The sequence below is a fragment of the Apodemus sylvaticus genome, chromosome 15 (assembly GCF_947179515.1).
Source record: "Apodemus sylvaticus chromosome 15, mApoSyl1.1, whole genome shotgun sequence".
In the NCBI taxonomy this organism is placed as follows: domain Eukaryota; kingdom Metazoa; phylum Chordata; class Mammalia; order Rodentia; family Muridae; genus Apodemus; species Apodemus sylvaticus.
The window spans coordinates 80,778,245-80,850,333 of NC_067486.1; the positions used below are offsets into that span (position 1 = coordinate 80,778,245).

The following is a 72,089-nucleotide window of genomic DNA, read 5'->3' on the forward strand; positions in this document are numbered from 1 at the left end:
ATTATTTACCTAACATAATAATGAGTGAAATGATATCATTCCAGTTCTCTACACAATGCAATCAACTCCATTACTGTTTCTCACATGGGAATTCATGTGGCTAATCTGACCTCAAACTGGCTCTGCTGCCATGGCTGTCCTGGAACTTTCCTGATCCTTTTGTCCCACTTCCCAAGGGCCGGAATTACAGACATTGCCACCACACTCAGCTGTGTACCACTAACTCTAGCAAGACCAAATAATTTTAACAAATGTCTTGGGTTGACTATGAGGCAGTCCACAGGAAGCTTCCGGACAATATCTTATTACTTGGTACCACATCAAGTCTGTAGGATGTATCCTTTCCCATAAAAACCTCAAGACATTAAAGGCACACACAAATACTTCAACTCCCTTTCTCTCTTTGTGTATGGGCTCTCAGTGATTTTTAAAAATCTACTGTCAGATCAGGAGAAAGCAGCACACACCTGGTTTGGACAATGACAAAAGTAGAAATCCCACCTTTGTCGTTCCTGAGTTTTAAAATGGGAGTCTGACAGCAGATGCAGAAAACAATTCGTATTCACCAGGAGAATGTGCCAGCTCACAAAGTACTGTCATCCTTCCAAGTAGAATGGATGTTTAACCACTGCTATAGTCAAGTTTCTGAAACATTTCAGTCTAGAGTCATCATCTAAATGGTATCTAAGTGAAAGCACTTTGCACACCCTGATGGGCAACACAGACAAGCTAATGCCCTCCCTGAGCATTTGCGTCTTTTAAAACCTGACTCAAATGGAGTAAACACCTGGATCCCAACCATCCGTCTATGAAAAGCGGCTACTGAAAATCCACTTCCTATCTGCTAGTCAAGCCAGCGTGGGGTAATACAGTGCAAAGGGAGGGAGTCAGGCCACCTTGTGCAGAACATGGAGGAGACTTAGAAGAGGATGCAAGTTCATGACAAATGCACACAAAAAACCAACTAATTTTCTGTTGATCCACAAATCATGTCCTTTCCAACGGAACAGCCACAAGTGATGTTCGCAAACTTCTCTCCAGGTCTGCTTTCTGACCTTGTCACACTGCTGTTACCCAGATGGGCAGATCCTTATGACCAGATCTGCACTTTCAGATGAAGTGATTATTTTAGAAAACTGGTCCTGGCTTCCACTTCTAACTGCAGCTCTCAGAAAATGAAGAATTGCTAAGAGTTTGAGGCTAGCATAGGCTACAGAGATCCTGTCTCAACAATAAACAGTACTCTAGAAATGTTCAATTTAGTATTATGTAATCAAATTGTACATGATCAACTATTTTTTTAAATTTATATATATTTCTGGTAATTAAACTGTAAAATCCATTGGGTGTTTGTGATATAGGTACACAACCATACTATCTACATATAAACACATACACATACTAACTTAGAGGCTCATATAAACATTACCTATCAAAAGAAAATCTGCCAGTTATGGGATGACAGAATGAAGATAGTCTGACTCCAAGATGGTTGATATATCCCTTTTAATACACTTATTATACCCTAAAAATTATTTTTCCCTAAACCAGGGCTTACAACCATTATTTGTCAAGGATTAGCAAAGATAAGTAATTAAAGGAAGTTAAAATATCAACTGGGTAGCTTTTAAAAGTTAATTTTTATGATTCAGGTACTTTCTGGTGACTTTTAATATAATTTGCAACATAAAGAAAAATTAATTTGCTTAAACAAATTCTGATTTTCAGGATTTTTTTCAAATTTACTGCAATAAACATGAGGATATATGAAAGATAAACATTACAAGATACAACTAAATAATACTTTTACAACAGACAAAAATACTAAAATACAAATTTACTTTGACTAAGTCTTTTATATGATATATTTTGAATGGACATGATCTTACAAATATACATGAGAATAACAATTATCACTTGTAGAATCCTAAGCATTTATAAAACACTTTTGTTCACACACTTTACTGTTAAGAATTTCTGAACTAAACAATTTCCATTCTCTAACCAAAGTATAATGCAGATATTTACTATAAAATTACAGTACAAATACCCTCAATTGTACATACATCTGTTTCTCAACTGACAGATGATTGTTTTTTGAATTGTTTCTATAGCTGTTATACCACTTAAAATTTATGATTTGAAAACAATTTCCTAGGTGTATTTTTTTTTTAGCATTTTTCTCAGAACTTAGATTCCAATTAAGCATGATTCTTAAAACTCATTTGTATTATCCTAAGACGAGGAAGAAGCTGTTTGCCAATGCTAGGCTTCTGATGACTGCTTTAATTTGAACAGAAATCTAATGACACTATTGTCATTGAGAAGGAGTACATTATAGTGAGAGACTGGGAAGCTACACAGCAAGCCACCTGTTGCAGCCTAGGGCATTGTAAAATTGTTATCTCTCCACACAGAAGTTACAATAATTAGTTGTGCTAATTCCTGCTGTATTTACTTATATTGCTAAGAAAAAATTCACATTTCCCTTTGAAAACTACTAAAATTTATAAAATGGAGGGAAAAACCTAGAGGGAAAAATTTAATAGAAATCTGAAAATACTGGTCAGTATTTTATACAAATAAAAGTGCTCTCCCAAATAATAAATTTCTCTCTGAAGACCAGAACTGCTGCTGGTCAGAGTTACAACTGAGAAGAGTGACGTCTGCTGTGGGATGGCTATTAAGGAGTCAGCCAACACTCCTATGCCTGATAACTGCTTACAGGGCAGCAGAGAGGTGCTCACACAGCCTCACACTGGGAAGGCCAAACTCTGCCAGGCTGGGTCAGAGCAAACTCTTCTTGTTTTTCTTACAGCAGTATTGTAAAATGCAGTTTTATTTTCTTAAAATATATTTCTTTTCCATACATGTGTGCCTGTGTGACTTTATGTGCACCACATACTTGTAGATGCCCAGGGAGGCCAAGGTGTTAGATTCCCTGGAACCAGAATTGCAGAATTTTGTGAGCCACCTGGTAAGGGTGGGAACCAAACCTGGGTTGCCTGCAGGGGCAGTAAGTGTTTCTCTTCAGCCCATGTGGTTTCTTTTGATGTACCTTCCAGATCCTGGATATGGGTTTGTACTACCACGCCTGGGAAACAGATCCTGGCTACAGACACCTGCCTGGCTCTGTAGAAGGGACTTCTGCTCCTATGTCACAGAAGAGAGGGAAGAGCTTCTGTAGTGGATGTACACACAGATGGGGCATTAAATGCCCTGAGAACCAAAGTGGACCACTTTTTTTTTCTTCAATAATTATTTTAATTTTTCCTTAGGGACTAATGTATAATCTAAATTTCCTTACTTTTACATCTCCTACATAAGCTCACAGAAAGCATTTAATATCAGAGAATAGTCTATAAAGTCATAAAATTTGGTATTTTATGGTAGCTGAATTGTCTCTACAATTTTACAATTAGGAGAAAACAACAAAACCCCCAAAGTCTTCAATAAAATTAACCAGTATAGACAAAGTCAGTGACAGATATTTAAAACTTATTTCTTGGGGCTGGAGAGATGGCTTAGTGGTTAAGAGCACTGTCTGTTCTTCCAAGGACCGGGGTTCAATTCCCAGCACCCTCAAGGCAGTTCACAACTGTTTGTAACTCCAGTTCCAAGGGACCTGATCCCCTTCTATCAATTCACATAACATTAAATAAACTGTTAAGACGAACAAACAAACAAACTCATTCTTCCTCTCACAATGAACTCTAAATATTAACATCAGGCAATTCGACCTAAATGAAGCTTCTTTAGTCATGCAATATTCTCTATATAAGTGACAAACAGGGACACATTCCTGAGGGACAGTTTACAAACCTCTAACAAGTTTACACTGGGCGTTACTGCCTATTCCACATAGTTTTTCAAAATTGCCAAAGTATAATTATAGGCCAAATTATTATTTATTTATTTTTTTAAAAAAAGACAAGGTCTTATTGTGCAGCCCTCGCTGGCCTAGAACTTGTGTAGATCAAGCTGGGATCAAACATACAGAAACCTGCCTTCTGGGTGCTGGGATAAAGGTGCGCACTGGCCTCACTATAACCACCCCCCACCCCGTCACAGGAGAGGATTCAGGACAGCCTGAAATAGTGGTATTTTGGGTCAGAAAGGCATCAGAATTATTTATTTCTTTTTGCATATGGCACAAAGGAATTGTGGTCTCACTTGGTAGTTTTAAAAACTTTCCTCTTGGATTGGCGTTGGCTTCTGGTGTGAGGTATCCTGGATTTGGTTAGAGCTTAAAGCATTTCTCATTGTATCTGTGAATAGTCACACAGCCGTGGTAGGACACTGGCCTGGGCATTGCAGCCACTCCTGTGATGATGCTTGTCGCAGGGTCGTAACAGAGGATAGTGTCTGTGGCTTCTCCGTTTTCCCGTCTTCCACCCAGGATATAGATTTTACCATTACAAACAGACATACCACAGTTTTCCTGTTTAACCAAATATATAAGAAACAAGTGAAAAACAAATTAACTATTGAAGATAAAGGATTTGACAATAAACTGAAAAAACATCAACATGTGATAACATAAGAAAGGCAGACGTAACATCCCTAACTCCCGTTGATATTTACACGAATGAAGCGAACACTAAGATGAATTGTTACTAACAGAGGCAGAGATGTGAAGGGCATGGCAGACTGACAAAGCTTTCATTCTAGTCCAGGAAATAAACATTTAAAAAACCAGGGCAGGGAAGCAGGAGTGGGTGGGTTGGTGAGCAGGGGGAGGAGGGATGAAATGGGGGTTTTTGGAGGGGAAACCAGGAAAGGGGATAGCATTTGAAATGTAAATAAGGAAAATATCTAATAAAAAAAAATTAAGAAAAAAAAAAAAGAAAAAAGACAGGGCAGGGGCTGGAGATGGCACTGTGCTTAAGAACATCTGCTGTTCTTCAGAGGACCCAAGTTCGGTTCCTAGCACCCACATTGGGCAGAGCAACTGCCTGTGGCGCCAGCTCCAGGAGATCTGATGCCCTCTTCTGGTCTCCAAGGGCACCTGCATACGTGTGACATCCATTCACACAGACCCATAAATGAAAATATAGTCTAAAAGAATACATACAAAAAGACAATGCAGGGTATGGTAAAGAGATGGCTTAGCAGTTAAGACTGCTTGCTGTTGTTCCAGAGGACTCAGCAGCCATTCTAGGGGACCCAACAGTCTTTTCTGGTATCTGCGGGGCACTTGTACACTTAGAATGTACACACACACACACACACACACCACACCCCAAACCACAATGGGGACCTGGTAAATGGGTTTGTGGGTAAAAGATGCTTGCTGCCAAACCCAACAATTTGTGTGTTCCATTCCGGGACCCACATAGTGTAATCCTACATGTTGTCCTATGACCTCCACATGTGCTATGACACACACATACACACAAATAAATGCTTAAAAAGCCACACGCTTTTAATTCCAGCACTCAAGAGGCAGGCCGGCTGATGTAGGAGTTCAAGTCCAGGCTGGCTTATAGAGTGAGTTCCAGGACTGTGAAGAGACAGAGAGAGGAGGAAGGGGAAGGAGAGGAAAGGAGGGGGAGGGAGGAGGAAGAGGGAGAGGGAGAGGAAGAGGGAGAGGGAGAGGGAGAGGGAGAGGGAGAGGGAGAGGGAGAGGGAGAGGGAGAGGGAGAGGGAGAGGGAGAGGGAGAGGGAGAGGGAGAGGGAGAGGGAGAGGGAGAGAACACAAAGTAATTCCTTCTTGGCCTTTTGGCTACGAACCAAGCACAGCTGAGCGTCAGAAGGTGAGAAGGGAGCGGCTTCAGACGTGCTCAGGAGGCGTCTCATGAAGGGGGCACAGCGAGGAGCTAGACCATTAGAGGACAGAACCCTGAGGGCCGCTTTAATGTGTGCGCTTCCCTGTTAGAGACAGGGGAAAATCCTAGTTAAGGATTCTGGGACATCAAGATGGAGACAGCATGAAAGGAGCAGGCAGATTCCTCTGTAAGTCTGAAACCTTGGTGCACCACGGGCCAGGCCACACAGCAGGTGAAACAGGCATTTGAAACAGGATCAATCGTGAGCAGTAAATAAAGTAAGTCAGGAATAAGCTAGAGTTAAGTTACAAGAAGAACACTCACATTTAAAGACTTAGAGGAAAAAGATAAGAGACTGACACAAAGGAAGAGTGGGTACTAGGGACTTGTCTTTGGAGACTGGGCATGCAGCACCGAGGAGGATGAGGAAAACAGATCTGTGAGTTCCATGCCAGCTAGGGCTACAAAGTGAGACCCTGTTTAAAAAAAAAAGAAAGAAAGAAAAGAGGAGGATGTGTTAGATAGCGGTGCTGGCGTTAGCGGGCAAAGGCTGCGAACACAGTTCTAATTTTCTTTTCAGCACCCAATAGGAAGGACCCATTATATTCAGGAGGAAGAGGAAGGAGGAGGAGAAAGGAAGGCAAGCAAAACCCTAGCCAACGAAGTTACTAGTTAATGAAACTAAGAAAGACAAAATACAGCCAACAAGTATGTGTGTGTGTGTGTGTGTGTGTGTGTGTGTGCATGAGAGAGAGAGAGAGAGAGAGATAGAGAGAGAAGGAAGGAAAAAGAAAGTTTATAGACGGAAGGAAGGAAGGATGGATGGACAGATGCATAGAAGGAAGTAGTACATTTTGGGAGAGCAGGCTGGCTCACTGGTGAAGGACATGTCTTCTCTTGCAGAGGACAGCCACCTGTAACTGAGACTGCAGGGCACTGGCCTGTCTCCGGGTCTCTCTGGGCACGCACATTCCTGTCACATGCTAACACGTTCTCTCCATTGTGCTCTCTCTCCTACATCATCTTTACTGATACGAGGGGAGAATACAGAATCCTAGCACTGGGAACAGCATCTTGGTAATAAAGGAAGGTTAGCAAAGTCAAGACCCGCCAGTTGGAGCCTTTCTGAAACAGCAGAGACAAAGGAGAGCAGAGGCTTCAGATGGTTATGTCAGATCTCATTCAGATGGTGAAGGAAGTCTGATATAACCACTTCCTTTACAGCCACACAACCAGTAGGACTATAAACCATATAAAGCCGTTTCTCCTCTTCCGAACTATAAAGAGAAAGAGTAGGAAGACTGGAATGAAATTCTAAAAAAGGTGACGGTTGAATTTTTTTAAACCAAAAGACTAAATATAATGGATACTTCCTGTTGGGTTATTGAAAAGAAAATTAGAACTGTGTTTGCAGCCTTCGCTGCAATGCTGTCGCTCTCTAGTGCCAGCGCCGCCTCTCGCTTCCAAAGCTTCAGCCGAAGGAGAAGGGGGGTGGGTAAGTAAGCAGACGGCCTGCAAATCCACCGGTGGTAAAGCACTCAGGAAACAACGACAAAAGCCACTCTCAAGAGTGCGCCCTCTACTGGAGGGGTGAAGAAAGCGTATCGTTACAGGCCTGGTACTGTGGCATTTGGTGAAATATATCAGACATCTACTGAATTTCTGATTCACAAGTTTCCCTTTCAGAGTCTGGTGCAAGAAATTGCTCAAGACTTCAAAACAGAACCGCACTTCCAGAGTGCAGCTACTGGTGCTATGCAGGAGGCAAGTGAGATTTATCTGGTTGGCCTTTCTGAAGATACCAACCTGTGTGCTATGCATGCCAAACGTGTAATAATTATGCCAAAAGATATCCAGCTAGCACGCCGCATACGCAGAGAATGTGCTTTAAAGTCCACTATGTGGGGAAAAATTTCAAAAAAAAGTTTTTTTCCCTCTTCTTCCTGTTATCAGTAATTCTGAATGTTAGATATTTTTCCATGGGGTCAAAGGTATCTAAGTATATGATTCCAAGTGGAAACAGGGGACAGAATCAGGTATTGGCAGTTTCTCCAAGTTCATTTGTTTGTGAATTTTTAATATAAATGCAAGATATAAAGCATTAATGCAAGCAAAATGTTTCAGTGAACACATTTCAACAGTTCAACTTTATAATAATTATAAATAAACCTGTTAAAATTTTCTAGACAATGCCAGCATTTGGATTTTTTTTTTAAAAAAATAAGTAAATTTCTTCTTGACAGCAACTAAATGATGTTTGTAGCGTTTTTATCTTACAGTAGATTCCATCCGTTTGCTATACTTTTCTAACTGAGTTGTCCTACATGCAAGTACATGTTTTCAATGTTGTCTGTCTTCTGTGCTGTTCCTGTAAGTTTGCTATTAAAATACATTAAACTATATTAAAAAAAGAAAAGGAAGAAAGAAAATTAGTTTGCTAAAGCTAGTCCTTGGGGCGGAGCATGTAGATCAGGGTAGAGTGTACCTAGTGTTCATGGGGTTCTGGACCCAATCTCAGCACCATCAAAAAAGAATAAAAACAACTCCTTGGGAGGAAATTTTATAAAAACTATGAAATATTTGAAAAGTGAGATTCCAGTAAATAATCCCGTCCCTTGTTCCACCTTGTGCTTCCGTCTGGCCTCTGCGTGCTCTTACCTGCCGGCTGAAGGTGTTCTGCACGTGCATCCAGTAGTCTTCCACGGGATCATAACAGTACACCGCCTTGGTCAGTCCACCAGCTACGTAGATCAGGTTGTTTAAAGACACAGCTGTTATGCACCTCTTGGCAATGGGGATAGCTGCACGAAGTAGCCAAGAATTGGTTTCAGGGTCATAAGATTGGACCTAATACAGAAGAATATGGAGTAAAATGTCAAAATAAATATGAAAGTCTGCTTTAAAAAAATCTGTCAATATATATATATAGAGAGAAACATGGTTAAAAATTAAATCCTGTTAATTCAGAGAATTAAATGAGGTTACTCTGATTAATAAAATTTATGTATTAGGAAAATTCTTGTTTCTTGGTCAAGGAAAAAACTCCTTTGTTTGAAAAATAAAAATAACATCAAAAATAACAGGAAGCAATAATCTTTAATATCTCTTAACAATGAACTCAACTCCCCAATAAAAAGACATAGACTAACAGAAATATTTCTCATGTAACTCTTCAACTTTATCAGAAAATGTTTGTCATTCCCCTTTTAATTAATTTAGTAATGTTTTTTATGTCTACCATTTTATTTGCATTATTTTTCATGATAATATTCAATTTTAATGTCTTTCTATACATTTCCTCTATTTTATCAGAAATATTTTCAATGTAAATCTTTGATTTTATTACAAATGTTTCTAATTCCACCTTCAATTAATTTAGAAAGAGTTTTTATATCTACCATTTTATATGTAAAATTTTGCATGAAATAGTCAATTTTAACGTGTTTGTCTATATACTTCTTGAATTTTACCAGAAATATTTTCCATGTAAATCTTCAATTTCATTTGACAATGTTTATAATTCCACCTTCAATCAACTTAGAATTATCTTTATGCCTATCATTTTGTCTGTATAATTTCCATGATAATCTTTAATTTTAACATATTTTTCTATATATTTCTTCAATTTTATCAGAAATATTTTTCACGTAAATCTTAAAGTTTATCTGAAAATGTTTACAATTCCACCTTCAATCAACTTAGGAATACTTTTATGCCTGCCATTATTATACCTATATAAAATTTTGATAATCTTCTGCATTTTTCTACAATTTTATCAGAAATATTTTCCATGTAAATCTTCAATTCAATCTATCATAAAATGTTTCTATTTCATATTTCAATTAATTTATCAATGCTTTTAATGTATACCACTTTACTCTTTAATTTTCCATGAAAATTGTCAATTTTAACGTAATTTTCTATGAATCTTTTCTATTTTATCTGAAATATTTTCCATGTGAATCTTTAATTTTATTATAAGGTGTTTTTACTTCCCTTTTCAATAAAAAAATACAAAAAGAAAAATAAAACCAAAGGCTAATTTTTTTCTATCAAACATAAGATAGTAACGAAATACATGCAGAGTTTTTCTAGGAGGAATGGCCTCTAGGTTGACTTATGTACACTAAAATCAAGTCTTAAGTTTCTCTGACATTGCTTCATGCAAATTAATCATTTCTCAATCTGAACATAATTTCTTTATGCTTTTAGGGAGTCCTTACCTCAGAAGAGCAGCAAGCAATCTCAATTTAGTATACTTTTAATGAGCATCAATTCCCAGTGGCCTGTCAAGAGGTCCCGTCTGTATGTGAACCTGCAGAGTTGCTGCTCCTCTCCTACAGGATCTGGGCCTTAACCCAGATGGTCAGGTTTGGCAGTGAGCACCTTTACCTACTATGCCATAACATTTGATGATATATTAACATTTACTTAAGAAAATAAACTGATCTGAAATTTCATTATCCCCGCTAAGCCAATTAGCCGTCAGATACTCTTCACTAGAATAAACATGATGTCCACTTCGATGCTAGGGCGGTGCATGTTCTTCTCCCTGGAAGCTGCTGCTACTGAGCTGTCCTCTACTCACTGCACATAGACAGTCTTCCCTTCTTTTTTGTTCTTTTCAAAGGTTTACAGAAAATGTCCTAAATGGAAGCAGTATAATTAACCTTTGATCATTAATTTTCTGTGATGCATGTAAGTTTTAAATCCTGTAGATGACAGTAAAGTTTAACCCTGAGATTAGCTCATTTCAAAAAGGTTTAATCCCACTTGTTACACACAGAAAATTACTGGCTACATTATGGTATCACTGTGGCAACTTGGAATTGAGTGCTTGTCCCCTCCAAGAACAGAATACCAGACAATTTCTAAAAGATCCTCACATTTTGTAACCTGCCGTCTATCACTCAGGAGATCACCTTTGTACACTGCATGGGTAGTTTCTCTAAACACATGGCTTACCTTGTCAGAACAAGTATTATCATCAGGTCCTCCACCAATCACAAACAATTTTCCTATACAGCTTGTCACTGCAGGAGAGCTCACTGCTTCCTTAAGTGGAGCAACTTCTGTCCAACGATTTGAGAAGGAGTCATAACACTCTACACTGCTAAGTCTGTTCTGCCCATCATAGCCACCAACAACATACACCTATACGTAAAATACAGGGAAAAAAAGCTTAATTGGCAAGTCTAAAATGTTTATCTGCTCTGTTAAAATTAGAGAATTTCTCTCATTCAAGGGCTCGACAGCTGTAACTACAGTGTATTTAGCTCAGTTTTCTGAGCCTGTTTAATGTTTTAGCACCCGTCTGACTACCGCCATTACAGAGTCTTTCCTGTTATGTTTCCTTCAGTGACATTTTAATCCCACAAGCATACTGTGTATGTGTTTCCCCTACTGTGTATCTCTGCTGTGTCCTGTATCTGTGCTTTCTACACCCTTGGAAAAGTAAGTCTTTACCATACCTGTGGGAATAAAGTTTTTCATGTTTTGTTCACTCAACAATGAGCTATTTGATTTTAAAGTAATAAAACTGTTTAAATGTAATACTAGGTAAGGGTCAGCAGTGTAAGCCCTCTGAAGGCAAGGCCCATCTTTCAGTACCTATAGCAGCCAGAATAGTACCCAAGACACAGTGAGCTCAAAGGGTTTTCTCAACATTTTCCATGAATAATGGTAGGGAAATACCTTTACATGACAGCTAAAACAATAAACATGACAGTAAATAGCTTACATGCAAAACCATCCCTTGTATATTGTGGGGTATATTAGACACTTTTATTAATCACGTTTTTCATTTCACATCCACATTTCTTTTAATGAGCAATTATAAACTCTTCTTGCAGGGCTGGAGAGATGGCTCAGAGGTTAAGAGCACTGACTGCTCTTCCAGAGGTCCTGAGTTCAGTTCCCAGCAACCACATGGTGGCTCACAACCATCTGTAATGGGTATCCAATGTTGTCTTCTGGTGTGTTTAAAGACAGCAACAATGTACCCACACGTATTCACATACACGAAATAAACAAATCTTTAACAAAATAAATAAGTAAACTGACTGACTGACTAACTAACCAACTAACTCTTCTTGCCACACATAATTAACTGTGAAGTCTAACTGGGTCTTCTAAAGAATCTCTCACTCCCACTCTTCCTTTTGTTATCCAACATTACCATTTATCTAAGGGTCCAAATCATTTCAGTTTCCCAAACCACATGCCAACCTTCCAAAAACATCACCAATCAATCCTGTTAACGGATCATCAATGAATGCTTAAGAGTCGGGCTAAACTTCACATTTGGTGATTTAAATCTGTCCATAACTTATATTTATCTCTGTGTGCCTGTGTGAGTCCACAGTAGCCAATGCCACTTCTACCGTACACTGTACTTTTCTCATGCGTAATGTAATCGTGTCTTGTCTCAAAAAAGAAATAAAAAGTGAATATGGGGCTGGAGAGTTGCTTAGCAATCAGGAGCTCTTGGTGCTCTACAGATGACCCAGTTTTATTCCCAGCAGCCATATCCAAAGGATCTGACATCATTTCCTGGCCTTTAAGGGTACACACATGTGGACACACACAACACAACACAATTCATCACCACTACCACCCCCCAACACACAGAGAAAGTAAACAAAACATGTTGGAGAGTTTATCTTCATTTTTTCCCCTCTTGTACAAACAGAGATGGCAAAATAATATCACTTGAGATAAATGTTTTTTCTGTTGATTGCCAAAGTCAGTAAAAGGGAAAAAGCTGTGTGGACTAGACACTGGCCTGGTTTTGTAATCTGATATAATCCCTTTCAGTTCTTCTTAAGCATTTGGATTCCAATGTGTGAGAAATGTGCTGTACTGCTACAAATTTGAAATTGGGAGAGAACAGTATATCTATTCAAAAAGCACAGTGTCATACTGTTTATGTCTTTAGTTTATCTTGGTTACTAATTGAAGGAAATACCATTTGAAGCCAAAATACCCAGAGGGAAATGCAAGATGCAGCTGTGGTATTTCTTTTGGACATTTACCAGCAGAAGTAATAAAAAGGCTTTTTCTCTTACTTTACCAAGAAGGACAGCCATTTTGTGACGCCATCTGCCTTTATTTAGAGAAGCAACTCTGATCCAGATATTTAACTGTGAGTTATAAATCCAGACATCACGGCTGTTGATTCTTCCACCTTCAAATGTAAAACAATGCACATGTGGTAATGCCATTTACATACAACCCGAGGGCTATGCAACTAACTAACACAGGCAATGAAGCAGAATATTTACCTGTTCAATTCAAGAAGTTCGTTCAGCATTTGCTCAACAAATAGAGGAGGAACATTCTACAGCTTAATAGAAATAATTACACAGAGCAGATTTATATTCTGCCAACTCCTGAGAAATAATGACTGCAAGGTCCAAAATAATAAAATATAGAAAATGGGTTTTACAAACCAGGCATCCCAGATAAGTACAAATAGGGTAATTCTAAAGATGTTGTAAAAACCTCAGGAAATCAGGTGTATGTCCAAGAGTCATAAACTGGGTAGCGACATAGCAATCTGAAATAACCTCTGTCAATCAACAGGCTTCAAAGCATAGACACTGGCTATACTTTTTCAAAAACTGTCATTCTGTTTGACTTTTAGGACTACCTCATGTATAATAAATCTGCTCAAGTTAATAATTTTTATAGATAAATTCTAATTGATAAACTTAGGGATAGAATTTCAGAAAACAAGCAATTTAAACATGTTTGATTGTATGAATACTTCTAACTTTACAGTTTACAGTGATTCTTTAAAAAAAAAACCAGATAAACCATAACTTTAACTTTAAGCCTGAGAGGTGGCTCAGCGATTAGAGCAGTTGCTGCTCGTCCGGTCCAGAGGACCTGAGTGTGCCCAGCACCACACAGCAGCTAACAACTGCCTACACCTCCAACTCCAGCACATCTGATGATCTCTTTTGGCCTCTGCAGGCACTTCTATGTTCTCCTGTGCACACACATATATGAACACACACACACACACACACACACACACACACACAGTTAAAATATATACACTTTACATGTACACAAAAGCATTTAAAATATTATGACCAAAACCATTTTTTGGGGTAGAACTTTTATAAGTATTCTTGCTTTCAAGGGCAAAAGGTCTTTTCAGTTTTGTTGTATAAACTTGTTTACTTGAAATATTATTTTATACTTAGTAAGTCATTATTATTTAAAAACAGTCAATCTGATTCCCAATCAAAAGTCACAGCTACTGTAATAATTGTGTATTTACCTGAAACAAGAATATCATTCCTCAGAGCACAGACTGCATACTCGGATTTGGTAAATTCTGGAAGCTTGGCCAAGGACTTCCATTCCCCTGTTACTGGATCATAGCACTCAGTGTATGGAAGATTAAATCCTCCGACTCGTTCACAGCCTCCAACCACAACTATCACCTCTGAGTAGCCAGTAGACCTAAAATAATTATTGTTAAGAATGCACAAATAATAGTTAAGTGATATTAAAATATAATCAAGACTGTTCAGAGCCCTAGCCCATGCCAGGCAGTTAAGTTTGTCCTTGCAGCTATGTTGGGCAGTACAGGCTGCCAGAGATTTACTTGAGATGATTCATTAGTGGTAGCATCAGACCACAGAAAGTATCTACAAGGACTTTTCTTTTAAAGTGTTTTTAGGTTTACATGTTTAGTGTTTTGCCTGCATGTATGTATGTGCACCATGCATGAGCTTGGTTCCTATGGAGGTCAAAGAATGGAACTGGATACTGGATACCCTGGAACTGGAGTTAGGGATGGCTGAGTCACCATGTGGATGCTGGGATCCAATCCCTGGTCCTTTGCAAGAGTATCAAGTGCTCTTAACCAGTGAGCCTGCCCCTACTATTAAACTTTTTTTTTCTTCTTCTTCTTTAAAAAGACACAGCCTTAATATATAGTCCATCCAGGCTGTTTTAAACCTCATGATTCTCCTGTCTCAGCCTGAGAATACACGTGAGTGACAGAAGTAATTACAGCCACCAAACCTGGCTTTTCTGGTTGGCTGGTTGGTTGATTTCGATACAGGGTCTCTCTGTAGCTCTGGCTAGCTGGGAACTCACTATGTAGACAAGACTGTCCTGGAACAGAGATTCACTAGTTTTTGCCTCCTGAATGCTGAGATTAAAGGCAAGGAATAATAACACTCTGGCTTTTATAGGTTTTGACTTTTTAAGCCTTCTGTTTTGGCATAGTACTGAAACATGGTCATTGGGCTTTCAAGGCAAGAACTCCACCACTTTTCATTATTGCTAAAAATAAATCCAATGTCTATGTATTTAAGAGTATTTCTTCAGAAATAAGTTATTTTATTTGCAAGGTCCTTATGCTGTCCAGCTAGGGATATATGAAATCAAAGAAAATTCAAAAGCATCTGTAGGTCCAACTGTTGCAGCATGCATGCATCGTTAAAAATGGAGACTATGAGATTTTAACCCTTAAAGAGAGAGAAGAGCTCTCCATCTGTAAGATGTAACACTCTCAATCGATTGCATTAGCTAAAGACCGGATTGGTCAGCCCTAGAAGAAATACAGAAATGAACGAAGGAGTAAAAGAAAAGGATAAATCATAATCACAGGAGTGAATATTTGCTGTAGCCACTCAACTTATTATCTTAGCAGCATTTACTTGAACATTACAAATTCTTTGGTAGGATAAATTTTAATGTTGGGCAAATTTCTCAAGTTGCCATTAGCTGAAAGTTCTAAGGTTCTCCAGTAGACTTGATTATAACAACATGCTGAGCACAGCTCTAACATATTTAACCTGCTAGTTGGTTCTCCTCCTTTCTCTTTTCTTTTTATGTGGTACTGGTTTTGAAGCCAGGGCCTATGTATGCTAGGCAAGCTTTTGGCCACCAACCTAAATTCTCAATCTCACTAGGTTTTTTTGTTTTGTTTTGTATTTTGACAGGGTCTCATTATTGTTGCTTAGACTAGCTGTGAGTCCTTGACATTGTAACCCTCTGGTCTCAGTCACCACAGCAGAATAGACTTACACAGACTAGAAGAGAAGCAAGTTAATTGGTTTCTCATAGTCAACATTAGATCCACCCCTACAGACAATCTGATCTTCTTATTTTCTAAACTTGGCAAGGACACAGGAGTCTGTGTGCCAGGGCTTTCCACTGGGAACTACCCCAGGCAGGCAGCTTTTATAAGGGAAACAAATGTAGCGACCAAGACTCACAATGTTTACCTTTTAAAAGTAGCAATTATCTAAAAATTACTATAGGGAACTAATAGCAGAAATGCTTAAATACTGAGACACAATGATGTACATGTGACTTAAATTTGCATGGCATGGTAATGATTACTAGATGTCACAACATAGAAACATGTTCACTACAAAAATGATGATCATGTAAATGGATGGTAAATTCATAGAAAAAGACATCTGGGTATGGTGTCACATACTTCTAATCCCTAACACTCAGGAGGCAGAGGCAGGAGGCTGGTAAGGAGGTAGGGCTACACAGTGAGGCTCTGTTTCAAAAAAAAAAAAAAAAAAGCCATGGATGTGAGGTCCACCTGCCTTCTAAATATTTGTGCTGATACCCAAAGTGCTGCCTGCCCTCAGTCTTGATGAAGGGAGCATTTTGTAGTAGGCAGTGGGTTAAAGTGCTGGGAACACGTGACTGGTTAAGTGGAGTTCCCTGAATGAGACAACCACCACCACACCCTTCCAAGGCTCAGAGAACTCTACTAAGAGTTAGAGAATGGAGAGAGGGCGATGCAGCTCTATTTTCTGGACACACCATGGTTGTAGCAATAAGAACCACACAGGTTATCTGTACAAGACTGGATCTTTCAACTTTTCACCATGGATGGAGGAGGGGCCGTAAGGCTCTCTCCTTCCCTGAAGTGCTATTGGCATTAATGATGGTCAGGGGAGAGAAAGTAATGTTCTTCAGTAGTAGAGTCTTGGGTAAGCTGCCCAAGTATCAGGTAATACTCTCTCACACATGCTTTGAACACACACAAACATGAAAGTAGAGGGGCTAGTGGGTAGTTGAGGGGGGGTGGTCAGCAGAAATGGGAGAGGATAAGGGCAGGAGACGGGGTAGTGAATCATAATATATAATATATATTTACACATATGAAATTGTCAACACAGTAATAAAACCCACCAAGACAACAGAACTAGGGAAATAATTTAGTTGCAAAATAAGCCCTGAGTTCTATCTCTAGTACCAAAACAAAAGAAAAATATCACATCTTATAGCAGTCATGAATTCTTCATGCTCACAGATAAGCATTAGAGAAACAAATGCTACAAAGGCAGGTTTTTTGTTTTGTTATTAAAGCAGAAGGGATGTGCATACCTGCTTTCTACCCAGAAGGCTGGAGTGGATATTGTTATAACCTGGTGATCTTTTACCTATAGAGCCAGGCATCACCAGAATCGTCCAGACTCCTGAGCACTGTTTCTTAATCAACAGAACCCATTCCTATGACAGAGGTTCTATGGACTTGCGAAAGAGTTTACTACTATGCTTATACAAACCCTTACTCCCTAGTCCCTTGTCATGAACACTGATTCTCAGTGAATAGAATGCATCCTTATGGAAAAGGTCACAAGTAGTTTGCAAAGAGTTTTGATATAATTATACCTTAAGCTTTGTTGAGATAATTGTCACATGGGAACTTTCTTCCTAACTTGTGCTGATCTTAAATATATCAAAACTCAAGACTGAGATCACAACTCCTTGAACCAGCCCAGCCCAGGTAGCTAAGTCCTTCTTGTCTCCTGCAATTGTTTCTCTGCTGGCACTAGAGCTTGCAGGGCCCCCACAACATCTTGCTTTTAATGCTCACTACTGTTGTTTGATCAGCCTAACACAGGGTAAGGTTTTCAGTTAAAAGCTTTTTGCTTAGCTATTCTACTCTCATGTGGCCATAAAGTTGTCCTAAAGTTGTCTGGCTGGAGTAGAGATTCATTTTGAGTGTCGGAATAGTAATATACAAATGCAAATCTATGAGTAGCCATGTTCACAAAAAGCCCACTCATGCTAGTCAAAGGACAGAAACAAAATTCTCATTAAATGACGAGCAGTAAAGACAATGCTTGGTGCTTCAGAGCACAAACTGGTCTTGCAGAGGTCAGTTCCCAGCACCTCTGTCAGGCTACTCAAGAGTCTGTAACTCCATCTCAAGGAAGTAGCCCTTTTGGCCTATCTGTGGATACTACACACACACACACACACACACACACACACACACACTTGAGAACAACTTAGGAAGCTTTTCTAATAACACAAAAAGGAAAGATCTGAATGTTGTCATAGAGAACACAGTTACACACAGTTAAACAGTTCTCCAGCTTGGTAGTAGATAGTAGCATGGGTGAGGCCTTCTGTTAAACCTCCAGTACTGGCAACAAAAAAGGAAACCAGGTAAGGAATTGTAAGTGGAGCTGGGTACCATCTGAACAGAAAGGCAGGAGATGTGGCTACGTGCACATTCCTATACAAAGAATATTTCTAAGGTGTTAAAAACTGGAAACAAGGTATCATCTGAGAAGAAGCACCAAGGACTGCCTAAGGGTCAGGTGGAAGGAAGGTACAGAAAGAGCTTCCTGGAGTGCAGGGAGTTGTAGTTCTTGGAAAATAACAATGCCTCCTGGGAAAGTCTAGGACCTACAGGCTTTTCCTTATAAATCCCTGCAACACACGGCTTGGGGACATTCTCAGCTGGGAAATTCCAGAGACTGGTCCTGAGCAAAGTTCATCCCTTGGTCAGCATTTAATATTTAATAAAGCTTGCTTTAAGTTTGGCTCAAAATAGTGGCGCTGGTTTTATCTCGGATTATCAGAAAACTCTCAATGAATACTTTGTAATGTGCCTGACTTCAAAGAATTTAAACATGTAATAATGGTGACTTGTACAGTTCAGCCACATGGGAGAGTATCTTAGTTAAGACGCACTGGAACAGGTGTATACATGGGCACTTACATACATGAAGGCAAAACATTCATTCACATAAATTAAAAAATCAGCTCTGAGAACTCGCTGCTCTTTCAGAAGACGGAGGTTTGCCCCTCAGGGTGATCTGGTTTCAGCATCACATGGCGGCTCACACTGCTCATTACTCTAGTTCCCAGTGGGATGTGATGGCCTCATCAGGGCACTGAGGGAGCTGCATCACATGGTGTACAGACACACACCGCAGGCAAACCACCCATATAAAAAGATAAATCCACACACACAGTAGCTGTCACGAAGGTGTTTTCATCACGCTTCTTCTTCCCTCTGTTGGGTCCTCCAATCTCTCCTCCTCTCCACCCAGAAGCCCCTCCCACTTCCGCACTTACTGCTCACCCCTGCCCCCACCCCACGGAAACCCCTTCTCTCTCATGGTTCCCATTTGACTTTCACCACCATACTGTACTTACTTCCACAAGAATAAACACACGCACATATTAGAAGTCGGGATTCACGTATGTAATTAACTGCTGGGTCTGAACTCAAGGGTCTAACTTACAAACTCTTAGCTCTTCCTACTCTTCAAACCCTCACCCCCAATAAGAACAATCTGCCACATATGGCCATTACGTCAGCAGAGACTTGGCTGGTTCATTCAATGTTACCCGTGCTGCTACTTGGGAACCTCATTTTGTAGGCAGCCCAATGCTGCCAAAATAAAGATTCATGCAGTCATTACAGCAGGGACAATCTCAATGGAAGCATGATGCAAAACCTCAGATCCAAACTCCTAAACAACCAGTAGTTTAAAAGTCTAGTATCCTAGACTAGGGCTGGATGGGGTGCTAGCAGACAGGAGGCAGAAGCAGGCAGCTCCCTGAGTTTCAGGCCAGCCTGTTGAGTTCCAGAACAGACAGGGCTGTGTAGAGAGAGGGGTGGGGTGGGGGCGGGGGTGGAAGTAGGAAGTTGGCATTCGGTATTCAGGATTTCAGGACGGAATGAAAAACACATAAATGAGGATTTGGGCTGGGGAGATGGCTCAGTAGGTGAAGCGCTTGCCATATATAGCCTGACAACCTGAGTTTGAACCCTGGGATTTCCATAAATGTGGAAGGAGAACTAACTTCATAGAAGTGTTCTCTGGCCTCCAGATCTGTGCCAGTATTCTCCCACATACTGTACATGCACACAATAAAACTTTAAAAAGAAATCAAAGCATAGAAGTTTTAGCACATGCCTGTAATCCCAGTACTCAGGAGTCAGAGACAGGTTTATCTCTGAGACTGAGGCCAGCCTGGTCTACAGAAGTTCTAGGATAGCCAGAGCTACACAGAGAAACCTGTCTCAAAAGGAAAAAAAAAAAAAAAAAAAAAAGAAATCATAGTGAAATGCAATGGAAGTCTGAATTAGACTACCAAAAAATGGTCAGGAATGTGATACGTCAGGACCACCAGACTTATGAACTGAGAAAGGTTTAGCAGAGGCCCATCCCCCCTAACTTTTCTTCAGATGAAAAGCTCTGAAGTGTAACACTTAGCATGTAAAGATGTCACTTATTTACGAGATGAAACTTGAACTATTCAAGATGATTGTTTACAGGGTCCAAAGGTACCCTCATATAGGCTATAATAGTACATACCTACAATCTTGTTACCTGGGTAACAGAAACAGGAGAAACAGGAGTTTAAGCCAGTTCTGGTAGTATAGAAAGTTTACAATCATATAGTCTACACAGCACTGTGTTTCAAAAAAACAAACAAACAAAAGAGCTAGAGGAAAAAATTATCTCAAGGGCTATCAACTAGGCTCAGAGAATGCAAGTGCCTGCCACAAAACTTGATGGCAAGTCTGGCCCTGGCTTACTCATGTTGGAAGGAGAGGCTACCCGTCTCTGACCGCCATACTCATGCCGTGGCTTGAAGGGCCTATGCACACAAAAGTTAAACACAGGCAGCATCAATGACAGAACCATTAAAATTATTTCAAGCCCAAACTTGTGCAATTTCTTTTTTCCCCCTCTTTGTCTCACACAGGCCTCGCTATGTAACCCTGTCCCCTGGACTCACACAGGTCAGGCTGCTCTCAAAACTCAGAGCAGCATTGCTGCTCAGCCATCAGAGACCAGGATTACACGTAGGTGTCCTTAGACAAGTGTTAATGTGTCCCACATGAATATTAAACTCGCCTCCTGGAGGGGCAGGAGAAGCAGCTCCGAGCTGGAGTACCTGCCTAGCACACACAGGTCCTGAGTCAATGTCTAGAAAAGTTAAAAACAAACCTGCACATCTCGGGAACACGTTTCCTATCTGTGTTGACTACTTAGGGAAGAGCGGTAGGGGAGAAAGGACACTAGGAATGCTAAGGGCACTGAATAGAAACAACAGACACAGATAGATGGTCGGTGGCCCAAGTCGATCTGATCCCAGTACTGAGTAACCCTGAGCTGGCAGAGCAGGGCTGGAAGTTCAAGGTCATCCTGGCCACGTCAGAGGGTTGGAGCCAGACTGGGATATAGGAGATCTTGTCTCAAAAACGATCAAAATCAGAGTCTCATTTTTATGAAATATCTCTGAAATACTCATAGTCAAAAATTATTATGGAGGCAGTACATGTATTAGCAGAAGCCAAACTGTCACTGGCTAAACAAGTTATTTCTCTGAACCTGAGTTTGCTGGTCTGTGAAATGTGTTTAATAGTACTGAAATTTAAACAAATTAGTACGGGTTATAGTACAAAGAATAGTTCTGGGACTGAGTTTCCTATCATCATCATCATCATCATCATCATGATGAAAGGATAGCTGGAAAGATGGTACTATGGACAAGGTCCTTTTAATTAGCAATGTAATATGCATATCACTTAGAATGAATTCTAGCCCCAAATATTTAACTAATGTCCATCAGGCAGAAGTTTGTAGAGTCAGCTTTCACTTTTTAAGAAATACATATAGCCGAATACATATAAACCCGCAGCTCAAAGAACTGAGGTGAGCCATTATTTTAAGCAATTTTTATATCAAATCAGAAACATAAAAAAGCAGTTATTTGGAATAAAAGAGACGTCTTAGAAACAACGAAATATGAGAGATTCTGGATCGAGATATATTAAAGGACAATTTAGAAATATTTAACCAAGGCTCCCTGGTAGAGTACTCCCCTAGCACACAGAAGGCCATGAACCCAATCCCCAGCACCAGAACCAATACAACATAACATCCTGAAGAGAAATCAAGCTGGCTCCAGACTAAAAGGAGACTAACAAATAAAACAAGGTAAGCGACGACCTGATTAGAGGAGTTTCAGCTATGGCTGAAGACAGAAGCTGAGTCAGAGGAGGGGTGTGGAGTTAAGTAGTAGAGAATGTTTAAGTTTGGAATTTCTCAGAAAGATAAAAATCTATACAAAACAATATAATATTCAGATAGTTCCTAGTTGTTAATATAATAACACAGAATAAGCAAAGTGCTAAATGGTAGAAGGACAAGAGATTGACAGCTGACTTGTAAGTGAAGGATCCCCTCTAGAACGTCAGCTAATGACCATGCAAGAGAAGCACCTACAACTGCATATACAACAGCCCCAAGTTTAACAAAATTCTGCCTTGGCTCTTCATGCTAGTTTCCTAATGGGGTACTACTGCAACCTGACATACACTTGTCACTGTGAGAAATGGATTGGTTCCCTTGAAAGTTGGATGTAGAACAGGGCTGGGAAGATGGCTCACTGGATAAGGGCATGAGGACACAAGTAAGGATCTGAGTTTTGGTCCCCAGCACTCATGTTTAACAAAAGGCATGGCTGCACTGGCCTGTCACTTCAGCAGTGTGAGACAGAGATGGGTGAATCTCAAGAATCAGCTGGCCAAGCGCCAGCCTAGGTGAGAGAAGACTGTACACTTGCAGGTCCACAGCAGAGGGTGACAGGACACCTGGTGTTCTGCTCTGGCCCACATAGTATGACAAGTGCCTGTACACTTGTCCCCCCCCCCCCACCCCAAATATGGATGTAAACATCTATTTTTGAAGCTGCGTGTAGAAGCATACATTTGCAACTCCAGCGTGCTGGAGACTGACGCAGGAGTTTTGCAAGTCTGAGGTCTGCATAGGCTACAGAGCAAGTTCAAGATGAATCTGGCCAATCATCTCTTCAAATGAGTGGTGGCACCCTGAAAGCTGTCACAGGTTATTTAGTTCATCATCTCTGCAAGTAATATTAACAGTAACAGACTGTCCCTGCTGTAATGACTGCATGAATCTTTATTTTGGCAGCATTGGGCTGCCTACAAAATGAGGTTCCCAAGTAGCAGCACGGGTAACACTGAATGAACCAGCCAAGTCTTTGCTGATGTAATGGCCATATGTGGCAGATTGTTCATATTGGGGGTAAGGGTTTGAAGAGTAGGAAGAGCTAAGAGTTTGTAAGTTAGACCCTTGAGTTCAGACCCAGCAGTTAATTACATATGTGAATCCCGACTTCTAACATGTGCGTGTGTTCATTCTTGTGGAAGTAAGTACAGTATGGTGGTGAAAGTCAAATGGGAACCATGAGAGAGAAGGGGTTTCCGTGGGGGGGGGGGGTGAGGGGCGAATAGTAAGTGCGGAAAGTGGGAGGGGCTTCTGGGTGGAGAGGAGGAGAGGTTGGAGGACCCAACAGAGGGAAGAAGAAACGTGCTGAAAATACCTTTGTGACAGCTACTGTGTGTGTGGATTTACCTTTTTATATGGGTGGTTTGCCTGCAGTGTATGTCTGTACACCACGTGATCCAGCTCCCTCAGAGGCCTGATGAGGCCATCACATGCCCTTGGATGGGGTAATGGGCATTTTACCAAAACCTGTAACCTTTGCCCCCACTGTAGTATTACTCCCTGTATTCTAGTATTAATTGGCCCCACTTAATTATATAACATTCTATCTGTCACAAGAATTATAAGCTTGGAAAAATGAGTGACTTCCCTTTTGGAAGAATATTCTATGAGTAGAAAGTTCTAGAAGAGCTGATGATTACGTTGTCCTGAGGCTGTTCAGTTTTCTGGGTAAGTTGCCACCATACAAGCTTGGGGACTCCTGTATCCCCAGAACTCATGTAAAGGTGGGAGTAGGAAGCCGACTCCACAGGGTTGTTTTTAGACTTCCACACACGTGCTGCGGAGTGGGCGCTATACAGATAACCCCCCCCCAAATAAATCTATGCCTTCCATTATTAAGACATATATATATATTTATATAAAATTTAAAATGTATAAAATACCAACAATTACAGTTCTCTCCAAACATAAGCTTAACTATTCTTTAACATGGATGTAATTTTCAAATTCAGACAAAAGGACCTGAGTGGGGCATGGTCACATGTCAGTAATGCTAGTGCGTGGGAGGCAGAAGCAGGAGGACCAGGAATTCAATGCCAGGCTACATAGATTTTCAAGGCCAGTCTAGGCTACCTAATATACACACTCAAAAATAAACATTAAAAAAGTCATTGAAAGTTGACACTGACATTAAGTAAGATTTACATAGTAGCCGAAGATAATCTTTAACTCTCATCCACCTGTCTCTGTGCGCTAAGATTACAGGGATTGCTACCACACCCAGTTTATGTAGGTTAAGTCCTCTACAAACTAAGCTACACCCCTAAACCACCAAATAAGCCTTCAATTGCGTATGTCTCATATAAACTATACATTCAAATGAGTACACTGAGATTGAGCTCAGGAGTTTAAAACATATAGTTAAAACAACAGCTGTTATTAGCTGTATTTGTAAAGCACCTTCTCACCTGCGTGGTCTAGTCCTTGGGGACATCATTTCATTGCCAAGGATGTGGGTACCGTCTTGCTTCGTGTAGCAACTGATAACACTCGGGGGAATTCTGGATCAGCTGGTCCACCTCAACTGTCTGAACAAAGTAGTTGGGATGCAAGAGTGGAAGCCTGACGTGTGTCAGGAGCTCATGTAGCAGTGGTCTTCGCAGATCAACCGCTCGGTAGACCCAGCGCATGACGGCTTCAAAAACCATCTCTTCTTTACCAATAACAAGTTCATCACTACAGATATAATCAATAAGTTCATCTTTGTCAAGCTCGAGAAATTCCTCATGCTGGGACACATCCTCAAAAGTCTGTAATGCAAAGGTCTTGCATTTTGTGAAGAGGGTTTTGAGTGAGTGGGTGTCGGCAAAGCGCTGGATTCCTAAGCAATTGCAAGGATCAAGCTGTTCCTCTAAGAACTTGGCACAAGCATCACGGAGAACACTAATCTGAAAGAGGCTGGAGGTTTCGAAGAGATACTGGACATTCTCGGTTGTGATCTTCACCTTCCCAGTGTACACATACTGCAAAAAACATTCCATAGCTTCAGCTAAAATGCCGTTGATCTCAACCAGCATTTCTCGGCTCTCCCTGTGGTCATTACAGAACATGGCTCTGAAGTAGCTGCTACAGGCTGAGAGGACAGCTCGGTGGCACGGGAATTCTCTCCCTTCCACACAGATAATAACATCTGTGAATAAGCGGCTGTCTCGGAACTCATTAAATATCTGGAGGATGTTTTCAGCATGGGATGATCCTGAAGAGAAGTCAAAATACTCATGACCTGTCAGAGATTTGGGGTCCATTTCAAAAACTTTACGCTTAGTTGCTGGGGAATCACGCACCCCAAGATCCTCTCTGTTTAATCTGCGTCCCAATATTAGTACCATTGTTACATTAGTTGACTATATAATTGCTGAGAAATGGCTCCTAGTGATCTTCTTTATGTAACTAAAAAACAAAATAAAAATATTTAGACAATTTCATTCTTTTGTAAATATAAGTCACATGATTAGTATGTTCTAAATATACACTAGCTCATTTTAATAAAACCTGATAAAAGTTTGCATTTGCAGGATTAGAACATGAGAGTTCCTTTGCAATATCCTAGTGTACCCGCATGTAGTCTTGGAGGCCCGCTGGAATCCATTACATAGCTACGTGACCTTGGACTCTTGAGTGGTCCTCAGCTCAAAGGGTTACACTTTCTCTTCCAGATGCTCAGTTTCTACCCTGTTCTTCATGGCAAAGAGAAAAAAGCACACAGGACTGGATTAAGAAAACTATTGTTTTGGTTTGTTTGAAACAAGGTTCAACCTATATAGAGCCCAGGAGGGTCTGGGACTCCTCCTGCCTCAGCTTCCTGGAAGCTATGATTTATAGGCATACCCCACAGGTATGGCTTATAGCCAGAATCTTAATACAAACAATTATTATCTTAATATAACAGTGCTAGAATTTACCTATCACTGTACTTTTAAAATATGTAAACTGTATGACCAGCCTTATTTTCTACCATTTTCTCAAAGAGCTAATCAGGAATTTATGGAACAATTTATTTACATAGATTTTTCAGTGTATACTCAAAACAGGTTAAAGGCTCTTAACTAAACCTCGGGATATCTTTAAGATAGAATAATTTAGTACAGCTATTAAAAAAGTATATGAACATGAGTGGAGACATAGCTCAGTTGGATACGTGTTTGCGTAGTATGCATGAAGCCTTGGGTTTGGTATCACATAAAGTGGGTTCATGGTATACATTTGTAATCTCATCACTTGGAGGTGGAGGCAGGAAACCCATGAGTTCAAGGTCATGCTTGGTTATGTATTGAGTTCAAGACTAGCCTGGTCTACATAGAGAGCTCTGGAGGGCCAGCCAAGGCTACATAAGTGAGACCCTTTCTTAAAAGAACAAAAAAGAATTGTCTTTAGTAGAGTAACTAAATCCTTTGGTTGCTCACTTGAAGTCTCTTTGAGGGACTGGGACACGTTTCTTAGTCATAGATGGGCGCTGCTGCACTGGCTCAGTGGGAGAGGGTCCTTGTCCACATGCCTGACAACCTGGGTTAGATCCCCAGAACCCATGCAGTAATAGACAGCTAGCTCCTGCAACTCATTTTCTGATATCCAGAAACATTCTGTGGCATACATGTGCCTTTCAACATAATAAACAAATAAATGTGACAATAAAGAGCAGGGCCTAAATTACATGCATATTCAACATCATAACACAGTACTACCTATTTATAATGGAAGTTTGGAGAAAAACTGTATTAGTTAGGGTTACTACCGCTGTGATAAACACCATGGCCAAAAGCAAGTTGAGGAGGAAAAAGTCTCTTTCCACATGAAACTCTCAGGATTATACTCTGCCACCAGGGAAGTCACGGCATGAAGAACTGTCTCCTGGCTTGTGTCCTAAACCATACCAGCTGCTTTCTTATGCAGCTCAGGACCACTCGTCCAGGGATGGTGCTGTCCCCAGGTGGTTTGGGCCCACCTATGTCAATCATCAAAAAAAATCATCCTTCAGACAACTACAAGTAATTCAGTGGGGGCATTTTCTCAATTGAAGTTCCTCTTCCACAAATAACTCTTGCTAGTGTCAAAGTTAAAAACAAACAACAACAAAACCCCCAAGACAGAAAACTAACCAGTACAAAAACAAAAGTAATAAATAAACACCCCTTCCTATTTTCTATCCTTAGGTGAATTAATGTTGTAATCTGCCTTTTTTTTTGGGGGGGGGGGTACAAACTATCTGGCTAATACATCCAGTCTTTAGAAGAGTTGAACAGAGCAAACACTACAAAATGATAACGCATGACAATATGCAGTAGCATAGACAAGATGCCAAATTACATTCCTCTCTAACTTAAATTCTTAGCACTTAAGATTCCTAAAATAACTAAAGAACATAATATTCTTTGATGTCCTCTGAGAATGAGGACAGGGAGGTTCTGGATTAACCAAGCATGGTGGTGCGTGCCTGTAGCATAGTACTCCTGTGGTAGAGGCAGGTGCTGAGTCCTGCATGGCCATGGAAGAGACAGCATAACATGGCCCCTGGAGCAGAGTCAGCAAGACATGAGTCTCCGTGAGCATAAGGCTTGTTTGTATCATCATGTACACATTTTCATGCTCCTCCTTCGGGGAATGCTCTCCTCGTTAAGGTCAATGACTCCATGATAATTAGAAACAGCATGAGTCTTTGAGGCGAGACTGTGTTCCTCATCAAAATGGTGAATGCTGTGACTTTCAGGATAGCCCATAAGGCTGTGGGAAAGAACTCTTGAAAACATGAGTTCAAGAATGTATAATTTCTCAGCTTTGCAAAATATAAGGATGCAGTATGAACTGAGTGAGGGGCTTCATGGGCCTGAAAGAACAAAGGCAGCTACACTAATGAGCAACTCATCATAAAGATGCAAAGGCAGATTCCTGAGTTCAAGGCCAGCCTGGGAAAGATGGAATTTAGGTCCAGGGGTGGTGGGAATGGTAATTGCAGAGCTGGACCCTACTCTGCCAGCTTATTGTCTGTGCTTATAGATGCAGGCAGACCTCTGAATACATTTGTTATGTTAAATGTACTTGCTGTTTTTTTCTAAGAATCAAGGGGCTATGGTCATAAAATGCTGATTCGTGGGATAATCAAACAGGACACTGGGTAAATGATTGAATTGGTATGTAAATAATAAAGACCAGACTTTGGTATACAAGAGATGAGCTGTCTGTAGAGCCAGTTCAAGTAGAACACAGAGTTGTCAGGTTGTACCCACGATTGACTTCAAGTTGTTCTTTTGACGCTCCCAAACACCCTTTCTCAGGAATCCCTAACCAAGCTGAGGCTGGTCCTTGGCAGGTGGGAACATCTTAAGTTCAAGGTCATCCTAAGCTTGAGAGCGAGTTCTAAGCTAGCTTGGGATATATGAGGCCCTGTCTCAAAACAAGCATACACACAGAAATGATTATGACACGGAAAGGAATTCATATTTGAATCTTTACTAGACTAGATTCAAATTATGGTTGAATTAGTTAAGAGCCAGTTTTCCAAATCAAGCATCTAGAAAATCAAGGATGTATTCTTTATATCAGCTTACCTAATTCATCATCATCTATCATCATCATCATCATTTCTGTTTTTCAGGCTCAGAAAATTCACATAAACAATTAGGACCTTGATTAGTGATATAACTACTGGTGTTGACAACAAAAGCCTCTTTAAGCTGGGCATAGCAATGTATGCCTACAATCTTAGCCATGATAAGGCAGAGGCAGGAAGATGTTTGCAGGTCTGAGGCCAGCCTGGCTTACAGAGATATACTGTCTAAAAACTCAAAACAAATCAAACCAACCAACCAGCTAACAAAGACAACGAAATTACCTTAAGAAGAAACAACCCTTCACCTACCAGACCTTGCTGGCTCCACACACATTTGCATTTCTTTGATACCTATAGGAAAACATGGGCTTGATTTCTGTAGCTATGGCAAAGTATGGAGTATTAGGTAAATTCTGGGACAGAGATTAATTAAAACTTGTTTTCTTGTTGGGCAGTGATGGCAATCACCTTTAATTCCAGCACTTGGGAGGCAGAGGCAGGTGAATCTCTTGAGTTTGAGGCCAGCCTGGTCTACAGAGCTAGTTCCAAGACAAATGCCTACATGAAAACTTTGTCTCAAAAGAAAGAACCCCTTGCTCTCTCTGAGCTTTCTAAGAACACTCCATTAACCAGCTTTCCACCAAAGAGTCAAATACAAATCCTTAGTACTCTTCACCAGGTAAATGACTTGCAGTCAACTTATAGTACGATGTGCTTCCAAAGTTTAACTTTTAGTCTTCCATATATAATTTACCAGCCATTGTTTTCCCATTTTTACAAATAAAGTTTTACTCATCTATTTTTTTCTTATAAATAAACTAGCAATAACTAAAAATGTCACCACATTTGATGAGTGTTGGGATTACAAGTGTGCCTTGCTGTGCCCAGTCCAATTCTGTCTTAATATAGAACTGGTCACTCACTCTTAGTCACTATTATTCTGGCTAGTGCCAAATGATCCCAGGTTAAAGAAATGAAATGGTTTAAACTAATAACAGTGTTTAAATAGCCAATAAATATAAATATAAATATAAATATAAATATAAATATAAATATAAATATAAATATAAATATATACCTTCTCAGCATTTGTTTGACCAAAGCCCCAGGCAAAATACTTGTGTTATTTAAATTTTCACACCTACAATGGAGAACAGTGACATATATAAGTCAGACGCCATCAGCTCACATACATCAGTAATATGCTGAAAACAGTTCTTAGTAAATTACGTTTTAAAATTTTTTTTATTATATTCAACATAATATATATTTATACCAATCATAAAAATGATGGACATGTTATTAAATGAACATAAAAAGATAAAGTCTTTCTGTAGGTGTTGTTTTTAGTAGGACCTAAAATCTTGGCTCTTACTGTGCAAAGCCAAGTTAAGAACAACGTTTAGACACTGGAGCTCACTGTAATAAGTCTGCACCTTCAATGCCCCTCACATCCCCAAAGGGTTTTACCTCCATAATAACTAAGCTAAGAGTTGACAGTTCTGCTGAGCCAAGGAATGAATTGTAGGCACAATTATTTGGATACAGATGTCCTTCTATTGTCAAAGCATTTGATTTGAGTGATTGTCATCATTCTCAGCCACAGAGAACAGGTTATACTCATTTAATAAATGGTGTGTATTGAGATGGTCTATCCATGAAGTCACTCATCAACTGTTTCAATGAACAATGGTTCTGCTTAGAGGGTGGCACAGACATTAGTTGAGGGTAAGATTCTGGTTCATTGGCTGTGGTAATTTTGAAAAGCATTCATCTCAGAAAAAGAGTAACCTATAAGGTTATTTTACAATAACTATAAATATCAAGCAAAACATTCAGTCTCACTCTTTGTTGTTCTCTTACAAGCCGCCTCCCAAATTAATTGACTATGTTTCTTTAGGCTGTAAGTAATTTTGAAATATGTAGGCTGTTCTGAAAACCATAGTATAGTGTAAAAACATCAAATATACATTCCTACTAATAGAGAGGCTAAGATAGGAGAAGCATGATTTCAAGACCATTATGTGGTACACAGCAAGACACTGTCATGTACAAACAAGCAGAAATTGTTTATGGATTATACAATATTGGACATATTTCTCCAATTACCAAATTAGAGATACCACTGGGTGAGAACCAACAAATTTCTAACTCCTCATATTTTTGAATTTCAATTGATTAGGATATGTTGGTAATATTAATTTTCATATTAAGAGATATTAAGGAAAAGTGTTACTGTTATTTTTGTTGTTAGAGGTGGAATTATGTTTATGTTGGTTTGCTGAAAGATTATTTTCTTGCCTTTTCTAGGGTGTAGTTTCCCTCCTTGTGTTGGTTTTTCCATCTATTATCCTTTGTAGGGCTGCATTTTGAGGAAAGATATTGTGTAAATTTGGTTTTGTCATGGAATATCTTGTTTTCTCCATCTATGGTAATTTAGAGCTTTGCTGGGTATAGCAGCCTGGGCTGGCATTTGTGTTCTCTTAGAGTCTTTATGACATCTGCCCAGGATCTTCTAGCTTTCATAGTCTCTGGTGAGAAGTCTGGTGTAATTCTGATAGGTCTGCCTTTATATGTTACTTGACCTTTTTCCCTTACTGCTTTTAATATTCATTCTTTGTTTAGTACATTTGGTGTTTTGATTATTATGTGATGGGAATTTCTTTCCTGGTCCAGTCTATTTGGAATTATTCTTGTATGTATAGGCTTGTATAGGCTTCTTATATGTTCATGGGCATCTCTTTCTTTAGGTTAGGGAAGTTTTCTTCTATAATTTTGTTGAAGATATTTCCTGGCTCTTTAAGTTGGGAATCTTTACTCTTTTCTATACTTATTATCCTTAGGTTTGGTCTTCTCATTGTGTCCTGGATTTCCTGGATGTTTTGGGTTAGGAGCTTTTCACTTTTTGTGCTTTCTTGAACTTGTTTCATTGTTTTCTGGGGTATTTTCTGCACCTGAGATTCTCTCTTCTATCTCTTGTATTCTGTTGTTGATGGTTGCATCTATGACTCCGGATCTCTTTCCTTGGTGTTCTATCTCCAGGGTTGTCTCACTTTTTCATTTCTTGTTTCTAGTTCCATTTTTAGATCCTGGGTGGTTTTGTTAATTTCCTTCACCTGTTTGATTGTGTTTTCCTATCATTCTTTAAGGGATTTTTGTGTTTCCTCTTTAAGGCTTACCTGTGTTTTCCTGTATTTCTTTTCTTTTGACTTATTTATTTATTATATGTAAGTACACTGTAGCTGTCTTCAGACACCCCAGAAGAGGGTATCAGATCTCATTAAGGATGGTTGTGAGCCACCATGTGGTTGCTGGAATTTGAACTCAGGACCTTTGGAAGAGCAGTCAGTACTCTTAACCGCTGAGCCATCTCTGTAGACCAGGCTGGCCTCAGAAATCCGCCTGCTTCTGCCTCCCAAGTGCTGGGATTAAAGGCGTGTGCCACCACCACCCAGCTCTGTATTTCTCTAAGGGAGTTATTTATGTCCTTCTTAAAGTCCTCTATCACCATGATGAGAAGTAATTTCAGATCTGAATCTTGCTTTGCCTGTGTAATGGTGTATACAGGACTTGCTTTGATGAAAGAATCAGGTTCTGATGATGCCAAGTAACTTTGGTTTCTGTTGCTTATGCTCTTAGGCTTGTCTCCTGTCATCTGGATGTCTCTAGTGCTACCTGCCCTCGCTTTATGTGACTGGAGCCTGTCCTTCCTGTGATCCTGGTTGTGTCAGAACTCCTCAGAGTCAAGCTGTCACTGTGATCCTAGTGTGACCAAGCTCTTGGGATCCTGTGATCCTGGGCATGTAAAAGCGCCTGGGAGGAAAGCTTCCTCTGGGTATTGTTGAGTTTGCCCAGACAGACCAGAAGGAAATTACAACTTTTTAACTTAAAGTTCATGTTCATACAGATCATTACTGTAACTCTTTCTTAAAGCAAATTAATAATTTTATATTCAATGATATTCAAATTTCTTTTAATGTTTTGTGAAAACAGTAAGCCAAATTCGATGATGAGATGAAGAAAAGTATATTTTGTGATTATTGCACTTTGATTATTTGAAGAATGCCTATAAACTTACACTGCATTCAAATTTGATAGAATTAAGTTACTCTAAGAGTCTTAAGTTTAGGCAGATTCAAAGTTGATATCAAAACCAAACAGGATGAAAGTAAACAGTTATTCATTCTGTACTATATGTAACTATAGAATCAATCTGAGAAAGTCTCAAGAGTTAAAAAAAAGAAAAAACTCACCAAATTTTAATTTTTATATACATTTTTATATAAGCTTATCAAATATATAAATAGGGTTTTTTTGGATTTGATTTTTTGGATTTGATTTTTTGGAGACAGGGTTTCTCTGTGTAGCCCTGGCTGTCCTGGAACTCACTCTGTAGACCAGGCTGGCCTCGAACTCAGAAATCTGCCTGCCTCTGCCTCCCAGAGTGCTGGGATTATAGGTGTGTACCGCTGCCACCACCACCCGGCTCAAATAATTTTAATACATAATTCTGCTTTGCTGAACCTTATAATGTCTACACAACCACTAATTCAGCACAATCTTTCTCTGTGAGCTATTGTGCATATCTGGATGTGTGTGTGTACATGTGTCCTACATGTATGCATGTGTGTGCGTGTGAGTGTTTGTGTGTAGGAGATGGAGAAGAATGCTTAAAAGTCTATACCAGAACATAGAATAGCAATTATATCTAACTGCGAGTGTTTGGTTCTGGTTTCTGATCCAGTCATCCATAAAGAGAACTTGGACATTCATAAGGTTAGGCAGATTCAAAAGTTGATATTATAAACAGTATGAGTAACCAATTTAAAATAAAACAGAACAACAACAACAACAAAAACCCCAAACACCCACAATCACATCTTTATACCCAGAGTAAGCTAAGATTAGGGTATGAATACTATCTTGTGTATTTCCTTACTTTCATTAGGCAGAATAATTTATGTATACACTTGAAGAGTATTGGGTCCTGGTAAGTCAGGTGATGGTTAGTCCTATCTAAGTAAGGATTCTCTACCAGTGTTAGTAAGGCCCAAAGCCAATCAGAGTCCCACTACTGTCTAATGCCAGGGTAGCAAGTGCTAGATCCAAATTCAATTTTAGACACTGTAGGGTTGGCTAAGACTAGAATAAAATTCTCAGTATTTCTCTAACAGAAATCTCAAGCACAAATTGGAATAAAGCCTCTTATAATTCGTTTGGTATAGAATTATACCATTGGAAGAGAGAACAACTCATCCAGCATTTTCTGCAGGGCTTTAAAGTAATATTTATGCTTTTTCCTTTTTTAAAATTGATATTTGGTTTCTGTTTGCCAGGGTTTCTCTAACTAGCCCTGGTTATTCTGGAACCATACTGAGATCTGCCTGCTTTGGGGATTAAAGGTACCAGAATGACCAGATAGGTAATCCTGAAGATCCGACCAGGAAACGAGCCAGGGACAGAGGTAGTCAAGGTACAAAGTCTGGAAAAGCTATACAAGGTGCGATGTATAGTGTGTAACACAAGAAGCTTCATTTTCCTTTAAAAGAATCCTCTACAAAGAGATTACAGACATACAGTGTGGACCAACTAGGGCCTTCTAAAGACAAGAACACAGAAACAAACAACATGCTACTATTATAGTACCTAACAATGGCCAACCATCCATGCCATCATGTTCCACATTACATTTTATCAAACTGAACCATAGATAAGGCAAAAGCAAGGAAGGGTAACTAAGAGACTAAGAGACGTATCTTTAAAGGTCTAATGATAATGTAAAAGAATGCTAGCAAATGCTTCCAATGGACTCAATCTTTTACAAAAGTACTATGTTAAACCAAGCAGGCTTTTACACATTCATATACATGTCATGAAGTTATATAAAATATGAAACATATAAAATTACTGCATTTTTATTCAAAAATGAAAGGCCTAGCAAAACAAGAGAGTGAACATTTGTAACACCAGCTCCAGAAGCTGAGGCAGGAGGATCTTTGCGAATTAGAGACTATTCTAATTTACATAGCAAGTACCAGGTCAGCCAGGACTACAAAAACAAGTTCCTGCTGTGAATGAGAGGGAGAAACAGAATATTGACAGTTACTTTTTCGCTACCAAAATTAGTTTTGGCTTATTACAACTAAACCAGCTATGGTGCTAATAAACTGCTCTGTGACCTGGGATTCTAAATGGCCTTTTAATAAAGAAAAACACTCAGAAGTCAATGGTTTTTAATATAGTATTGCACCAATTATTCAGAAATAATTTTAGAAATTCCAACAAAACCTAAACACTTTGGTTTGAGGTTTGGTCTTTCTGTATATTTCAGGCTTGGTGCAAAGTCTAGTCACCCCCACCCCCACCCCCTTCGGCTGGAGTTATAGGCATGAAGTCTGCCCTTAAGAAGGGTTTCATTCTCTTTATTTTCTATTTGGTTTAGAATGATTTAGATTATCTAAGATCAGCCAACTAAGGAGCACTCAGTGGCTAGTCCTTGGTTCAGTCCTCAGTATCAAAGGAGTGTGTGTGGGGAGTTATAAAAAATTATAACTTTTGAAGATAATTAGCTATTTTGTTGCTGGTCCCCCAATCCTGGAGTCTATGTTGCCCAGGCTGGTCGTGAACTCTGGTCTACTGAATATTGCTCTTGCTTCAGTCTCCCAAATAACTGGAACTACCCACAGAGGATTCACCTTGTTGAACTTATGGGACTATAGCATGAAGAACAGAAATGTTAAAAACATCCAGCTGTCTAGTATTGTTGCAGTCACAACAGAAATGAAACCATTTTTTTTGTATAAATGCTTGTGAGGACATTTTATTGACATTTTTCATTACAGAGTCCACACCTACATATTTAATAAAAGAGCTGTCCTAAATTTTCCAGGTAAGAGTAAAGTAAATACAAGAATAAATGCTGCAACATATTTGCCAAGCATTTATTTTCCAAAGTTTTGACCTCTGACTCTTAATGAAATGGCAGGAAAACAAGGAAGTTAAAAAAGCACACTGAAAAAGCATTAAGGTTTTGGCAATCTGGATGAAAGCCAGGAAAGTTTAAGATATAATTGATAGCTCTTAGAATATTGTTTTCTTCTTCCTGTTTAAGTCACAAGCTTTGTTTTAAAGAAACTCAACTTATCAAATGCTGGTTTTTATTAAAATATACTGGATTGCATTTGTATATATTAAGATCTACTAAACAACCTTAGTACATGAGTGACTGTTCTGATCAGACAGCTTCTTACTCTAAAATAGTAAGTACATGGACTTTTAATATTAAGAGTGGCTGGAGGGATGGTTTAGCAGTGCTCTTGCAGAGGACCCAGATTTGGTTCCCAGCACCCACAAGACAGCTGACAACCTGAGCCACTGAGAACTCCAGTTCCAGGAGATCTAAGGCCCTCTTCTGGCCTTTGCTGGCACCGAAAGCAGGTGGATGGATACATGCTGGCAGAAAAAATATATTAAGGCTGTGTACCAGTAATACCTGGTTCACTAAAGAAGCTCAACTTTCTGCGATAAAATGACAAAACCTACTGAACCTTAAGTTTAAGAAAGCCACCTTTAATATCCTCTGGCTGGAAACGACTGGGCTTTTGGTGATCTTAATGTACAGTTTTCCAAATTCACTCCTCAGAAACTTCTGAATTACGTGGAAGATTAATACACGAAATTGTGTGCGTTGGAAATCCCCAAAGAGGGAAAACCAAGAAAGCTCATTCAAAAAACCAAAACCAAAAAAAATTTAGGCGAATAACCTCAAATTATCTTTTTTTTTTTTAAAGGTAAAAGCCACCGTTTTAAATCTTAAGTGGCAAGGGATAGATATTAAATCCTAATAAAAACAAAACACCAAAATGTTATCAACCATCTGGTGGTTGTGCCAGGTGTCAGCTGGAACACTAATAGAAAAAAACCGACTTATGATTAAAATCCGCTAGAGCTAAGGCTTCCCAAATGTGGCCCTGGGGTTCACCCTTTACTACCTAAGGCTGGACAGAGCAGGCAAGGACAACTTTGTTGAGCTGCATGCTCTACGACAGCAGCTCCGGGTTAGCCCCCAGCCTTCGCGGGGCACGCCCCCCTCCTCCCTATCCCACCCCCCCCCACCCCACCCCGCGTCGCCCGCGTCCTCCAGGTCACCTTCAGGCGAAGGCGGGACTGCCTGGCCCGGGCCACCCACCTACCATCCCCTGCCAATAAAAACTCGGAACCCGCCGGCCCGGCCCGCCTGCGGCGCCCAATCCCGGCCGCCCGAAAGATCTTCGCTCCGGTGTCCAGGGCTTGGGGGCGGGAACACTGGGAACTAAATTAAGAAGCAGAGGCCGGCAGAAAAGGAAGCAGGCAGCCGGGCGGGGGCTCCCCCGGGACGGCCAGAGGCCGCGCTCCGGGTAAACAAAGGCTCCGCGGGGGCGGGTAACGGTCAGGTGACCACGCCCCGCATGTTTCGCAACCGTGCCGCAGGCTGCGGTGGCCCAGCACCCCGATCTTTATCCGTGCTCGGCGACAGCACCCACGGTCACCCCACGGAAACGCCAGGTTCGAGGCCGTAGCGCTCCGGACGTTTCCACCCGAAGTGCATCGCTGCCGCAGTCCCTGCCCGGTCCCCACGCCCGAGGCCGCATCGGGCTTGTGGCAGCCAGGGACCTCGCTTCCCTCCCGCCGGGGCCGGGGATCAGCGCCGCGGTCGCCGGCCGCCTGGAGCGGTCACCCTGGTACCTCTCGGCGCAGGCTGGAAGCGACACGAGCGGCGACCCCCGCGGTCCCTGCTGCGCCGGCGTCTCCTCGAGCCACCACCAGTCTCTGCCACTGCTCACAACAAAGGAAACATGTGACCGTCGGGCCAAAACACTTAGCGTCACCCACCCTTGGCCAATGGGGGAGAGGCATCCCCCTTCCCAGTGCACCCTGGGAGATGTAGTTCTTACTGCCGGTGGGCTCTGAGGCAACGTGAATTCCGCTAGAGGGCGAAACCCAAGCCGGGGTTGCTAATTCCAAACATTTATTTAAGGTAGAATCAGGTTAAAGGAATGCATCTTGATCAAGACCCAAGTGGTATGTTGATTGTCTTCAAAGAGCCCTCTACATCCTAAAGCCAAAGCACAAGACCAGGACTTAGCCGACCTTAGAGCTTGGAATAAGACCTGTTTTAATTAAAACGTTCTAACACACTTGGGAAATCAGAGGCCTGAGAGGTGGAATGTACTAGAAGCTTGGTCGAAAGTGCGGAGGACGCTTTCTTTGTAAATCTGTCAAGGTTGCTATCAGAGTCTACGTTATCTTTTTTTTATCTTAATCAGACGCAGGAGTTGAACAAAAACTGTAACAAGCCTTTATTTTCCGAGGCACATGGAATCTTCTTCAAGGCGTATTGTTTCTAGGAGATTCCTTTCCAAGAATGACTATTCTCTGCTCTTGAAAATGTTTGCGTAGTTATGGCTTCGATAAACGTTACCATGCACGTCTTCCTTCTGCCCTCGATTAAGACAGCCGTGTCTCCGTTAAAAAGATGGTTGCCACAGGTAGAGAGCTATGAGGAGAGTTGACAGGCAGGCCATTTGATACGCTTTTAGGTCTCCTTTGTATGTCCTATTAACCTTAAAAAATTCCTACTGAGTACTTCCTGTAGGAGGGGAAACCTTTCTTTGACTTTTCTAAGACTTATGGCTAGGCCTGCAATAAAATTGCTCGCCATTCTGGCTTGACCAGTTGGTGCTATCAGCTTTGAGAATCCTTACCTTTGTCTCTTGTCAAAGCAAGGAGATTTATTTCATATTCTCTCCTCCCTTCCCTCCTCCTTCTCCCCTCCTCCCCTCTTTTTCCTTCCCCTCCCTTCTCTTTCCCTCCCTTCTCTTCCACAAATTTAAAGATACTTAACACGAAGGAAAACTAGAATTATTTTTTTAATTGCTTATGATGATAATGACGACGACAACGGCGATGGTGTGGCTATCTGAATGCAGATGCTTGTAAAGAGTCGTTGGATCCTCGTGGAGCTGCAGTCGGGAGCTAGCTACCTGATGTAGGTTCTGGGAGGTGAATTCCAGATAGAGCAATGAAGTCATTTCTTCAGCTCTACTTATTTTAAAATTTTAAAATTTAAATGTGTTTTGTCTGTATACCCTGTGCCTGCATGCAGTGCCCATGGAGGCCAGAAGGGGGCACCAGATTCCCCAGAACTGGAGTTCGTTAGGAGAGTGTGAGTGAGTCACCATAAGGGGATGCTGGGATTCTAGACTTTCCTCTTCAGTGAAGCAGCCAGTGTTTTTAACAATGGGGCCATGGCTCCAGGTCCTTTATTTAGGTTTCAATTGTTTTGATGTTTCTGAGACTGACCTTCAACTCACTATTGATGGGCTTTTTTTCGGGGCGGGGCGGGGTGGGGTGAGGGAGATTTGAGAGAGAGATGCTGATATAGCTCATTCATTTTTCAGACAAGCATTTTACTAATGCTGCAGCCAGCAGTACAGTAGGGCCCAAAGTTAGAAGCTTAGTTTCACTCAAAGTAAGAAGCAAGGTGTTGGGCTGGAGAGATGGCTCAGAGTTTAAGAGCATCGACTGCTCTTCCAGAGGTCTTGAGTTCAATTCCCAGCAGCCACATGTTGGTTCACACCCATTTGTAATGATATCTGATGCCCTCTTCTGGTGTGTCTGAAGACAGCGACAGTGTACTCACCACATACATAAAATAAATAAATAAATCTTAAAAAAAAAATAAGCAAGGTGTCTATTCTTAAAGATTTCTGAGGGAAGGTGCATCTTACATTGTAAGGAAGCAGTTGATATGTGGTCTATGCTATGTGAACAGAAGAATAGGGATTATGTGACTTGGACCTATATAAGGCCATGAGGCCACTCTTTCTATGGCATGGTGTGATGGTTTGTATATGCTTGGCACTATTAGGAGGTGTGCCCTTGTTGGAGTAGGTGTGTCATTGTGCGTGTGGGCTTAAGACCCTCACCCTAGCTTCCTGGAAGTCAGTATTCTGCTAGCAGTCTTCAGATGTAGATGTAGAACTCTCAGCTCCTCCTGCACCATGCCTGCCTGGATGCTGCCATGTTCCCGCTTTGATGATATTGGTCTGAATCTCTGAACCTGTAAGCCACCCCCAATTAAATAGTTCCTTTTATGAAACTTGCCTTGGTCATGGTGTCTGTTCTCAGCAGTAAAACCCTAAGACATATGGGTTGGTTAATATATGACCCATGAAATATGCCAGCAGTCAAATAACCTTTAACTTGTAGATGACAGTGGGGTTAGATATGCTCTAGAGGCCTTGATTGCAGCTTGGGGGCTGGTACTTAGAAGGTTTGGACTCTAACAGCAATATAGCTGAGGACAACATAGAATTTCTGATCTTTCTACCTTCTGAAGGCAGCACTTTGAGTGCTAGGATCATGAGTATATGCTACCTTGTCCAGCCTGTGCACTGCTACAGCATTGGAAATGGTGTTCCTTCCCTCCCAACTCAGACCCAAGCACGCTTGTTTAAAGTATCCTCCAAGGTCCATTGTCTGGGATAAAGTTCCCAGAAAGGGAAGAGAACAGTAAAACATCCCCAAAGTATAAAGTCGTTGTGTCCTTGAGAACAGCTAGAAAGTGAGTCACCTCCAAAAGAGGTTAGAGTGGGGAAAGGAAGTTGGAAGTCCAGCTATAAGAAGCTCCTTCATGGAAAGAAAGCTTAAGCTGGAACTCCAGCCGACTGCCTCAACTTCCCCAGTTGGTTTCTTCTGCATGTGTGAGTTCCCATTTTGATGATAGTATCTCTATCTGCTTTTATTCATTCTTATATTTTAAAAAAAGGTTTATTTGTTTATGTTTTATGTATATGGGTATTTTGTCCACATGAGAAGAGGGTGTCAGATCCCATGGGACTATAGTCATGGACAGTTGTGAGCTGCCATACTTTAACGAAGAACTTGCTTACAGTGTTAGAGGCTCGATCCACGATCATCATGGCAGGGAACATGGTGGCAGGCAAGGCATGGCATGGTGCTGGAGAAGTAGCTAAGAGCTCATATCTGATCTGCTTGTTGCAGGCAGAGAGCGTGTGTGTGGAGACTCTGAATAACAGCCCGGCTGGACCTGGCTTTTGAAACCTCAAAGCCCTCACTTCCTCCAACAAGGCCACACCTCCTAATCCTTTCCAAACAGTTCCACTAACTGGGAACCAAGCATTCAAATGTACGCATCTATAGGAGCCATCCTCATTGAAACTACTACAGCGTCTGTATAGAGTTCATGTTTCTGGCCCCAGTTTCTTACTCTAATGACCTGTAAAGGCATGTATGGACCTTAGCTTGATCTGTTATGCCTGGCACTCTTCCCCTTGAAGATGATAACAGGTTCTAAGAATTTATCTTGTCCACTGTGGTCCTTTGATTGCTTAGTATACAGACAGTCCATGAATCCTGCAGTGTTCATGAAGGAGAGGGGCTAAACCTCCCAAGAGTGACCTCCCTTTCTGTTCTTGAAAAATCTCACCAATTTTCTTCAGAAATTGTGACAATTAAAGCTTCAGCAACCTCCAGGCCAAGAGCTCTCATTTTGTCATCTCAGTGGATGCTGTGATGATCAGAGGCTCTGTCCAGGATCTACTTCAAGCGACACAACCTCTCTGAAGCTGTCCTAGAGATCTCAGAAAGTTTCCACAGTGGATAGCCCAGAGCTCACCCTATGCTGTGTTGCCTTGTTATTCTATTGCATAAGCTCAGCACTTTGACAGTTTTATCCTCCAACTCAGTGTTTGCAGTCATGCTTTCAGAAAAGCTAGCTTTGCATCCTAGTATCCTCATACTTGAGTACACTAACCTTTCTCAGCCTGTTTTCTCATCTTCAAAAGGGGAGTGGCAGTTCCCACTTGTAATCTCAGTTCTGAGGACCTTGAGACAGGAAGATCAGAAGTTTGAGGCCAGCCTAGATTACATAGCACAACACTGACCAAACCAAAAAGATATTTAAAATATAAATATAAAAATATAAAAACATTTAAAATATAAAAATAAAGATAAAAGTACCTACTTTGTGTAATTATGAGGATTAAATAGGGAAAAAAGCAAATGTGCAGTACGTGAGATATAGTGAGTATTTAACAACAGCCAAGAACGGTCACCATTCTTGTGCTCACCAATTTTCTATGTATACGTTTATGTGCCCAAGGTCATGCACATGTACCACATTAGTGCCGGTGCCCACAGAGGCCAGGAAGGAGGCACTGGATCCCTGGTTGCAAGGCAAGTGCTTGAACCAACCCTGGTCCTTTGCAAGGACACTACATGATATTAATTACTAAGCCATCTTTCCAACTCTTCTTATATAGTTTCTTCCTTCTATGCTTTGTCCTGTACTTTAAGAACAGGAATTGTAGTGAAGAAAATAAAGAGTAAAAAGATCTACTATCTCTTGTATTGACTTGGAAAAACAAGTTTTAAGGAAGAAACTCAGAAATTAAAGTGAAAAGAAATCGCAGAAATAAGCATATGTTAACTATAGGTGCAAATCAAGGTAAATATAAATGTTGAATGGCTAGAGGACAAAAATTTTATGAAACTTGTCTCTCTGGACCCGATTTTATTTGTTTGTTTTTGACATTGAGTTGGGGTTGTTCTCTGTAGCAGGTTGACCTTGAATTCACTATAAAGCTCAGGCTGGCATTGAACTTGTGGCAATTCTCCTGTCTCAGCTTCTCAAGTACTATAGACATGTACTACCTTGACTGGCTTTTGAAATATTCTTCATTTATTTATTGTTTCTTGTTTTGTCAGACTGATCTTAAAACTCATTAGCAATCCTTCTCCTCAGTCCCCCGTGTGCTTGTAGGCATGTCCCCACCTTCATGTGCCCGGGCTACAGCAGATCCTTGTTAGACCTGTTATTGTATGCTATACATTCTTTCTTGTACAAAGGATATTATGGAGAAGAAGGTTTACTATTTCCGGTGGGGAAATATAATTTATCATAAAACGACACTGTATTTAGAAATATCAAGAAAGATCATAAATAGCGAGAAGAAAGGTACTTTGATATACTAAATATCATGGAAATAGGTTTTGCAATATCCCTTCTGAAAACAATAATTTAAAATGTTTTGGGAAACTACAATGAAACAATAAATGACTGATCTGTAGATCTTGTTATACTAAAGCCAATTTAATCAAAAAACAAACAAACACAAACAAGCCCTCTCAACACCCAATGAGAGTCCTGTCCTCTAAAGATGTATGAAAGCATGTCTCTGCCCTTATAATATCTTCACACAAAGGTGACATGACTGCCACCAAGAATGAAGTCATGGTTGACTCTCAGCTGTAGAACACAGGTCAAAGGGTCAGAGGTTGAAGAGACCCATGTTTCTTCTAGTAATAATTTGACATAAAAAGACCTACTATGTGCGTGTATGAAGTACTAAAATATTAACTTTATTTATTCATGACTCACAGTGCTGAGTGATGGAGGATCACATTTGGGGTAACACAAATGCTAGATGGGCATTCTGTCCCTGGGCTTACACCTCAAGCTCCTGAATGTTTCTTTTTAAATGTATGTTAAAAGCTGTGTCTATTTGCTTGCAGTTCTAGATCACTCTGTAGCTGGCCTAGAAAAGGCTGAGGTCTCCCAGGTCACCAGCACACAGGCACAGAGCCTGGCCCTGCGGTGACAGCATTGCAAGCACATGCCTGGCATAGTTTGGAAAGCCTGTCTTGTTCTATTACTAGTACATGGACGTTTTGCTCCAGTAGCAAATCTCTAAATTTAGATGCTTTTTAGGGTGAACTGTGAGTGACCTTTGTCATGAAGATGAAGTCCCGGAAGGCACCTTGCTTTTGCTTCGTGAGTGTGGGTGGAAAAGTGGGTACTTGGGAAGCAAAGCTTGTGGAGATTTCTGGGTCGATGGAGAATGAATAAGCTAGTATCTGAGTTTCTCCTTTGTATCACTCAGGAGACATTTACCTTGCTCTTGTGTATTTGTGGAGATCAGTTCTCACTTGGTCAGGAGGAACCTCTTTTCCTGCCGCTGTGCCAGCTGGCCCAGAAGCTTCTGGATGACTCCTAGCCCCGCCTCCCATCTTGCTGTGGAAGGGCGGGTATTACAGATGCTTGCCTCTGCATCTGGCTTCTGACATTTGTTTGGAGGCTGAGGTGTGGGTCATTAGACTTATGCTGGTAAGACTTTTATCTATGGAGCTGTCTCTCCAGCCACTAGATGTAACTCGTAAAATAAAAGCCCAGGGTAAAATTCTCTCTCTCTTTTTCCAGTAACTTTATGGAGCTATCCGAAATTAGCATAACTTAGCTCTAATATAATATCTTCGTGCTGAAGTTTCCCCCCCCCCCAACTTTCCAATTAAAAGTGGTAAACTCTTATAATCCTAGTACCTTGGAATCTGAAGCAAAATGCTCTCAAGGTCAGTTTTTGTTACATAAACGTGGCCCTATGGCTTCTGAGAGCAGTTATCCGACCATACTGGAAATGTGTTCAAACCCTCTCTCTCTCTTTCTCTCTCTCTCTATTTCTCTCTCTCCCTCTCTCTCTCTCTCCAATCTCAATGTCTCCTCCCACCCCTCCCTCTCCCTCTTTCTGTTTGTCTGCCCCTTCCCCTTCTCCTCCACCCCCCCCCCCCCACCGAGACAGGGTGTCTTTATGTAGCTCTGGACTATTCTGGAACTCTCTATGTAGACCAAGCTGTTCTCAGAGTCACAGAGATCTGCCTCCCGAGTGGCGGGATTGAAGGTGGGAGCCACCATGATAGTCTCTTCTCTCTCTCTCTCTTTAAAGATTCATTTTTTATTTCGTGTGTATGGATGTTTTGCCTGCATGTATGTCTGTGCACTACATGCATGCAGTGGCCCCAGAGGCTAAAAGAGGGCAGTGGATCCTTTGGAAATAGTTAAAGATGGCTGTAAGCAGCCACGTGGGTGCTGGGACCTGACTTGGGGGCCCTCTGAAAGAGCAGCAAGTGCTTTTAACTGCTGAGCAATCTTTCCAGCTCCCTGTTCAAACTCTTTAAAGAAAATTACATATTTAGTTAGTTTGTAAAGTAGTAGTAGGCTTCCATGTCTTTCCCCCCATACTTCTTGGTTCACTTGATTTTCCCTCCCACTTCTACCTTCTCCACTAATTCCCTACTATTTCCTCTACCTCCTTTTGCTTTTGGAAGTCTACTTCGGTTTTTAATTATATGTATGTGTCTGTGGTTTTGTGTGGGTATGTGCATATGAATGCATGTGCTCACAAAAGCCAGAAGAGGGCACTGGGTCACTCGAGCTGGCGTTCCAGTTGTTTGTGGGCCACCTGATGTAGATGCTCTCCAAGAGCAGCAAGTTCTCTTACCAGTGAACTAACTCTGCAGCTGTCGCTTTCCTGTTCTAACCATAAGTGCCCAGACCACTTCATTGCACCCAAATGTACAGACCAGTCAGTATGCTTCAATGGATGTTCCTGGACCCTCCACAGGTTCTCTCCTAATTTAGAACTGAGCTGGGAACACCTGGACAGTCCAATGGGAGCTGATCCATTATCTTTCTCTTCCTAATTTGTAATTTTTTTCTCTTTTCCTAGAACCCTTAGGAACTTTGTATTGGTGTAGGGGACACTTCTCTCTTTCTTCCCCTTTCATATTTCCTTTGGGTCATGGTGTATGGTGTCACAGACTGGGGACATACAGAGTGCCTGAACTTTTTCTCTTGTTTCACAGGCAGTTATTTGAGCTTAGGTGCAGAGCACAGTGTACACACTGGCTGCAGGCTGCCAGGGCCTTAGATGATCTCCAGACAGCACTCATGTAGCCTTCCTTTCTGGAGCAGCTGAAAATGACTGGACAAATTTCCATGGAAGGCTTGATTCATGGAAATATTCAGTGTCTCTTTCCCTTTCCTCAGCTAACAGTGTTCCATGTCCAGGGCCCCCAAAGGGCCCCTGATGTATGGGCATTAGCTAAACTCATGGCCAAATCTGGGAGTCCTCTCTGTATCTGAAGATCCACAGCCATCTAGTGAAAAGTTTGGGGCACACGTGGAACCTCCCAAGGCACCAGATGTCAAGTCACCCAGCAGTGAGGGCGCACTCACAGTCAGCATTGCAGGGGTCACATTGGTGCTAACGGTGCCCTTGGAGGGCTTCAGCCACATTCCCAAAGTTCCACTTCCCAGTTCTTTTATTATTACTCAGATTTGTTCATAAACACATTCTGTCACCACTCACCCTTTCATATCTCCTTCCCAATCCTGCCAGCACCACTTTCTCTCTGCGCATCCCTTTTCTACATTCCTATCTTTTGTCTTGTGACCCACTGGGTTGACCAGGGTCATCTGTGTGACCCTGCGTTTGTAAGGATCCACTGGAGCCTGGTGGTCTCACCAGTAGTTGCATAGCTGAGTACAATGACTGTCCCCATCCCTTGTAATGTATTAGTTTTCAGTACTTCGTCAGGGAGGGGTAAGGGCTGCTTCTCAGTTTAGGTTTGACTCTTGGCACACCCTCTTGTCAAGCCCAGTGCAGGCCACCACAGCTGCGATGAGGTCATGATTGCAGTGTTTATGTCATGCCTGGATGTCAGCATTTCACAGCCCTTCTCTGAGTCTTCCTGCTCTCACATTCTTCAGTGATACTGCCTGAGCCCTGGAGGGGGTTGTGTAAATGTCCTCTTTAGGCACCTTGGGCCGCAGTGAGTCTCCATTCACTGAATACATTGTTCACTGCAGAGAAGCTTCTCTAAGGCTTAGAGTGGCCTTTATCTATAGATATGAACTCTTGGAAGGCGTTTGGTGGTGTGAGATTAACAAAACATCAGGTAGTAAAGCTCCCCACACCCTGCCACCTCCTTATGGCTTTCCCAGAAACGAGTTTTCTGGGAGTGGGTTTTCAGTAGCAGGCACATGTCCCTTCTGTGGAGCAGGCCTCAGATGCAAGCAGGGAGTGGTAATATAGTCATAATCGTCATGCCACTATCATGCTGCTGGGCATGCCTTGCCAAGTGTGTTGGGGCTGTTTCCATGGGGTTCACAGATGGGGAAGATGTTGTTATTTCTTTCCCAGAAGCCTGTATAACACGTTCCAGCGTTATGATCTAGCCAGCAGGAGAAAGCCTCAAGCTCACTTCCATCTTGATTTCTCTCTATCGTACATCCGAACAGTGTACAATAGCATCTGAACATCAAATTCTGGTGGGTGACCAAGAGGAATGACAGGTGCCTTTATTGCCTGGTAGCCAGGTGCCAACCATAGGGAGACGTTTCATACCTGGCACTGGGATTTTTATTCATTAACCCATGGGTTTTAAGCCATGTAGGATATCTCTGTCCTAATATAAACAGTTATATTTTTTTTACTTATATGTATCTGTGCATGTTTGTATGAATGTATGTCACATATGTGCTTGGGCTCACAGAAGCCAGAAATTATTGGATCCCTTGGAGCTGGAGGTACAGGAAGTTGTGAGCCACCTGATATGCATGCTGGGAATGAGATTCTTTCTGGTCCTCTGGAAGAGCAGCATGGCTTACAAAGTAATAGGTTTCTATGGTGCTTCCTCATACACCCTTTGTTTTGGTTGATTTTCCTTTTCTTATTCCATACGGCCATCCGAGTTAAGCCTTCCTGTGATGGTCCCATCTCCTTCCATATCACCCATGTTCTACTGCCCCTCCTCCATTAGGGCATCCGACTTCCCTGCTGTCCCTTTTCTAGTTTGCTGGCTTTTACACTCGTTCTGGTTCAATTACACAGAGAAATTTGAAGCTAAGGTGCACAAACAAGAGAACATACAGTGCTTGTCTTTCTGGGCTTGACTTACCTCACTCAGTATAAGTCTTTTCAGTTCTATTCATACTATAATTTCATTTTTCTGTAGCACTGAACAAGATTCCATTATGTGAAATATAGTCTTTTTTTTCCCCTGTTTTTGTTTGTTTGTTTTTTGAGACAGGTTTTCATTTATGCAGCCTTGACTGACCTGGGACTCAGAGATCTGCCTGACTCTGTATCCCAAGTGCTGGGATTAAAGGAGTATACCACCACACCAACCTTTTTATCCATTTTATTTCAACCAAACTACATTAGTAAGAAAATGTAGTTAAGGTGAGGAAATGTAAGTTAATGTAAGTTAAGGTAAGGTTTAAATTCATCAATATGAATTTAAACAATAGAAGGAGTAGTTTGGGGGATTAAGGATGCTTTGGGTAGTGTAAGGTTTTGATTAATGAGTTACTGAAATTTCATAAGGAAATGAAACTCATTGTCTGGTTTTAACCAGGTGTTTGAGCGTGGCTGCCGATGATTATGTCTGGCAAGGCTGGTCAACATTTTAGTTCAATGTATGTGTTGCTGGTAAATGAATGGGGAAGTAAAATGTGGAACAGTGGACTGCTGGGGACAGGAAGCAATGGAAAGGCAAATCAATATTGTTCTTGACCTAGTCGTTTGCCTTATGATGTTTTCATAATATGCTTTAGGGCAAGGCCCTTTGGACCACCATTAGTTACTCAGCAAATCTCTACTGACATAGCTTAAACCCTAGTGACGACCAAATATTTTTGTTCAAAGATCCTGCACCCTGAGTGAGTTTTCATATGACCTCAGGTGGCTAAGATAGTGAGAGGGCTCTTGCTTTGTGGTCACGCTTCTCTCCTTGATGGTGGCTGCTTCGTGATTGTAGTTATGTAATTGTGAGGTAGAATGATGAGGAATGCTGAGCCATGTACGGCCTGGAGGCCCAGAGGTACAGAGAGAGTGGGTAACCAAAATGGTTGGATTATAGAGAGAGGAGCAGCTCAGTACTCTGGACTGAGGAATTCAGGTAGGGGGTGAGGTATGCCAGCCAGGGCCCCCCCTGTAAAAGATAATCTCAGTCATTTGGCTCAGGTTTGAAACCTAACAACCTGTTACAGGGAAGGAGCAGACATGCTGAGCCCCAGGAGATATATTAGATAAGGCAAGCTGAAACTAAGTATAAAATAAACAAGTAAATTGGATACTTTGAACCAGGCTCCAGAGAGAGTCTACCTCCCTGAAGTACCTAGCCAAATGGAAAGATAAGAGGCAGGGAATTTTGAGTAGGATAATCACAGCTGCTTTTGTGCCAAGTTGACGAGCCAAACATTTTCACTGATGTTTGGGCTGACAACCAGCATTGCAGAGATGATAATGAAATTGCCTCATTTTTGGTGTGCCTACACAGAAACATAGTCTCGCCTTGAAAGTCATGAGATAATATGAGTGGATCGCCTGGGAACACAGATTTAAGTTATCCCAAATTTCATATTGTAGCATAGAAACAGTTTCATGAGGTTTTTATGGTGACAGAACCAGGGGAGTCATAAACCAAGGCATTTTAACATCAGCTGGTGGGATGTCAGAGAGCCCTCTACAAGCAGATGAAGAACTCACACCTGCTGGCCTTACATGCGACCTCATTCTCAGCCATTTGAATGATTGGTGGAGAATAAGGCTTTATTAAGGTAAATCCCTAGGATTTACCTTATAATAAATTAAGGATTTATTATTAAGGTAATAAATCCTTAATTAAGGATTATTAAGGTAATAAATCCTCTAAGAGGATTTTTTTTCTGCTTCTCAGGATGTTAGGTCTGACACTGAGATGAGCAACTACTGGCTCTCTGTGGCCTAAAGGTATCCAAACCCAATAGCAATGCCCGTGGGCCTGCAGCGTCCCAGCATCCCCCTCCACACCACTGAACTTGTAGTCTGTCAGGTTTGTAGACACAGCTTCTCTCCAGGAAATTTTCAAGATTCTTGAAGTTTCAAATCCATTATCATGGACTGGGGGGTCTTGTTTCTCATACCAAGCATCCAAGAATTGCTAGTTTTTAAATGACACTCCCCCCCCACACTCCCCTCCCTGACACTCCCCGTCCCTGACACTCCCCCCCACACTCCCTCCTGACACTCCTCTCCCTGACACTCCCCTCCCTGACACTCCCCCCCCCACTCCCTCCTGACACTCCTCTCCCTGACACTCCCCTCCCTGACACTCCCCCTCCCTGACACTCCCCCCTGATACTCCCCCCTGACTCTACCCTCCCTGACACTACCCTCCCTGACACTCCCCATCCCTGACACTCCCCCCAACACTCCCCCCTGACACTCCCCTCCCTGACACTCCCCCCGAGACTCCCCCATGACAGTCCACCCGACACTCCCCCCCTGACACTCCCCCTCCCTGACACTCCCCCCCCACACTCCCCCTGACACTCCCCTCCCTGACACTACCCTCCCTGACACTCCCCTTCCCTGACACTCCCCTCCCTGACACTCCCCCCTGACACCCCTCTGACACCCCCCTGACACTCCCCCCAACACTCCCCCCCCTCCCTGATCCCCCCCAACACTCCTCCCCTGACACTCCCCCCTGACACTCCCCTCCCCACACTCCCCTCCCTGACACTCTCCTCCCTGCCCTTCAGTTCCTTTTTTTTTAAGATAAGGATGTTGAAAACCACCCTTTTCAATGAGACAACCACAGCAGTAAAAAGGAGAGAGATCACAGTCAGAGAAGCCAATAGCTCCTATAGTGTTGACATCATTACAAGTTCAAAATTTATCTTCAATACGTTTATATTCAGACACATATTTTTCACAGATGCACACATTTTAAGTTAAATATGCCAAAAAATAATTTTGTCAGACATCAAGTTAAAATGTAAAAAATAATTGGCCACAAATTTTCTTATTCATTTGTTCTTAGAAAGTCTAGCTTGAGTTTTGACACATGCTCTTTTAGACAACAGCAACAAAAATGTCATGGTTGATGATTATTCTTGAATGTTGACTGTGACCTAGGATCAGCTAAGAAGCACGCCTCTGTGAGAGTGTGTACACTGAGGCAGGGTTAACTGAGGGGAGAAAGCTTTTCCCCAGCATGGGCAGCACATTCCAGTGGCTGCCTGGATATAAACACATAGTAGGACGAAGCAAGCGGCTCGCCCACCTCTGCTCCTGGTGGCATCTGTCTCGTGGCCATACCCACCCGTGGCTGATAGAGTCTGGCTTTTCGGGATGGACCCATGGCTCTTCAGTTATCCCCCTGACCTTCAGCCCCAGATGAGGATAGTTTTTATCCAGCTTTGTAGACCAAGGAGCTACCAGAGTCTCAGCTTCTCCAGGATGCAGTAGACAAGATTGGACTACTCAGGCCTTAGCATGTAAGACAGTATAACACCCCCATTTGTATATCCATTCAATGAGTTCTGTTCTTCTAAAGAACCCTGACTAACATTTGTAGTATGTGGAGGGATCCTGCAAAAGCAGAACATTAAGGACAGCTTTCTCTAGTGGGATCAGTGGCACCTACAGCTGACTCTCAATTTTGATTATTCTGAAAGCTACTAGAGGCTCTTGAGTTAGTGTGGAGAGCACTGATAATTGATGGTATAGTGCGTTTAATGAACTGTGCAAGATAAATATATTTGATGGTACTGATAAAGGAATTAGTGACTATGTAAAACTTCTGAACAGTTAGTAAGGAATAAAAAGGAATAAAAAGATGGTAGTTAGTTACTGTTAGCATTCCCTCTAGGCCCTGACCAATAGTTACCTAGCAACAGCCAGGTACAAGCCTGGCTCACTTGTAAAAAGACTCTTCGGGCTTCTCTCTCCTTTTCTCGCTTCCCCTCTCCCTCTTCCTTCCCCTCTGTTTCCCTCTCTCTTTCCCTTCCTCTCTCCCTATTTCTCCCCTCTCGTTCCCTTTCTCTTTCTCTTTCTCTCTCTGTCTCTTTCTTCCCTCTATCTTTCTCTCTCTCCCCACATGTTCCTAGCTTCCCTCTTCCCTTTTCTCTCTCCTCTCTTTCTTTCTGTCCTTCTCTGTCCCTTTTCTTTCTCTACCTCTACTCTCTTCCCCAGAGTCCCTTCCCATCTCTGAAATAAACTTTATTTTATACTAGACCAGTCATATGGCTGATACTTGGGGGGTGGGGTTGCCTCAGCATTGGCTCCCTAAGGAGCCCCTCCCACCACATCATGCTGAATTCTTATAAAACATATCAGTTACTTCTAGCATCTCTGAAAAAAAAGAATGAGTTCAGAGATGAAATTTTTCAGTTCAGATGTGTGTAAAATACAAAGTGTCCTGGAAGAGAATCTTTTTTCCTGAAGCCATTTGGTAACTCAAGTTACCACAACTAAACCCAGTTCTTCACCATATTGATACAGAACTATTGGGGGTGTAATTGGGTGTGGTAGAGTCTTTCTTGGCTCTGTTGTATTTAGCTTGAGAGATGAGGGCCTGGGAAACCCAACAGCCAAACAGTTAGAAAAGCTGCCCCAAGTCAGAGGCTTTTGGGTTTTTGTCTTGTGAATTAGAAGATTGAAACTCAGACTATGGAGAATGAATTCTAGAAAGTATTTACTGTAGGGAGCTTTAGAGACTAAGCAGAGCTCATGTGGAACAGGAAGGGTAGCCAGGAGTTGGGTACTACCAGAATAAAGCTTTATAAAGCTTGGAGTTAGTAAGACTTGATAAGGAGGAAGAGTGTAGATGAGCTGGTTGGGCCCGTTTGCCTTCCAGGAGTCAAGGTCCTCAAGGTTTCAGTCATGGCCTCAGTTTGGTTTCCAGAAAAGGGAAACCAACCACTCCTTTAGAGAGGAGAGAAAACCAGATCTCCTTCCTAACATTGCTATTCTCTGGTTCTGGGAGAACCTGAGTCACCCTTAGCATAGTAGATACTTCTGGCATCTCTGGCCTTTGGCAAGGACAAGGCTGTAGACATTCCCAAAGACATTTCTGGCTTTAAGCCAAGAAAGAAACTGGTTACTTTTCTTTGGGTCATTTCTACTTAAAACCACCTAGTCAGTTTCTACTTCTAGTTCTCATTAGTATGATTGGCTGAGTTATTATGAAACATTTAAGTTCTGACCTCCAAACGGTGTCAATAGTTAAAGTGCGGGCATTAATTGGAAAAGAATGTGGACCTGTAATTTGGGATGGAGATGTGTTGGAGGATCTTGGTGAGGCTGAGGCCACTAAACTCTCAGATTCTGATGACAGGTTTATTTTGCCCGAGGAAGTAGCCACCCTATTCTTAGAGAGGATGTACGTCTTCCCCCACTCCATTGGCTTTCTTGCCCTGCCTGAGGAAATTCATCTTTCACTGTCAGTGGATCCAGCAAGGATTTTCCCTGAAGGAAAGGCTGAGCAAGACAATGTTAATGCTTCTCATTGCCCACCTTCACCACCTTTCTTGGCCTCTAGATGACCATCAGATATAAGCAGTCTATGTTCATAGAATTTAATTCATTATTGTGAAGCAAGAAATCTTGATAGAGTGGTAGAACATCCACTAAACATTCACTTACAACCCCAACAAAGTGGCAGTAACCAAGAGGACTGGTGCATGGTCTCCAGAAGACTGTATGTTCTATGAATCATCATCCAATGTATAGTACTGTTTCTCCGGTAGCCAAGTGCTTTGGCTACTATTCTTGCCACTCTGATAAAATATAATGACAAACACAAGGGGGAAAGGGTTTCTCTTGACTTCTAGTTCAAGGCTAAGGATCATCATTGTAGGAAAGTCACAGAAGCAGGAGCTTGAAGAAGCTTATTACTTGACTCACAGTCAAGTAGCAGAGAATGAACATGTATTCTCGGTTCGCCTTCTCCTTTTATATTGTCCAAGATCTCATGCTCAGAATTTGTGCCACCTATATACAGATCTTCCCATTCAACTTAATTAGGATAATCCCCATAGGCATGTTCAGAAGCTGGCCCTCAGGTGATTCTATATTTCATCATGTTAGCAGGTGTGGTTCCTTCACATCAGGAATCAAGGGGTGCAAATGAAAATGGTAAGACTCACCATCACTCCTAATGTCCCACTAGCAAAAGTTGCCACCTGCCTACTTGACCCTTTGCGCTGCTGGCCTAGAAGTCTTGGTTCCAGAGGATCAAATGCTGCTAAGACTTCACCTTGGCCACATTTGGACCCTGCTGCCCTTGAGACAACAGCAGGCTAAGCAAGAAGTTATAGATTTTTCAGGGGTGACCTACCAAGGAGGACTGCTTCTCCACAATGAAAGTAAGGATTAATATATCTGGAGTAAAAGAGACACTTTACAGTACTTCTTGATATTGCAGTGTCTTATAATTAAGGTAAATGGGAAGCTCTAACTCAATCCAGGAAGGATGATTAATGTAGGCTTAGATTTTCCAATACCTGCTTTAATAGGGGTTCTCAAATGATTTGACCCCCATTTCTAGCTCACCATTCAGAGTTATGGGAGAAAAGATGGTAAATAAGACAAAGAGATGTGAACCTGTTTAAAAGTAATTCTTTTGGGGGGGGCAATTTATTTCTATTGTCAGGATACCAGCAATCCAGTTCAGTACTGTCAGGATACCAACAGTCCAGTTAAAAAGTGTCACGAAAACCAAATCAGCAATGATGGCATGATCCAGCAGAAACTGCTACCCTGCTGGCACTGAATAAGCACCAGTCAGCAGGACCGACCGACTGGGACCACCTGGAATGCCAGGAGTTCTCTGCTGTGCCTCTCTCAGTGAAGTGAAGATCAGCGAAAATGAAAAACCAACAAAGAGTTGCACAGCTAGCTATGTGAGCGTCCTGTCACTGTTCATTGAGTGTTGTAGAAATTATTTAAAATCTAGAGGTTTCTACTCTGCCTTTAGTTATTGAGTTCACTGATGAAAGACACACCCGCAGCCTTTATATTTACAACAAGCCTTAAAAAACACAAGAGCTGGGCAACCACCTACCATCCATGCTGCTAGAATCTACTTTCCTACTGATAATCCTGAGTTATTATTATTTACTATGGTCCATCCGGGCTACTCTTAACTCCAATTGGGCAGCCATAGGTACTGAGTGGGACTTGTCCTGGGTATCTGTGGGACCTGACAAAAACTTGGACTTGTGTTGTTACTCTTGATTGATTGCTTGATTGGATGTGGCATTAGCTTAGCTAAAAGTCTCTGGGACGGTCTGCTGGAGTATTTCCAGGAAGAAGTAACGGACCGGGGAGCCCCTGTTGGTAGTGGCTCAGTGTTACGAGGAAAAGCAGTGATGGGGAGAGCATGTAACTAAACATGCTGCTGTCTTCCACGCACTCCAGAACACAGCTTCTTTTTGTTAGATATGGATTGAAGACCGGACTCTGCAGGAGCCTAAGCCTTCAGCTCCAGCGTGGGACTGCTGGGGCACTCAGCCTCATGGACCAAGCATGAGAACACTGTGTGCTCTCAGCAATTGTTGGAGCACTCTGTAAGTTTCAATCTGTAACCGATCTAATAAATACCCCTTTGTAATATTCATTCTATGATTCTGTTTCTCCAGAAATCCCTAATACCTGAAAAACAGTTACGAACACATCTAACAAAATTACACTAGACCAGACTACTTTTGGGAAAAACAAATGTCACCTGTTGAAGCTAATCAGCAGGAAAGGAAAGACCCTTCCTGTCTTAGTTTCCCTTCTGTTGCTGTGATAAAATACTCTGGCAAAAATATTGTAAGAGATAAAGGGCTTATATTACAGTTCAAGGACAGTCTACCATGATATTGAAGTGCCAATTTGAAGTGCCTAGTCATACTTATGTTTAATTTTTTTTAAAAAATCTATCGTGAGAGTCGATTTTAAAGCATTTAAAGAGATTTCATTGCCCTGAATAAACCATCCATTTTTTTTTTCTGTTTTAAAATGAGTGTTTATTGTATGTAAGTACACTGTACACTCCAGAAGAGGGCATCAGAGTTCATTATGGATGGTTGTGAGCCACTATGTGGCTCCCAGGAATTGAACTCAGGACCATTGGAAAAGCAGTAGGTGCTCTTAACTGCTGAGCCAACTCTCCATCCCCCAGCTGGATATTTCTAAACCTCCCCGAGTCTAGCATTTCCTTCTGGTACTCCTGCTTAACACTTTCTAAATCTCTGTCTTATCTTTGCTGCCCTGTTACCTTCTAGGCAGCTCCCCGCATCCCTGTCCCAATAGGGCCACTTTCCCTTTCCACCTACATTGCTGGATGATTTTTCTTTTGCAGCTCTTAAATCTGATTCCTCTCCCTCTAAGTCATGGCAATTCTCCTCTTCTTGCCCTGTCTCTCTCTGTCCCTTGCAATCTAAAAGTCCTGTTTCTGTCTTTCTGCTCAGCCATTGGCTATATGTCAATTCTTTATTATCGGTTGAAGCCAGTTTGGGGCAGGAACCCTCAGGTCTGGAAGTGTGGCTTTGGGCGGTGAATTAAGACAAAGCATTAGAACTAATTCCCCCCAAAATGCTCACATTGTCAAATTGCCTTCTAAATATTTATGTTTATACCTGCATATGACCTAAACATCACTAGATCCTGACATAGATGGGAAGATGTTCTTTAGGACTCACCCTTTACTAGGGAGATATTGGCAATTGCTAATCTTCCAGGGAGGGAGAATCATTCTGATCCCACTGTGATGAGGTCATCTAAGGTTGCAGGAACAGATTTAATTTATTTGCTTATTTAAAGAAGAGGAAGGCAGGAAAAGCAAGGTCTTAGCACTCAGCCAAGTTTTATTGAAAGCAGAAGCACAAACAGACAAAGCACACAAGGAGACAGACTTCCCCAGTCGAGAAGGAACTCCAGATCTGGAATCCAAGTTTGTCTGGCAGAGCCCCAAGTTTTATATATTTGAGGATGTTGTAAATTTTCTTTCTCCTTCAGAACTGGTTGGTTTGGGTTATGGTTGGGAATTGGATAATTCAGACAAAGAAAGGGAAACTGATCTGTACTTGGCCTAGGAACCTGCTCATCCCCACCCCCATTGTGGGAGATTTGACAGTCCCACTAAACAGTTCCCTCAAGCAGGAAAAAAACCCACTGGGTCTTTGTCTTGGAGTGTGAGAGAAGCATCAAATCAAGAACTCGGGCATTTTAATGTTTAAGTGAAAAGTACATGAACGTACTAAACTGGGCAGGAGAAAGGTCAGGAGGCCTCAGTTCCATACCAAAAACTACAAGCAACTGAGAAAGCTGTTTTTCCCTCTCCCAGGGAAGAACAACAATTGGTTGTCCTGTGCCAAATAGTCATCCCAGAGAACAAACGTACAGGTAGCATTACATGGACTGAACAGGTCATATTTTAGAGATATATATGTATGTCCATATACATATATATGTATAATAACAATTAACAAAAACAGAAAAGACCGTGAAGTAATGAATCTGAAGGAGAGCAGGGAAGGGTATATGGAAGGGTTTGGAGGGAGGAATGTCAAAACTAAATTGCAATCTCGATAAAACTTAAAAAGGGGCATGGATCTACCTGGACCCTCTTTCCCTTGCCTGTCTTCCTACCTGAGAGCTCTCTGAATCCCATGCCCTCGTTCCTCCCTCTCAGAGATCACCGTCTCTTGAGGCTGTAGGAGGACTTAGTGGTTAAGGCCTGGGATTGGGATGACGGGCAGCTGATGGTGGCATGACTCCTTTGGGAATTTTCCATACCATGCATCTGCAAAATACATGTAATAAAAATAACAGTCCCATCAAAAGTATAATCAAAAGAACTGTCCATATTATCTTGAAGAATCTGTGTCAGAGGAGTGGGATATGCAGGAGAGCCATCCAAAAAAAAATCCTTGATATGCACTGTCTCACACACACACACACACATACACACAAACACACACACACACAAGCAGACACACATACACAAACAGACACACACACACACATACACATATACACACACAAACACACACAAACACACACATACACACACATACACACACACACATATATGTAGGCAAGGCTAAAAACATTCTTAACATGCATCGCTTCTTGGCCTTTTGGCTAAGATCAAGTGTAGTAACATGCTTACACATAGGAATGTGTTATTTATTTATTTATTTATTCATTCATTCATGGTGTTTTTCTAAAGATTTATTTATTTTATGTAGGTGAGTACACTGTTGCTGTGTTCAAACACACCAGAAGAGGTCACTGGATCCCATCACAGATGGTTGTGAGCCATCATGTGGTTTCTGGGAATTGAACTCAGGACCTCTAGAAGAGTAATCAGTGCTCTTAACTGTTGAGCCATCTCTCCAGCCCCATTGTGTTTTTCTAGATATGCTTTCTCGGTGCTGTGGGAAGCCATAATGGACCCTCACTAACAGTCCGTAGGGCTGGCAGGGCAAAGGTCCTGAGTAAAACGAAGAAGAGCCTCTCCCCATGAACTGACGGTTGAAGGGAAGTTCTGAGGTAACCACAGGATGCTCCAGACTCTGCAAACATCAGATGTCTCCACTGGACGGCCCTTATCTTTTCCTGCTGAAACTGCCAAGAATGCCCCTCCCTCCTATGTTCTTGCCTCGAGGCAAGCTCTTCCTCTGAAAGCTTAAAACCTGTGAACCCCGGAAAATTAAAGGAGATCTCGACAATTGAACCCCCCTTGCCTGGTCTCCTTTCTCTCTCCCCCCTTTGACCCTCTGGTAGCACCCCTTCGGAACCCTGAATAACTGGACCTGCTGGACGGGCCATAGTGGCACCTGAGCCAGGGACCCAAAGTACGGTCAACTACCGGACTACGGAGAAACCCTGGGAAAAGAAGGACCCCACAGACTGCATAGCTCGTGCGTTGCTGGAGGGGCAGGTAAGTGGCCAAAAATTGTCGTCCGATTGTCATAGGGAAACAATTATCAAAAGAGGCTAAAGAGGCTTGTTTCATAAGAGGAATCAAACATTAATTCAGGGAGAGAGGAATAAGAGTTAAGAAAAAAGATTTAATTAAGTTCTTTTGTTTTGTTGATGATAAATGTCCTTGGTTAATTTTAAGTGGACCTGATATTCATCCGCAAACTTGAGATAAGGTTGGTAAGGAAATTAATAAGATTCTGAATACCGGTAAACCAGTGTCTGATACATTCTTTAGTTACTGGGGGCTCATTCAGAGTGTGAACGAGGACCCTGACAGACAACAGCTTTTGTCTGTCACTGAATATTGCCTCTGCCCTTTGTCTCGGGCAGCTTCTGTGACCTCACTTTCCCCTAAAAAGAATTCTCCAAAACCTTCCTCAGCCGCCCCCTCAGCTTCTCTTTATTCTCCTCTCTTGAAGGGACCATACCCTGCTGATGTGCCATTAAGTTAAGAGAGCTCCCCCCTCCCCCCAGGGAGAAAGCCAACTTGGAGGAGAAAAGCTGCAGAGAGCAAGTAGTCCTTATTTTAAACAACAATCAAATTGATTATAATTAATTGTTAATCTATTACATGACAAGCCTTTTTGACAAAATTAATAATTGTTATCAAAAGATAAATTGTTAAAAAATTTGCCTCTATACATGTTTTTATATTGTTATAGATTTATACATGCATCCTATAAAAATACATCTACTATGGGAGTAAAGCTCATATAATTAGATCACATGTTTATTCTTTTGAGTGTCCCCTTGCTTCAGCACAGATAATTGAATTGGGTGCTGTAGCTGTTCTTTTTAAAATGTTGAAAATCAAATCTTTTATTTTTATATTAACAATATACATATATAGCTCATGACTTATAATTGTTTAAAATTGTTTCTTTTTAATGCTACTAATTCTTAACTTTTACAATTATTTATACAAATACAATTAAAAAATTAAAAAATATACATACTATTGACAGCTTTTCAAGCTTTCTAGTTATAACTGTTTTAACATAAGAAACAAAATATAAAATAAAATTAGTCATTACATATGTTATTTTTTATACTAAATGTTCCAAATTAGATTAAGACAAATATTATGACTGATTATTATAGTCAGTCATTTGAGATGTTTTATTAACAATTTGATATTAGTCATATTACTGAGATTCCTCATAATTCGCAAAGGTAAGATACTATAGAACAGGCCCTTAGAACTTTACAACAATATTTTTATAATAAAAGAGGGAAGAATCACATCTCTATATACCACAAAAATTTAAAAATTTTAATGCCAAGGAACTCTCTGAGTGTAGAGAGGAGGGCATGTTTGTGTTTTTACTGGAGGATGCTGAAGGAACATGCTAGCTGCCAGAGTATGCTAATGCTGAGACAAAGAATGCGCTTGGAAATATGGAGGGAAATTTTTCCTCTGTGTTGACTCTCCCATTTATAGAATAGAAGATACTGGTTAGACTTGAACTATTGGAGTATATCCAGTGGGGTCTCCAAGCCTTCTTTAAACAAGAGGAAAGGTGAGTCACCAGAGAGCTACAGGCTATTTTCAGAGATGTCTCACAGTTTACTAGGTCCTAGTTGACCTTGGATGGTGTGACAGCAATTCTTGGCTGTGGTGTCAACTTGACTACACCTGGAGTTAGCTAAAACCCAAGCAGCTGGTGTACCTAAGAGGGATTTTTTTTTAATTAAATTATTTGAAGTGGGAAGACGCAGTTTTAATATGGATCTTTTGAGGTGGCCCTTTGATGTGGGCCACACCTTCGGGTGGCAGCCTATATAAAGAATATGGGAGAAGCAAGCTTTTGCTTTTTGCCTGCTTGCCCTTACTCTTGGCAAAATCCATTCCTTCTCTGCTGTTAGAGCTTACCTTTTTGGGACTCTGGTGTAACCTGAGACATTCAGCTTGTGGACTAGACAACTATTGGATCCTTGGATATTCTGTTGCAAGATAGTACATAGATCAGACTGGCCTCAAGTTTCTCGATACTCACCAGCTACCGGGCTGAGAGCTGTATCTGGCTTAAAATTTTCTCATTTTATTAAAAGAAATGAATACAAACTACATGCATAACATAACATACTACATGTAATAAATTAATGTTACCTCTATGCATACTGTTAAACTATGGGGTTTTGTAAAGTTTTGAGATAAGCCTTATAGAAAACACAAGTCAGTCAAAAATATTTTTTTCTTTATACAGTCCAGAGAATGATCTACAACAACTGTGATTTTGAACGAGGGCAAGTAGCAGATGGACTCATAGGAAAACTCTGCTCAAAATGTGTGTTCGTAACATTTCCCCTGTCTTGGGGTTTCTATTTTTGTGAAGAGACACCATGACCATGGCAATTCTTCTAAAGGAAAATATTTAATTGGGGCTGGCTTATAGTTCAGAGGTTCAGTCCATTATCATCATGGTGGAAAGCATGGCAGCATCCAGGCAGACATGGCGCTGGAGGAGCTGAGAGGTCTACATCTTGATCTGTGGGTAGCCGGAAAAGACCTATGCCACTGAGCCTGATCTTGAGCATAAAGCCTGCTCCCACAGTGACACACATCCTTCCACAAGGCCATACCTACTCCAAGGCCATGACTCCTAATAGTGCTACTCCTCATGGGCCAAGCATTCAAACACGTGAGTCTATGGGGGCCATTCCTACTCAAACCGCCATTCCCTAGAAATCAACCAAGGAATCTTTGAGAAAACTCTTTATATAAAGTTACTGTTTGGGAGATTTTTAGAGGATGAGCTTAAACAATGCAGGGAATTTACCAAGAGAATGTATGCACAAAAGGTATTTTTCTTCCCCTAGTATATGCTGGCTACTTGGTATAGTCTTGTGGAGGAGTCCAGTGATGACAGGCTAGACCCATCTGGCCTCCTAATAATCTGCAATGATTTGTTTAAATGGATCTTATCACCTGCTGGGGAACATTCTGGGAACTGGGGTTGATAAGAGACAGAAAACATTTTTTTTTAAAAGAATGTTATCAGAGATACAAACTTGATTTTTAAAAGTTACTCTCTCATATCTCTAAACATTATAAGGTCATAAGTGACTGGCCAGCCCCTATGATCAAACCAAGAGAAGTATATGTTTTTACCAGTGTCTAGCCTGAGACTACCAGGCTAGACTTGGGGTGACTAGACTTATGGTGTACCCACAATCAGTTTATGTGTCTTGCAAATGGAGACAAACAACTTTTTGAAAACTTAAGTACCTTCCCACCTATAAAAAACTAGGACCTTTCACATGAAGCCCCGAATATCTGATTTTTTTTTCCTGGTTTACAAGAGGAAAGTTAGGAGGGACTCAGGAACATTTGAACCTTTGCTTTCTGTCTGTGAAAGCAAGAGGAAGAATTCAATCAGGAGTGCTCCTTTTCCTTCACCTCAGCCTATTGTCTGGAAAGGCTTTTGTGGCCTATTAGAAAAGAGACCTCAGTTGGCCTCATGTGATCTTACATGGGGGACTTGGACTTAGGTGGTGGGAGTGGCCTATGCTTCCTGTGGCCTGTAGCTCTGGCCTTTGATAGTTTTGCTCATACCCTAAATATCTCTAATCCCATCTGTAAAGCAAAAACAAGAATGGGAGAGATGAATGGGAGGGAGGGCATTGATCCCAGCTGTGATCTCTCAGTCTTTTGTCCAGAGAGGTGGCTCTGACTTATAAAAGGAATAACTGGCACAACCAGATGGAATATCCTGGGTATCAGCACCAGGATGGATGGTTTACACTTATCCGAACCCACAGACTCAGTGTCTGATATTTTGCCTGTGAACTAGCTCTCTCTGATGCCTCTATTCCTGGAGACGTATGTTAACTCCTTTCCACGAATGAATGTACCAGTGTAAGGAGAGTCTGGTGCTTGAGAACTAGACATTTTCCTGTTTTCTCTAAGACTGCATAGAGACTTAGAGTTGTGAGATAGAATTTCTGGAAAGGAAGTTGTGTCTGCAAATGCTGTGTGATTAAAACTTCTATGGTGAGTCTAACAATTTGTCTTGACCTATTTTTTCATATCCTAAATAGCCTTTCCTGGCCCTTCCCTGTGTTGGACCTAACATTATCTGACTAGCAGATAAAAATCACTGAACAAAATGCTGTCACCAGTATAGAGGCCAGTAGCTGAGAGTTGGCAGCTTTTCTGGAGTCACATGCTTAATGTTTCCACCAGTGTTTTTGAAAAGTGCCTTGATTTATCACTTTATTTATTCTATTCTATAAAAAACATCATGAAACTGTTTCCATGTTGGAACACGGAATTTGCAATAATCTTAATCTGTGTCTCAGATCATGTCCACCCTCATTTGACTCTAGAACAAACTATTTTTTTTATCCTCCTTTGAGGTGAGAGATGTGTTTTCATGTTGTCAGAGCCCTATTAGTTACTGTTCTATTGCTGAGAGAGGACAGCATGGCCAAGGCAACTTATAAAAGGAGCATTTAATTGGGGTTAGTTTACAGTTTCAGAGTGTTAGGTCATGATCAAAATGGTGGAGCATGTTTATTGGCAGACATGGTGCTGAAGCAATAGCTTCGAGCTCACATCTGATCTGCAAGTTGCAAGCAGAGAGATGGGGTGGGGAGGGAAGCTGGGCTTAGTGTGGGGTTTGAAACACTTCAAAGCCTACCCCCCAGGACACAGTTCCTCTAACAAGGCTACATCTCTTAACTTGCTCCTCCCTCACCAAACAGTTGTGTAGCTTGGTCTTCATGTAGATCCTCTAACAATCTGAGGGCATGGGGACTGCTGTCTCTGACTCTGTTGCCTGTCATTGGGTCTCCTTCCCCTACCTGGACTGTCTGTTTGGGCCTCAGCAGAAAAGGAAAGTCTTGCTGGGACTAGATGTCCTAAGGTGGGGCTGTACCCCCTCCTCAGAAAAGGGGAGGGAGTAATGGGGGAAGGAATTTTTTTAAGGGCAGTACTGGGAGGAGTGGAGGTGGGCTGTGATTGGAATGTAAAGTGAATAAAAAATAAATTATTGAAGGAAAACAAAAGAAAATAGAATCATTAGGTACCCCCTGTTTCTTCTACTAGCTTTTAACCACTTTCCTCTAAGGTTCCTTGGAAACTCTACTAGACTGTATTTGGGTGTCATCTACCATACTTTCTTCCTCCACATTACTCTGTGATGTAGCAAGAGATACAAGGGACAGGCTATGTTTTGCTCTTTATTGGACTTTGCTAAAGATTTTTCCCTTAGATATCTAAGACCAACTTGTACTTGCTTGTAGCAGATAGTCATAGGCCTTCAGAGATTATGCTTATTATCTGTAAAATGGTTTCTTTATATAATTTGTCTTAGTCAGGTTTTCTATTGCTGTGATAAAACACCATGCTTCTAAGTCCATTATTCAGTAAAGCCAGGAAAAGAACTCAAGGCAGCAATCTGCAGGCACAAACTGAGGCAGAGGCCCTGGAGAAGTGCTGCTTCCTGGCTCGATTGTTTATGACTTTCTCAGCCTGCTTTCTGATATCATCTAGGATCACCTACCTGTACAGGAGTGGCAGCACCCACAGTGATCTGGGTCCACCCACATCGCTTATCAATTAAGAAAATACCCTAAAACCATTCCTATGGAAGCATTTTCTTGAGTAAGATTCCTTCTTCACAGATGACCCTAACTTGTGTCAAGGCGACATACAAATTAGTTTCCACTTAAGTTTAACCTGTAAGTATCTCACAAAGTTGTTAAGCATACACCTGGAAGGACAGTAAAGACAGCAGTTAGGAGTTTAACAAAGACACCATGTATTACTTCGGTTAGACTGGCTGTCTTTTTTACCCCTAGTATACAGTGGTAGTTGCAGCGATTTGTAATCGGTCAAGATTCCAAGAATAAGTTGTTACTGCTATGGCACAGTGGTCTAATGCTTAGCTGTAGGTGGAGGAAAATAATCAGACATACATACCCTCTACTACCTCTCTAAGGCTCAGAGAATGTCCAGGAAGAGGGCATCGGGAGGAATATAAGAACCAGAGGAAAGCATATGAGACTTGTAGAAAAAATATTAATAATCCCATTGTGGAGTTTCTTTCCATCTTTGACTATTTATATTCCCAGATGAAGGACACACAACACAGTCTTTATATTTTATTATGTCTTAAGCAGCACAATAAATAGCAGGGCAACACCTGTGCTCCATGCTGTTACAGTCTGCTTTTCTATCCATACCCAAGTTATTATTTATTATGTTTAATCTGGGCTGCTCCTAGATCCAACCAGCCAGGCCACATGGCCACATTTCCTGCTCAGCCTGCCTGTGGCACTTCTCTTTTCTCCTATTTTTTCCCTTTTTCTGTCTCTTGGCAGCTCCTTCTTTTCCTCTCCCCTGACCCTTCCTCTAAGCCTGCCAAAACTCAACCCCACCTCTCTCATCTCCCCAACTATTTGCTGTTGGCATCTTTATTCACCAATCACAAGCAGGGTCACTCAGTGTAGACTCATCTTTGGGGCAAAAAAAAAAAAAGCCTTAGGGGCCCCAAATTAGCATTAGAATACAAATAGCATTAGGCCAACCCATTACAAAGACTCAAGAAGTAGATGAGATTTGCATAACTCAAGGAGCTTAGAAAGTCACAAATAACAAGATTTACAAGACACCTTCCCAGATTGTGTAAACACTCCTGGACAGAAGAGACTATCCCCTGAGCTGAGCTGCCCAACAAAAATGCCTCCATCAGACAAGCCAGGGGAACATTTTCTTGATTGACAGATTGATGTGGATGGACTCAGGCTACTTGGTTAGTACCACCCTGGGGTATATGAGAAAGCAAACTGAGCAAACTATGGGGAGCAAGCCAGTAAGCAACATTCTTTCATGGCCTCTGCATCAGTTTCTGTGTCTAGGTTCCTGCCCTTCTTGAGTTCCTGCTTTGGCTTCCCTTGATGATTGACTACAATCAGGACATGTAAACTAAATAAATCCTTTCCTCCCAAGTTGCTTTTTGGCCATGATGATTTATCACAGGAATGGAGACATAACTCAGATAAGGTCCATTCATGAAGCTTTTGTAAATCTTCACTTATGATGGTTAGCCTTAGTTGTCAGTATCACTAAGTCTAGAATCAAAACCCAAGTACCTGGAGATTTTCTTGATTGGATCATTTGAGGTGGGAAAACTCACCCTAAATCTGGGGCACATCTTCTGGAGGCGGCATATTCCTCACTTGGGTGTATTACTCCAATTCACATACCAAGTCAGCTTTGAGTGGGAGTAGAGGCTAGAACGGAGGAAAGGTTCTTCAACTTCCAGGCTACTGTGCAAGAAGCTTCACCACTTTGATCATGTGATCCAGAAGACCTGATGGTACCTGAGGATCAAGTGGAACACAGGGATGATGTTTGAAGCTTTGGCAGGCCTCTATAGGTGAATTGTCCCTTCCCCACTTCTAGCGTTGAGCTGGGTTTTCCAGCCTCAGCTTGGAGCATCAGTTCTCAGCTTGTGAATTTCCTGGCCTTTGTTCTTTAGAGAACAACACAGACCTCTGCTCTCACCTAGAAGCCATGGGCAGCCTCACTTGGAAGCACTGGATCTGCTAGACTTGAAGTGCTCTGATCTCAGCAGTTCACCTGCTGAGATTGGAGCCAGCAAGTTCTTGGACCTCTCCTTGAAGTCTGGGGGGAGGGGTTTCTTCCTAAGCTATATATTGTCTAATATGTATTAAAGTTTAAGTCTTGATCAGCACAATGTTGACTTGACTCATTTCTCTTTTCACCATTTCTCCATCCATCCCTAAGTTTCTCTTCCAGAAACCAGTTTACAGTAGCTGAAGGCAGCTACAGAATACAACAGTGAATCACAAAGGAGACCATGTAGTTGTGTACAGCATCATCGGTATATGATTATTCTCCTTTGAGAGACAGCTCTTGACCTGCTATTGGGCATAAGTAGAGACTGAATGAAACAAAATGGTTCACTAAGTTACCATGGGACCTGCACTGCTCATTATGATCTGGGTGTTATCTGATGCATCAGGCCTTGAAATAGGGTGAACAAAGCAGGAATTCACCACCAAACATGTTTGTGACCAGGCCCAAGCAGGTCTTGAAAGAAAGTTACATGAAGAGGTTGCCTAGATACCAGTGGTTCTGTGTTTCCCCTCACTTCTGGGGTGTCAGAACACTGCTGCGGTGTCAGAATGCCACTCGGGGAGGCAAAAGACAGAGACACTATGCTACATTTCTTTTTCCCCATTGGGGTGCCAGGCTCACTGGATACCAACATGCCATTCGGCAGAGACAAAACACAGCCTAAGATGAGGGACCTAGTCCATGTTTCTCTGGGTGAGAAATGGCGAGGGCTGGGATGGAAGCTGTGGCTCTCAAACTCTTGGAGACCCAGACTGTGCTGGGAACCACAAGGAGTTGAGAACAGGGGCCAAGGGCATGCAATGAGCCTGGGGTTGTGTGTGGGGAGGGAATCTGGCTTAGCTTAGGGTAAATGCCAGGAGTGTGAAGAAGCCTTCTGTGGGAGACTTAAGTGAGGTTCTATATGAGCAACACCAGGCCCCACCTAGATACCTCATTAGGATGGAGAACTCTAGTCTCTATGCTATGTGACCAGCTGTCATGGTACTCTTATCTTCTTAATGGGATGCTGTGGTCCCATGCTCCAGAACAGGAAGCTGGTTGGGAGTAGATTCAAACACCTACCATTCTCAATTAAGAGAACTGCCAGGGTTCCTTAATATCCTTGACCTTATCAGTTCTTCTGTGTAGTAGCATGGTTCCCTTTGCTCCACAGATACCTAGTTTCTATTCCTGTTACAATGCAATCTGAATGACCGAAGAAGAGACTAAGATCTGTTTTACTGATGGTTCTACATGTTGTACCCGCACCACCCAGAAGTTGACAGCTGCAACATTACAACTCCTTCTGGGACAACCCTGAAAAACATTGGAGGAGGGAACTCTTCACAGTGGGCAGAACTTCAGGCAGTACCCATGGTCATACATTTTGTTTGGAAAGAGAAATGGCCAGATGTGTGATTCTTCACTGATTCCTGGACTGTAGTCAGTGGTTAACTGGATATTCAGAGACTTGGAAAGAGCATGGCAGAAAAACTGGTAAGCAAGACACCTGGGTGAAGGACATGGAGATATTTGTGGTCCATGTAAATACTCATCAACACATGATTAGTTGAGGAAGAATTCAATAATCAAGTAGAGAGGATGACATTCTGTGGACAGTCAACCTCTTTTCCTGCCACCCTTGTCATTATGGCTCAATGGACCATGAACAGAGTGTCCATAGTGACAGAAATGGGGTACACATGACTTGATAACATGGGCTTAATTGATGCTGACCTGATAACAGCTGCTACTGAGTCCCAGATCTGTCAGCACAGAGACAAATTTTGAGCCCTAGATAAGGCTCATTCTTTGGAGTGACAGCCAGTGGACTGGTGTCAGGTTGACTACATTTAACCACTTTCTTTGTAGAAAGGGAAATACTTTATACTTACTATAGCAGATATTTATTCTAGTTATGGATTTGCCTTTACTGCAAGTAATGCTTCTGCCAAAATTACCAACCATGGACTTATAGAATGCCTTCTCCACTGTCATGTGTTCCATGTAGGATCATCACTTTAGATACTTGGTTTTAACTCATGTTTCCAGAAAGAAGAGGCAGGTAGTCCCACACTCGTGGAATCCATTGGCCTTACCATGTTCTCCACAGCCTAAAACAGCTGGCCTGATAGAGCAATGGAAATTGCCTTTTGAAGACATAGTTACAGCATCAATTAGGTGGTAGCATCCCAGAAGACTGGGGCATGGTTGCCTAGAAGGTGGTATATGCTTTGAATCAATGTCTGACATGTGGTATGATTTCTCCCATAGCCAGGATTCACAGCTCCAGGAATTAAGGGGTGGAAATAGGAATGTTCCTTCTATATGCTATAAACCCTGTGAACTTCTAGGAAAATTTTTGCCTCTTGTTCTTACGACTTTAAATTCTGTTGGGCTAAAATTTTGGTTCCAGTTTGGGGAGCACTTCTGTGGGGAGACACAACAAAAATTCCATTGAGCTGAAAACCCAGACTGAACTGGAAACCTGGCCACTTTGGACTTATGATATTCTTAAATCAGCCAGCTAAAAAAAGTATAACAGTGTTAGGAGTGGTTATTAATTCAGATCACCATGGGAAAGCTGGATTGCTTCTCCACAATGGAGATAAGATTATGTCTGAAGTGCAGGATCCTTTAGAGCATCTTTCTGTTATTATGTCATGTGGTTAAAGTCAATGGGAAGGAAAGTACAACAACTAAATCTAGGCAAAGATGGAGATGTGGTTTGCTCCTCTAGGAAAAGAAGTAAGACCTGCTGAAGTGCTGACTGAAGGTGAAGGAAATACAGAATGGGTAGCACGGGAAGGTAGCTAAATACAAGCCAAGGCCATATTTCCAGCTGCACAAATAAGACTGTAGTGGACATGAGTGTTTCTGCCTTATTTTTAAAAATTATGAACAAAAAATAAAAAACAATAAAAAAATAAAGGCTGGGCAGTGGTGGCGCACGCCTTTAATCCCAGCACCTGGGAGGCAGAAGCAGGCGGATTTCTGAGTTCGAGGCCAGCCTGGTCTACAGAGTGAGTTCCAGGACAGCAAGGGCTACACAGAGAAACCCTGTATCAAAAAACAAAAAAAACAGAAAAACAACCCCCCCAAAACATATGTTTGTATGTATATATATATATATATATATATATATATATATATATATATATATGTATGTATCTTAAACACATATTTGTTTCTTTTCTATATATTTTCATGTAATATAACAAATATTGTGATATTAGATAAATATCATATTTAAGCTATGAGACACTAAAAGACCATGCACAAAGGATATTGTCACCTATCCTAAAATATATAATGCATTTGAAGTTCTATGTGGAATACTTATATCATGCTATGCAGAATGATAACCTGGTTATTGTTTTCATTTGGGAATTAAACACAACATAAAGAGACGTGATTGTGTATCAAGTTGACAAAGGCTAGACTTGTGATGGTTAATCTTGGTTCTCAAATTGACTATTAACTAAAACTCAAGTAGCTGGGCATGCCTGTGAAGGAGTTTCTTGATTTGACTATGGTGTGTGTGTGTGTGTGGGGGGGGAAGACACACCCTAAATCTGGAACACACATTCTAGTGGCAATCCACATAAAAGAACATTAAAGAGAAAAGTATTTTCTTTTTGTTTGCTTGGCCCCACTCTTACTGGCAAGTTCATATATCTGGTTGCTGATGCATTTCTTTGCTGGTGTCAGAAACCAGTTCTTTAGGATTCTAATGTTGATTGAAGACCAGCTCTCAAGGAATTTTCTGGGACTCCATCACTCTGGGACTGTTGAGACATCCAGTTTCCTGGACCAAACAACTCATGGATTCTTAGCTTTTCCTTTGGGAGGCAGCTATTTGTTGGATAGCCATAGCCTTTCATCCACCGTAATCTCTCTCTCTCTCTCTCTCTCTCTCTCTCTCTCTTTTTCTCATTCTATCTGTTCTGTTCCTTTAAAAAAAAAAAAACCCTGGCTAATGCAGTTGCTTTAAGCCTGTGCTGACCTGTGTTCTCTCTGACCTGGATTGACACGTAGCAGTCTGCTGGCCCCTTCTGAGCTTTGCCTGACTTTACCCTGTAACAGCTGTTGCCTCTTTTCCTGGTGCAATCCCAGCCTGGGGCTGGCTTCCAGCTGGCTTCATGCGACTAGCAATGAAAGGCCTGCAAGATAGTTTCTGACAGTCACTAAGGGACTAACTGATGGTCGTGAAGGGACTAAGGAGGGACATTTTCCCTAGCAGCACAGCCTCTGGATTCTGGCTGGTAGCAGGATTTTTTTTCCTTCTATATTTGAATTCATCCTGGCTAGAGATAACTGGGTGGAACACCTCACATGAAGAATGTATCTTTGGATGTAGATAGATCATTTTTATCAGGCAGGAAAACAAGAACACCATCCATTCTGCCTCTCCTGAGAGCCATAGGTGTGTGATTACCAGTTTCACAAGGACGCTAAGCAGCAGCCAGAGAGGTTGGCATGAAAGGAAAGAAGGCATGAAAGCCCTGGAATCAGTGCTTGGGACCCAGACTGAGGCCCATTTCCTGAGAGCCCTGTCAGAAGCCTTGGGAATACACTAAGGCAATGCTGAGAGTGCCTCTGCAGGTTTAAGTGGAGCAAAGAATCCAGGGAGGGTGGGTGTTCCTCAGAGCAGAGTTGTAGATTTCTGGTGTCCAGGTGACATTCTCAGGATTGGAGCTAGTTTAAACAAAGAGAGCCAGGGGAGGAGGATGATAATCAGGTCAGCTGGGGAAGGCTGTTTGACTGAAGTAGCAATGTGGCCAAGACAGAGAAATAAAGTCTTCCCAAAATAAGTCATGTAAACTGAATGAAATACAGCATAGGGATTAGGCCCAGAGACTGGCTCAAAGTGAAGGCCGTGGACATCCAGGTTTTGGGAAAGCTTCTTGTCCTGTGGGGCTTAAGGATCTAAGGGTGTATGTAAAGTTAAGTGTAACTGGGTGGAAGTCTGAGCCTAGAAACTGCTAGAGATTTTCTCAAGGACTTAGGGCTATGGAAACATTGAATAAATCATATATTGTGGCTTTTATGGGTCTGTGGAATTTATTTTTCATTTTCATTCTCTATGCTGAGGAGAGCAAACTGTCCTCATGTGACTGTACATGAGGTGATTTTAGACACTGCAGATTGCATGTTCTTCTACGGGTCTGATTGATACTGAATTCTAATTTGTCCCAAGGCTCAGAGTTGGTATGTTCAAGTCAATCTCTGACCTTTCTATCAGCATTAGCCACAGTTACAATTTTCTCTGACTCACAAGTGAAATGGCAATTGTTTTGTTGAATGATTTCCATCTTTTCTCTGTAGGAAGAAGGTCATCCACAAGGTCATCATTTTTGTTGTTAGATATCTGCTCATTGTGTTCTCTACGAGAAGAAAATGAGCCCCCCAAAACTCTTACATGTTTTAAAAAGTTAATGATACTTTTGTTTTAGGAATATCTAATCGTTTGTTAGATTAAAAATAATAGAATAAAGGGCTTGTCAGTAAAGAGACCTGAGCTTTTTCTCATTTGAGTGCTCACCTCTGAAGTCACTTGGTCTTTCCTGGCCTCATCTATGAAACCAGGAAGACTACATCATCAATGCTTCCCAGTTGCAGCATGCACATAACTCATCTGGGAGCTCATTAAACAGACTCTGACTCAATTTAGGTCTGGGGATATCCTCCATAATGCCACTATCATTGGTCATATTTAAATAGAAAGGGCTTTTAATATTTCTTAGTATATATGTCAGAATTAATTGGCACCTTACAATGTACGCCTGACATATAAAGCCTAGACCCTACCTCCTAGAGGAGGACTTGAGTTGGCTTGGGAATGGTCCTAGATCAAGGTCTTTAGGTGATCTTAATAGACAGTCAATGGTTAATATCACTATACAGAGCTCTAGGAGTCTATGAAATTGTGTACATGCATAAACATGTTTCTATATTTATGTATTTGTACATACATGCATATGTATGAAAAACTAACACACAAAGGATCAGTAAGTGTGGAAAATGGAAGTCTCATTTCTGCTTCTGATATGTATGTTTGGGGCTGAGTAGGGAGGCAGATGAGCTGCCAACTGTCTTGTACAATGCAGTGTTCTTGAAACAGGCTATCTAACACAGAGATGAGTCCTATTAGAACTCATGTTATAACCTGATTAATATTTTAAACTAAAATCTTGG

The 72,089-nt window shown here is 41.4% G+C and overlaps 1 protein-coding gene and 1 pseudogene across 1 annotated transcript; one reads left to right on the top strand and one right to left on the bottom strand.

Moving 5' to 3' along the window:
• Positions 1-1,836: 1,836 nt before the first annotated feature.
• Positions 1,837-37,492, bottom strand: Klhl24 (kelch like family member 24). The gene is given in 9 exon segments (XM_052157807.1): positions 1,837-4,441; positions 8,427-8,615; positions 10,734-10,922; positions 12,836-12,954; positions 14,059-14,243; positions 24,520-24,566; positions 24,568-25,501; positions 29,734-29,796; positions 37,380-37,492. Coding segments are annotated over 7 exon segments (1,803 nt in total). The 5' UTR covers positions 25,441-25,501; positions 29,734-29,796; positions 37,380-37,492; the 3' UTR covers positions 1,837-4,240.
• A 19,945-nt stretch (positions 37,493-57,437) lies between these two features.
• LOC127666394 (uncharacterized) lies at positions 57,438-57,527 on the top strand (annotated as a pseudogene).
• Positions 57,528-72,089: the final 14,562 nt, after the last annotated feature.